Consider the following 72089-nt stretch of genomic DNA (forward strand, 5'->3'; position numbering starts at 1 on the left):
CTTTGTCCTGTACATAAATGCTAGAAGAAGGAACCATTCTAGAAATCTTAGTAATCTCTAGTTATAGTTTCATTAATTAATTGTACATGGATAACAATAACATGCCGAATGTAGCAATTCTTGTTAGGCATGAATTTGTCCCTTATTGATTATAAGAATTTGTTAGGGATATATTAGATATATGCCCTAGGTCCAATCTCATATTTGATGTTTTGAACATATTTTTGTGAATGTTATTTGATATAAAAATATATGGCATTTGATATTCATTTATCATAGTTATTATTAATTGCTTGATTAATTTAATAAGGTCCTTGATTAAATTTTAAGACTTGTCATCATGATGGAGATCATGATAATGAGAGTAAAGTCTCTACAACTTAATCTAAATTTTGTTCTTGATCGTAGGATTATTAATTTGGACATTAGTAATCTGGTTAGATCAATACTTATGTGATCGTCTTTATGGGATAAAGTTTAGTTGATATCATTAACTAAATCACATAAATAGATGATGTATATAGAGATATGATCATTGAACCGATTTATTGGATAATTCCTAATGGTTAGAATTACCATAAACTGTCAATAGGATATTTTCTCGAAGAATATGATGTAAGAGTTTCATTTGACTTGATATCATTATAGTAATTGACAAGTTATTTATTATGCTTTGATACTAGACACCTATGGCCCTAGGGCGATAGTTGAAAGGATATTGGATACGATTAAATACTTGTAGAATTAGTGATTGATCAAGATAGAATCTGTCAACTCTTGGTAATGAGTTTAAGCTCCATGTTGTCATAAATTATAGCCGACCAAATTAAGACCTTGGCCAGGGTGATTGAATGAAAGAAGAAAAGAGTTTCTTAGGTCATTCAATGGTCGATTATATTTGACATGAACACATAGTTAGTCGCCTATTAGGATTTGACAGTTGAACCATATCCCAGGGTGACCCAGAGCTATAAGGACAGAAGGAGTTAATGCATTATTCTTCTACGGGTTCTTGAGAGTAAATTGTATACTTCATGATATCCGGTCGTTAAGGAGCGTTGCTAGACGCCACCCTTGATTAGTATATTAATGTGATCAATTTACTACCGGCTCAGTATTGAACCTATGGGGTTGCACACTAACGAGTGTTCTGATCTTTGCTAAAGGATTAATTACTTTATTATTTGATAATTAAATTAAAGAATTTAATTAGTCAAATAAATTAATTTATTAGTCCAAATGAAATATTATTATATTCTTTGCTAGCACAGAGGATATAATTAGTATTGTGAACAAATTGAAGCTTTCTATTTAGAATAGAAAATTGAATTATATCTCTTGATTAAAATATATATGTGATATATATTAATATTGATTTATATAAAGATTGTATATATAATATCAATTTAGTCTTGTAATCCAATTTTGAATTGGATCAAGTAATTGACGTGAAAGTCCAAATTTGACTAACGTGAATTGGACGTATTGGCTGCCGTATACCCATTTGGAATGGGATTCAAATTTTTCCAAATAAAGGGTTCCATAATTCCAATGTTCGAATGGACTTTTGAGAAGGAAAAAAATAAGCTTCTGTTATAAGAAAAATCAAATTATGGTGAATGTCTACTCTTCTTTCATGATCTTCTCAAATGCTTAATGACATATTCAATGACATATTTCTATGCTTAATGACATATTTTTCTTCACTTTTCATGCCAATATAAAGGCCTTGTAATAAGTAGAAAAATACACACAATTGAAGAAGAAAATCTCTTCCTTCTCTCTATCTCCATTTCTTGTTCATATTTTACTAAATTGCTTTTATTTCATAACACGTTATCAGCACGAATTGCTCATTTCATGATCTTCTACGTCAAGACTATGTAAATTATAAGCAGACAATGAGATCAAGTACAATGAAAAATGTCTTGGATGAAAATATAAAGATAAGTTTTACATCCATCTAAACTCATTCATACTTTCATATCTTTGCATTAACTTTATGTGCAGTGTTTAGTAAAAATATTTTTTTCAATTGTATCCAGTGAAATAAAGAACTGGAAAGGTATGCCTTTATTTGTTACATCTCTTATAGGGCAAAGATAATATTCCAACGTATATATATGTTCTGACCTTTTACATACTATGATAGATAATTATTAAGGTAATTTAGTAATAATATTTTTACCATAACATGATATATTTCATTGAAAGCAAAATTGGCATATATCCTAACTAGCATTTTTGTTGCAGAGGAACTGTTTCAAGATTGAAATAGTTATATATGTCTTCTTGAAAGTTAATTTACTTATGCCTATAATTATGAAGTAATAATATTCTAAAGGCTCGAGTGCGAGTCCAAGTGAATTTTGGCCTATTATACCAAAGATTGAGGGTAAGACGATGGGTTCAAGTCCCAACGCACTATGTTGATGAAAAGACGTTGGATTCAAGTTCCAACGCATTATGGCCTAGCATGCCTTTATATGGGTAAGTCATTGGATTTGAGTCCTAATGTACCATATTGATAATAATAATAATAATAATAACTAAAGAAAAAATAATATAATTTTCATGAAAAAGCATGAAGCTTGTCCCACTTGATTTGCTCCATTCTTGAAGTGAATGTGATAGCAATGCATGATAAGTCTAAATAAAGACAAGTGGTTGACCAATGAATGTGGGCGTGCGAAAGGCCAAAATAATACTAGTTATCACTATGGTAATTATAAAAAGGGAGAAATTCTTTGAAGAGAATGTGACTTGTGATAAACATTAAGATTGCATACTCATTCCTGAAAGTGAATGTGAAAATATATATATGATAAAGATTATGCATAATAATGTATTTGTGCATAGTTGGATAAATACTTCAACTCACCTCTAAGGGACGTTTGAGACAAAGAAAGATAAAGAATATTATTGTGTAGTTACATGAATATATCATTGGTCGCATGCATATGATACGCCAAAAATATTTTGTCATGCCTTATGAAAGTTATTAAAAGCAAAATTAAAGTAAGAAATTATTTTGCTTGTGATGATTTTGAACATGACAATTATTATGATATGATTCTCTTTGTGAAGGAGACATTCATTATATGGATGGTGTGACAAAAAATCTTGTAGTACAAAAGCAGTTAAGAGCTCTGAAAGAACTAATTTGTTACTACCCGGATGAATGAAATTGTTCATGACATTATATTACTGAAAAGAAGATTGAATATCTTTATATTACTATAATCATACCGGGTAAATATGAAAGGTTACCTGGCTTTTCTTCTATTTATACTACACAAGTATAAGTATTATGATGCAATCATAAGCCACAAGTAAACTAGAGGTTTACTGAAATAAATATTAGTTGGCATGACCGGTTGACCATCTCGGTTCAATTATGATGCGAAAACATTAATTGAGAATTACATTGGCATATATTGAAGAAATATAAGATTCTTCAAGAATTCTCTTGTACTGCTTATTCTCATGATATACCAGTTAAGGTTGGGATTGAATCTATTGATTTCTGGAACGAATAAAAGGTGATAAATATATGGGCCCAGTCACCTTCCATATGGACCGTTTACTATTATATGATTTTAATAGATGCATCTATTCTATGGTCACATGTACATTTATTATCATTTTGTAGTTTGGCTTTTGCAAGATTGATTGCTCAAATTATTAGAGCACAGTTCCAGAATATAAATTATGATAATTTATCTTGATAATACTGGTTTAAATCCAAGTTGGTTTAACAGAAATTGTATGCCTCAAATTATATCTAAACCATTGGTTATGAGAACAAAATTGCCAAAATAAAATTTGGTATGTGATATATTATTTAATATACAACAGCACTTGTACGCATCTAGCCAAGTTATGATAAGTTCTCCCTATCACAATCGGTTCAGGGTCAGGAACCAAATAATTTCCATCTAGAAATATGGATGTGCTATATGTTTAATTATTCCACCACAATGCATAAAGATGGATCCCCAAATAAGGCTAGGGATATGTGTTGGTGATCCCAACAATAGGGGGAGAAAATGGGCAGCTGAAAATAATAATGTATGTAATGAATTATTATGAGTACATCGAGATCCTCGTACGAGAAAATATGAACTTGAAGTTCAAGTGATAATTTATTTGCAAAATATTGCCAGACGTATTTGCTGACCCAAAGCTAAATGTCATATTCAGCTGCTAATGCTCCAAATAAAATAAAGTTCATAATGAATAAAGTCCATGGCATGCATAAAGCATAATAGACTAATCGGTTCTAAAGATAAAACTCCTTGAAGAAGGAGAGGAGCAAATGTTCAAGATGGTCATAATAAGGAGGCAAGTGCTCTAGAAGAGCACCATGACATAACACTTCATAAGACCTCATGGGAGAGGCTCAGGTACCTGAAAATAATAAGATAAAGAGATCTCAATAAGTTATGTCTTTATTGGGTAATAGTAGAACCGATATAAAATGATCGTCAACGATATTGTTAATATAATGCAGCGCTCAATATTATTAATATTAACAAGGATCTTGAGCTCAAATCTGTCATGAAATTTGGACAGATAAATGATTGGCCAAATGAAAAATACGCAATGAAAATTGATTTCAAATGAAAAATATGAAGTTGGACGGATAGTCCCAACACCTGAAAGTATAAAGCCATTAGAGGTATAAATGTGTTCTTGTACGAAAAAAAAGGTCAAGTCGATAGACATAAAGACGACTTGTATCACAAGAAGATTTGTAAATATCCTGGCATTGATTATATAGAGATATGTTCTCCTGTGGTGGATGTCGCCATTTCAGGTTTTAATCTGGCAATACAAGAAAAACGTGATATGCGTATAATGAAAATCATTAAAGGATTTAAATTGTTCTGAAGCATATTAAGGTTTCCAAGAAATTTATTAAATAAAGCTTCAAAAATTCTTATACGGATTGAAACAATCAGGGCGCATGTGGTATAATCGCCTGAGTGAGTACCTGTTGAAAGAAGGGTACAAGAATAATTCAATTTGTCCTTGTGTCTTTATAAAAAGATCTAGATCTAAATTTGTTATAATCACCGTGTATGTTGATGATTTAAATATCATTGGAACTCATAGGGAGTTTCCTAAAGCAGTAGAGCTTCCTAAAGTAGTAGACTATTTAAAGAAAGAATTTGAAATGAAAGATCTTGGAAAGATAAAATTTTATCTTGGTCTACAAATTGAGTATATGAAAGATGAAATTTTTGTCCATTAATCAACATACACTAAAATAATTTTAAAGCAATTTTATATGGATAAAGCACATCCATTCCGACCTCATGAAAATAATGAAGAGCTTCTTGGTCCCCACGTACGATATCTTAGTGCAATTGGTGCACTAATGTATCTTTCTAATATACAAGGTCTAACATAACTTTTTCAGTTAATGTCTTAACAAAATATAGCTCTGCTCCTACAAGGAGACATTGGAATGGAATCAAACACATATTACGGTATCTAAAAGGGACTACCGGTATGGAATTATTTTATGGCAATGATTGCAGTCCTGATCTTGTTGGTTATGCCGATACTGGGTATTTATATGACCCACAAAATGTTCGATCTCAAACATACTATGTGTTTACATATGGAGGCACTGCCATATCTTGGTGATTGACTAAGCAATCAATCATGGTTACTTCATCTAATCATGCTGAGATAATTACTATTCATGAAGCAAGTCGAGAATATATATGGTTGAGATCTATAATACACTTTATTCGAGACAAATGTGGTTTGAAGTGTGACAAACTACTCACAATTTTGTATGAAGACAATGCAGCATGCATAGCCCAGTTGAAGGGAGGATTCATAAAAGGGGATAGGACAAAGCACATTTCACCAAAATTATTTTTCACACATGATCTTCAAAAGAATGGTGATATCAATATGCAACAGATCCGTTCAAGTGATAATATGGCTGATTTGTTCACCAAATCTCTACCGACGTCAACCTTCAAGAAACTAGTGTACAAGATTGAGATGCGAAGGCTCAAGGATGTGAATTGATGCTCTCATCAGGGGGAGTTAATACGCATTGTACTCTTTTTTCCTTACAAGGTTTTGTCCTATTGGGTTTTCCTTGCAAGGTTTTTAACGAGACAACCAAAAGGCGTATTTCTAAACATGTGTACTCTTTTTCCTTCACTAGGATTTTTTTTCCATAGGGTTTTTTCCTAATAAGGTTTTAACGAGGCACATTATCTATGGACATCCAAGGGGAGTGTTATAAGAAAAATCAAATTATGGTGGATGTCTACTCTTCCTCCATGATCTTCTCAAATGCTTAATGACATATTTCTATGCTTAATGACATATTCAATGGCATATTTTTCTTCACTTTTCATGCCTATATAAAGGTCTTGTAATAAGTAGAAAAATACACACAATTGAAGAAGAAAATCTCTTCCTTCTCTCTATCTCCATTTCTTGTTCATGTTTTACTAAATTGCTTTTATTTCATAACAGCTTCTTACTTTTCCTTAACCTATTGGAAAAGTATTATTCACGTGATACACATACATACATACATACATACATACATATATATATATATATATATATATATATATATATATATATATATATATATATATCACGATGAAAAACGAAAAAAAAAGAACACACACAAAAGGTTTGGCAGAGCTACACAAATAAAAGAGAGCATACTTTGAGAAGGAAAATTAGTTTCCTTGTAGTGTTACGTTAAAGCTGAAATTTTGATAAAATTCCACCCGGTATTTTTCATTCAATTTGTTCGCGGGTTTAATTGATCAAAGAGTTGATAGCAAAGATCGGTCTCGATTTGGATATGCATAAAGTCTTTGCACTATCGGAATTTTTTTGAAACGAGACTCTCTTTACCATGTACATTTTAGATCCGATCTTTGACATGCAAAATAAATTTTAAACACGAAAAAATCTATCTAGGATTGTTATTGTCTTCCGCTGTATGTTATGAACACCTCCCTCAATCCAACAGAATTTTCAAAGGTGTTTATAATGTTTTGCTCTACTCCACACATTGTCTAAGGTGTTGGGTTGGAGGTCAAATTCTTTCACATAGTATTAAACCTGAACTTTGATGAGTTCGTTTGAACCCTCGCGTTCTCTCTTCACATTATATCGCTATGAGCTTCTCTCTGAACTCAACTTAAATAAAAAAGAAAAAACCAAACAAGGGCCCACGTATAAACTGTTGAATCAGATTACACGTGGGGGTATGTTAGAGAATACTTGTTCCTCATTGGTTGTGTAAGAGATTTCAAAGGGGTTTGTTACATTGTCAAGGCGTTACTATAATTGTTTCTCTTAGTTATGTAAGAGATTTTCAAAGGGGCTTATTTATTGTCTTGCGCTGCTCCACTCATTGTCTTATGGTTTTGAATTGAATACTCATATTATTTCACAATTATCACAAAAAATTGAAGAGCACTATATGTTTGATGGTGATGTCTATGTAGATTAATGCAATTTGTATGCCTAAACTGATGTTGCAGGCTAAAGGATCCTTTCAAGATAAACGTTCTCTTGTATCGCTTTTGATATTGAATATTAGTATAATTAGTTAGTGTGTTATTAAAATAGCTGATCAATTTAACAAACATTTTTTCTTACTGAATTATCACAAATCAGAACCAACCAACATGACATATTGCCGCTGCACCACTAAGGGTTGTGGTGGAATGGATAAGATCTCTCAATCCTTAACTAAAGGTCTTGAGTTCGAGTCCAGGAAATGAATTTTTTTTAGTAGGAAGGCTTCAACATTTTAATGAGCTTTACGCGGCGTGAATCTAGATTAGTCAGGGCTTCAGAGCGGGAATCGAAAACCGGTTTACCCTCCTCCCCACTCCCGAAAAGGAAGACATATTGCCGCTGCACCATGAGCAAGCTACTACAACTTACGACATGGCAATTGGCAAACTGCAAAATCTGCGTTATCTTATTCTTTGGCATTTTCGTTACCGAACATTAAACACGACATATATTAATGTTTTTATTAATCCATGAGTGATTATGAAAGATTTGGTGCTCTGATATATACAACACAAGCAAAGTTTCGGGAGATTTTTATGTTTCTTAATGAAATTATATTTGGTATTTGATTTAATTGGTTTTCATTTTATATGTGTCAAAAATGATTTTTATCATTTAAGGATGCAAGTGATCGTTTGTCTTGACAATTATATTAGCCTAAGTTTTATATTTCATACCAACATGTAAACATGAAAAGTTGCATTTTGCGAACCTTAACACCTATGTGTGAACCTTTTTTTTTGTTGTTGTTGTTGAGAAACCCTATGTGTGAACCTTAATTTTATAGTATTTCTTACAACTTGATTTAATTAACTGACATGGATGTTGAAATTACTGTCTAACTGTGTGAATCATCTCATTTAATTTAAATGTTTATAATCCAAACTGATACTTTTTTTTTTGGTAGCAAATTCAAACTGATCTTTTGGTGCTTAGAAACTAAACTAATTACTCTTACTAGAACAGTTCACAGGTTAATGATGTGTATATTTTGTGGGATAATTTGTTACTTTAAAATTTATTTGGAACCATTCAAACGAATTCTACTACCATCCGAAACACCTGTCTAATTTCTAGAGTAGTATTATCTTCGTTATTATTATATTTCACAAATGATGGATAAATCTTACTCGACGTCTTTCACAAAACAAAAGAATTAAATATTAAAAAACAAAGTTAGAAATGGAAGTAAAAATATGGTTAGAAATGGACGAGTCCTACTATTTTGTTACACATGTTAACTTTATACTATCATCGGATTAATAAATGGACGTAAAAAAGTTTAGGCCACTTCAACCATTTTCGAATGGCATCTCTCTGTTGACATTCTCTTTATTCAGCTAAAAAGTCCATTGAAGGCCATCTCACCTTTCTCATTCTCTTCAACCAATTTTGTTGAATGTTTAATTTAATATATTAGAAATCACATGCATACAATATATGATTTAATTAAATAAATGTTTACTTTAAACAAAGTAAAAGTTTGTTTACTATTATGAGGGTTAGTTTTATCATTTTAGTGTTTTTAATTCACATTTTATCCCCCATAATTTTCGCATAACTACATTATTTATGAGGAAAACAGGTAAGCGACCAAACATTAGTATTATAAATTAATGCATATTTTTATGTGAAGATTAAAACTTCTTAAATCCCAACCAAACGGCCGTTTAGTGTTAAATAGCTAGGACAACAATCTCAAGTGATATGTGGAACTTGGTGTTGAGGTTTTATTTTAAGATGTAATATTCTTAAAATGAGGGTGAATGGGAAATGGAGGGAAAATGAAATTTTGAGTAAAATTTTAAGTTTTCCCCTCTTAACAATAAGACATTGTCCCATATTGGAAGTGGAAGACATTTTTGGTGGGTATATATATGATTGCTCTTCTTGTAGCTCTTAAAGAGTTAAGAAGAAAGCAAGCCTCGCGCCGTCGTCGTCGCTCGCCCGGCTCGGCTACGGCTACGGCTACGGCTACGGCTACGGCTACGGCTACGGCTACGGCTACGGCTACGGCTACGGCTACGGATTTGGATTTGGATTTGGATTTGATGCTTGAAGATAAAAGAACTCAACATACAATTAGCTATACATTGCATTCCTTCCTCTCAGCATTTCCATTCGATTTTCTGAGTATCTCCTCCTTTGTTCTGCATTGTTTTTAAACTTCAAACAAAGCAACTGTAAGTGTGATTTGCTACCGAACTTTGTGTTCGCCGAAACACTGGGGTTTGAAGTACCGCTACACCAGTGTGTAATTCGTTCTATCCTGGGAGGAAATAATCCATTACCTTGGGTACTAGGAGGGGATTAAATTCCTTAAGGAAACACTGTGAATTCAGTGGGCTCGAATTCATTATTATTGTTTCATTACGTTAACTTATATTTTGCAGAATTAATATTTACAAATACAGGAATATTGACCGGGAATAACAATCTTAAGGAATTTAATATTTATTTCTGTACTTGTGTTATTCTTATTATTCTGCAAACTAAAACCTTTGTGGTTTTGTGTACTAACTCATTTTAAAGAGAATCCATAAATGCGAGTTAACCTCGTATCTTACAAATTCTCCTTTTTTTTTTTTTTTTTTCCCACAAGAAAACGCCAAATACAACAGATTTATATTCTCATATATAGGTGAAGGACACTGTAGGAAAATTAGGGCACATAACTAACAGTTGCATTTAATAAAAACACAAATTGAATATGAATTTTTCTGAAAGACCAATTCTTAAATATGTTCTCTTTTTTCAAGGGGAAAAAAAAAAAGAAAAACCAAAATTAGGGCACATACACAGCTACATATGAAAAGCCGATTAAATACGGGGTTTTCCGTCTAATTACACCACGGCTTTATCATTCGTAACTACAAACAAACATGTTGTACCAAACAATTCAAAGCAAGGCTACGAATTTGATGAATAATATGGAACTGTATGACGATTTTGTTGTGAAAATTGTTGAGGTTTTGTTTTTAAGATGAAATAGTCTTAAAATGAGGGTGAATGGGAAATGGAGGGAAAATAAAATTTTTGAGTAAAATTTTAAGTTTCCCCCTCTTGACAATGAGACATTGTCCCATATTGGAAGAGGAAAAGATTTTTGGTGGGTATATATATAATTGCTCTTCTTGTAGCTCTTAAAGAATTAAGAAGAAAGCAAGTCTCGCGCCGTCGTCGTCGTCGTTCGCTCGGCTTCGGATTTGGATTTGGTCAAACGATTGATTGATTAATTTTTTGGACCAAATTTATTTGTTAGTAGCTGCTATATATATGTGCAGCAGCTGTTGAAGAAAGACACACAACACACCTGAAATCGCTCCTTCCTCTCAGCATTTCCATACGATTTTCTGAGTTTCTACTCCTTCGTTCTGCATTGTTTTAATTTCAAATAAAGCAACTGTAAGTGTGATTTGCTACCGAACTTTGTGTTCGCTGAAACACTGGGGTTTGAAGTACCGCTACACCAGTGTGTGATTCGTTCTATCCTGGGAGGAAATAATCCATTACCTTAGGTACTAGGAGGGGATTAAATTCCTTAAGGAAACACTGTGAATTCAGTGGGCTCGAATTTATTACTGTTTCATTACGATAACTTATATTTTGCAGAATTATTATTTACATATACAGCAATATTGGCGGGACTAACAATCTTAAGGAATTTAATATTTATTTCTGTATTTGTGTTATTCTTATTATTCTGCAAACTAAAACCTTTGTGGTTTTGTGTACTCCCGGTTTGGAGAGTAAAGCCTTCGTGGCGTTTTGTTGGAGATTAAAATCTACGTGATTTTTACTCCAGTTTGAAAACGTGTATTAAACGTTTGTTTGTGTCATTTCTTTTTTCAAAAAAAAAAATGGACGACTGAAAGCGAAAATCAAGCTGTTCCGATAGTGACTGAAAACGCATCGACAAGTCGAACACCGGCAGAAAAACCCGAAAAAATTTTCGGGATTGATTTCAAGCGCTGGCAGCAGAAGATGTTCTTCTACTTAACTACGTTATGTCTACAGAAGTTCATCAAGGAAGATGTTCCTGATCTGCCAGATAAAACTCCAGAGAATGAATGCTTTCTCGTAATTGAAGCGTGGAAGCATTCTGATTTTTTATGCAAGAATTATATTCTTAGCGGACTGGATGATAATCTGTATAATGTATACAGTAGCGTGGAGACGTCAAAAGAATTGTGGAATGCACTTGAAAAGAAATATAAAATTGAAGATGCCGGGATGAAGAAATTCGTTGCCGCAAAATTTTTGGACTACAAAATGGTAGATAGCAAGTCTGTTATTACCCAAGTCCAGGAATTGCAAGTGATTATTCATGATCTACTTGCTGAAGGTCTTGTCATCAATGAAGCATTCCAAGTAGCAGCAATGATTGAGAAGTTGCCTCCGTTGTGGAAGGACTTCAAAAATTATTTGAAACACAAACGAAAGGAAATGTCCTTTGAAAATTTCATTGTTCGGTTGAGAATCGAAGAGGACAATAAAGCTGCTGAAAGGAGAGGCCGTGGAAATTCAACAATAATGGGAGCAAATATTGTTGAAGATAACAAAAAGAGGAAGAAGGCTTCTGGTCCGAAATACAATCCAAGCAAGAAGCGGTTCAGTGAAAACTGCTACAACTGTGGGAAAACCGGACACAAATCTACGGAGTGTCGTGCTCCGAAGAAAGATAAGAAAAGGGATCAAGCAAACATGGTAGTAAACCATGATGATGCTGATAACTTGTATGCCATGCTTTCTGAATGTAACTTGGTGAGAAATCCTAAACTGTGGTGGTTTGATTCAGGAGCCACTCGCCATGTTTGTGCAGTTAGAGAAGCTTTTGCTACTTATGCTCCTGCTGGACCCGGAGAGACAGTTTATATAGGAAATGCTTCAACAGCAAAAGTTGAAGGATATGGGAAGATATTTCTGAAAATGACTTCTGGCAAGGTCATGACTTTGAACAATGTCCTTCATGTTCCCGAAATGAGAAAGAATTTAGTCTCTACTGGACTTCTTGTTAAGCACGGTTTTAAGTGCGTTTTTGTGTCCAACAAGGTTGTCATAAGTAAGAATGAAATATTTGTAGGAAAAGGTTACCTCACCGAGGGCCTTTTCAATCTGAATATAATGGTTGTGGAAAACAATAATAATATTTCAGCTTCTTCTTACTTACTTGAGTCAAATGATTAATAGCATGTACGTTTGGGTCATGTCAATTATAAAACCTTGCGGAAAATGATTAACTTGGAAGTACTGCCTAAGTTTGAATGCGAAAAATTAAAATGTCAAACATGTGTGGAATCTAAGTATGTTAAACATCCTTATAAGTCAGTTGAAAGGAATTCAAATCCTTTAGACTTAATTCACACAGATATTTGTGACATGAAGTCAATACCATCTCGCGGTGGAAAAAATTATTTCATAACTTTTATTGACGATGGTACTCGATATTGCTATGTTTACTTACTGAATAGTAAAGATGAAGCAATAGACGCATTCAGGCAATACAAAAATGAAGTTGAAACGCAACTTAACAAGAAAGTAAAAATGATAAGAAGTGATAGGGGTGGTGAATATGAATCTCCTTTTGAAGAAATATGTTTAGAATATGGAATTATTCATCAAACAACAGCCCCTTACACGCCCCAATCTAATGGGATTGCGGAAAGAAAGAATCGCACATTAAAGGAGATGATGAATGCGTTGTTGATAAGTTCTGGTTTGCCACAGAACTTGTGGGGGGAAGCCATTCTTACGGCTAATCGAATATTAAATCGAGTGCCCCATAGCAAAACACAATCCATTCCATATGAAAAATGGAAAGGAAGGAAGCCCAACTTGAATTATTTTAAAGTGTGGGGGTGTTTGGCAAAAGTGCAAGTTCCTAAACCCAAAAGGGTAAAGATAGGACCGAAAACCGTTGATTGTGTTTTCATAGGATATGCGATAAATAGTAAAGCATATCGATTTCTGGTTCATAAATCAAAAAATCCGACATTCATAATAATACGGTTATAGAATCAGATAATGTTGAGTTCTTTAAAAATATATATCCGTATAAAAAGGAATGTGAGTCGTTTGGTGAAGGATCTAAACGACCTCGGGAAGAAACAAAAGAAAGTACATGTAATCAGGAGGATCCAAGACGTAGTAAACGTCAAAGAACGTCTACTTCATTTGGACCAGATTTTGTGACTTTCTTATTGGAGAATGAACCTCAAACATTTAAAGAAGCTATGATTTCTTCGGAATCATTGTTTTGGAAAGAGGCAGTCAATAGTGAAATAGAATCCATATTAAACAACCATACATGGGAATTGGTTGATCTTCCTCCTGGAAATAAACCTTTGGGTTCTAAATGGATTTTTAAGAGAAAAATCAAAGATGATGGCACTATTGATAAATTCAAGGTAAGGCTCATAGTCAAAGGGTATAGACAACGAGAAGGTCTAGACTACTTTGATACATACTCTCCAGTTACAAGAATTACGTCCATACGGATATTAGTAGCATTAGCTGCAGTGTATGGTCTTGAAATTCATCAAATGGATGTTAAGACGGCCTTCTTAAATGGAGAGTTGGAGGAAGAAATTTACATGGAACAACCTGAAGGGTTTGTGGTTCCAGGTAAAGAAAAGAAGGTATGTAGACTTGTTAAGTCTCTTTACGGACTAAAACAAGCACCCAAACAATGGCATGCGAAATTTGACCAAACAATGTTGTCAAATGGTTTTAAGATAAATGAATGTGATAAATGTGTGTACATTAAAAATGTTCCAAATCACATAGTCATTGTTTGCCTATATGTGAATGATATGCTGATAATGAGTAATGACATTGCCAACATAAATGCTACTAAGCGTATGCTCAATAGCAAGTTTGATATGAAAGACTTGGGAGTTGCTGATTTAATTCTGGGAATTAAGATCTATAAGACTCCTCAAGGTCTGGCATTGTGACAATCTCATTATATTAAGACAGTACTTGAAAAATTCAAGCACTTGGGCTTTAAAATTGCAAAGACTCCAATTGACGTGAATCTTGCATTAGCAAAGAATAAAAGCCAAAGCATATCACAATTGGATTATGCTCGTGTGTTGGGATGCTTAATGTATATCATGAATTGTACACGACCAGATATAGCTTGTCCTATAAGTAAACTGAGTCGATATACGAGCAATCCAGGCCAATCTCATTGGATGGCAATGAAACGAGTTTTGGGATATTTAGAACATACCCAGAACTTTGACTTGCACTACAGTAAATTCCATGCGGTGATTGAGGGATACTGTGATGCAAATTGGATCACTGGTTCAACTGATTCTAAGTCCACGAGTGGATATGTATTCACTATTGGTGGAGGGGCGGTATCTTGGAAGTCGTCCAAACAAACATGTATTGCCCGCTCTACAATGGAGGCTGAATTCATAGCCTTAGATAAAGCTGGTGAAGAAGTTGAATGGCTCCGGAATTTCTTGGAAGACATTCCATTTTGGCCCAAACTGTTGGCACCAATATGCATACATTGTGATAGTCAAGCGGCAATTGGAAGGGCTGGGAGCGTTATGTATAACGGTAAATCTTGTCATATACGACGAAGACATAAAACCGTTAGGCAATTACTCTCTAGAGGAATTATCACGATTGACTATGTAAAATCAAGTGATAATGTGTCGGATCCACTTACAAAAGGCCTAACTAGAGAGGTAGTTGAGAAATCAACAAGGGGAATGGGGCTATGGCCGAGAACAAGTCATTGTGGCGGTAACTCTACCTAGAAGACTGGAGATCCCAAGATCTAGGTTCAAGGAGATCAAACAAAGTCATTAATGACGGTTCAACATTGTCAAATAAAATTTTAGTTCGTTCTCGTGATGAGACAATGTTCAGTACCAAGGATAAAGCATTAAGGCTTTTTAATGATTTCTAAATTTGATACGGGGTATATCAAAAAGTGTATCTACAGGATGACACGTTTAGGAATCACCTATGTAAGTGTGAAGTGTTAGCCGCTTCAAGGAGAACTTTGTAAGGCCAGTTCTCTACGCACTTATGAAACCAGGCGGTGTTCATGGCTGAAACGAACACAACAATGAGAACCAAAGACGGTTAAGGGTTGATTGTGTGACTTATGGTTGTCTAGGTATACACCAAAGATCGATGGTTCAAAGATATCAAATCTACCGATTGACCGAGTATATCCGACATAAGTTTACTACGAAAAGTTCAAAGGGAAACCTACTTATCCAGATGCGATTAATCCTTGCTTGTAAATCACACAGTTTTTCCATGCATACTTCCGTGATATAGCCATTCTCCATTCATGTGGGGGATTGTTGAGGTTTTTATTTTTAAGATGAAATAGTCTTAAAATGAGGGTGAATGGGAAATGGAGGGAAAATAAAAATTTTGAGTAAAATTTTAAGTTTCCCCCTCTTGACAATGAGACATTATCCCATATTGGAAGATGAAAAAAATTTTGGTGGGTATATATATAATTGCTCTTCTTGTAGCTCTTAAAGAGTTAAGAAGAAAGCAAGCCTCGCGCCGTCGTCGTCGTCGCTCGCTCGGCTCGGCTTCGGCTTCGGCTTCGGCTACGGCTACGGCTACGGCTACGGATTCGGATTCGGATTCGGATTTGGATTCAGATTTGGTCAAATGATCGATTGATTGATTAATTTTTTGGACCAAATTTATTTGTTAATAGTAAATATTAACGTAAGATTATCCGCATTTGTAACGGATATTTTTTAATCCGTGTATTGACCACAAGGCAGCCGCCTAATGCTCTTCCCACCATGAATGTGCTTGCTCCACAAACAAGCTAATGCTTGCTCCACCATGGAGGGTGGGCGATTGTTTTTCTTCAACACTGGCTGCTATATATATGTGCAGCAGCTGTTGAAGAAAGACACACAACACACAACATACAAGACACAAACTGAAATCGCTCCTTCCTCTCCGCATTTTCATACGATTTTTTGAGTTTCTACTCCTTCGTTCTGCATTGTTTTAACTTCAAACAAAGCAATTGTAAGTGTGATTTACTACCGAACTTTGTGTTCGCTGAAACACTAAGGTTTGAAGTACCGCTATACCAGTGTGTGATTCGTTCTATCCTGGGAGGAAATAATCCATTACCTTGGGTACTAGGAGGGGATTAAATTCCTTAAGGAAACACTGTGAATTCAGTAGGCTCGAATTTATTACTGTTTCATTACGATAACTTATATTTTGCAGAATTATTATTTATATATACAGCAATATTGGCGGGACTAACAAAAATTATCTCTTATTTGCCTTTGAAGAAATTAGTTCAATGCAAAATTCTAAACAAGAAATTCAACCACTTACTTTCTGACCCAAAATTCGTTGAAACCCATGCCTTGCCACCAGTTTTAACATTTCTATATTCAGAGTCCGTATCTCCTAAGATTTTCAACAAAATTTCTCCCTACCCAATTTCTACTTCTAGTAATAGTCATACTGAAACAAGTCAGTCCAATTCTAAAATCATTTGAAATTTTATATATATATATATATATATATATATATATATATATAATTTCAAATGATTTTAGAATTATTAAGTGCATCCATATTATTTGATGTTATACATATACACTTTTAGGTTATCTAATTTATTTATTTATATTAAGATTAGGACGCCTGAATCTGAAGACATCTTTGAATATTAAGATGTGTTATTAAGATCTAAATACTAAATAATGATGGTAGTTGCAAGTGATGGTTAACAATGATGCTTGATGGTGCTACTGTGACAACTTAGACGAAACTCACATCGACAAAACACGGGAGAGATGCTGAGTATATAAGTAGTAAGACCTTATACCCTAGTGACACGTTTTAAAGCCGTGCGGGCCTAGGCCCAAAGTAGATAATGTCACTAGTGGGCTGGGCAATTACATTTAGTATCAGAGTCACTCCGTGTGCAACCTTGAACGGTGATGGGTCAAACCTCTGGGTAGTTACATATGGTATTAGAGTCACTCTGCGTGCAGATAAATAGACATGTCTTAGACCCTAGTGACGCATTTTAAAGTCGTGCGGACCTAGGCTCAAAGCAGACAATATCTCTAGTGTGCTGGGCTGTTACGGTGGTGACGGTTGATGATTGTGGCGGAGAATAGTGATAGCTAATGGAATTCTTGTGTTTATCTCCTCTTTTCATTATCTTTATGCCTTATAATATTTTACGAAGATACTAACTCAATTACTTATATTCCAAACAGATGCTTGGTATAGGCTTGGGCTCTGACTACACTAATATAATTCTGATCAATACAAGGTGTGGTGATGGTTCAAGTGATAGGTAAACAAAAAGGGTATGAGTTCAACATGTTTTCATCAGAGGACTCTGCAGGGGTACTATGGCAAGATTTCCAATTGACAACAGGCTCGGCAAGTTTTGAATATTTCTTCAGTAAACCTGCTTACTTGTATCATACTTTGAATTGACTAATGGCTGATGGTTGTGTTCTCGCTTTTGATACAAAGAAGAAAAATGCTATAACTCTTAACAACTCTCTTCACGTCATTAAGCACCTTCGAAATGGTAATCTTTTTTTCTTTTTCTTTTTTATGTTATCAAAACTAATGCATCATATTACAACAACAAGGTAGCCCGGTGCACAAGGCAACGCGCGTTCACGTAGGGTTCGGGGAAGAGCTGAACCCAAGGGGTGTGATGTAGACAACCTAAACTAATGCATCTTATTACATATAGAGATAATCAATGGCGAAGTCAGGTTGACTTTACACAAAATAATTGTAACAACCCAACTCACTAGTATATTGTTTACTTATATACCCAACATTTCTCATGTATTTTGTTTATGTGGATTCGCCTAGGGTGTCACATACACCCCTTAGGGACTTAGCGTCATCGCTGAGGTTTGCCCTACCATCGTTCAAGGTTGCACGCGGGGTAACTCTGATACCATACTTTCGGGCTACACCACCTCGAGCCTCAAAAGCGGACAACACGTGCTGTTGCCCGTGGGCTTGGGTCATGACTCGTGACAATGATTTCACGACGAAGGGTGTTCAACAATCTTTGTTGATTAGATAGATAACTTCTTGTAAATTTCATTGTTATTTTCTAATATCATGATTAATATAATTAATTAACTTGTTGTAAAATTTTGATTTTGTTAAATTTTCAGGAGAAATGATAGAATCTGTATAGGATTTAATACATGGTTTGGGGTGGCTCAAGGAAAACTTCACCTCGTTTGTACCTTAAAGAAATACATTGTGGTTGTTGCATATGATGATAAAATCCAAAATTGGGAAATTGTATACACTGGCCAATTTTTGCACTGGTTTAAACATGGATGGTAGTATATCGAAGGGTGCTTTATATGAATATGATTTTGAGACAAAAACGTATAGAATCCTCGTATTGTACCTACTTAAATTTCTGGAACGTCAATCTTTTGTTTCTTTTGTTCCAACGTTAGCCAACGTCAGAAACAAGCAGCACAATGTTTCAGCTTTAGATATGCTGAAACAACTTTTTAGTTTAGATAATTAGCTCGGTTAAAGATTTATTTGACTAGTAGTTCTACATGACACTGGATAGGAAGACGTGGAAGTCGAGTATTAGGGTTGTAGGTTAGGAGGTAGTTGAGTTGTGCCTTACTTCGTACCATTGTGGGACTAGCCATGTAGGATTTTTGTCTAAGATAGCTAGTGGCAATGTTGTGGCTTACTATTTCGCTTTTCAGTGCATGTCCTATTTACTAACTATCGCTTTTTCTTTGCATCTTTCTTCTAGATTTCATGGTGTTCCTATTGTTCTTATGATTGTTGTGGTGATACTAATATTGTCTCCCTTTGCTTTGCATTCTTCTTCTGGATTTCATGGTGTTTCTATTTATCCTATGATTGTTATTGCGATACTAATATTGTCTCCTTTTTGTCCTTTTGTCTTTTTTTTTTGAGCCGAGGGTCTTTCGGAAACAGTCTCTCTACTCCTTCGGGATAGGGGTAAGGCCTGCGTACACACTACCCTCCCCAGACCCCATTAGTGGGATTTTACTGGGTTGTTGTTGTTGTTGTTGTTCTTGCTAGGCATGAAAGTGAATACTTGTACTCTAGAATGTTGACTCTTTTAATTGATTTCTTGTATTGCTTCCTAAATTTCCTTTTTAGGTATTTTGGTTAATGTCTAAATTTATAGTTTTAGACAACGTGTTGATTAAAATTAAGATGATTGAAAAAGAGAGAAATTCAAAAATAGCCTAATGTATAATTGCTAATTGAAAATTAGTTACTGTTTTAAAACTACTCGAAATTTAGTCATTTTTTTATGCGATAATAAAATCTAGACAAAAATGCCCTAAGTTAAAATTCGAAAAAATTTCAGCATAATATGTTAGAGTTCGAACTTTTTGCATATGAAATATCCAACATAATGTGTTGGAGTTCAAAATATCCTGTATGTAAATTATAGTATAATATGCTAGAGTTTGAACTTTTACAAGTTAAAGTCCTGTAAACTATATTGAAATTCGCATACAATGTGTCTTTGAAGTTTGAACTCTGATACAATGTGCTAGAAATTTATACGTAAGAGTTTTATATTTTTTGTGTTTACTAACAATATTTTTGTTAAGCTTTATTCCGCATAACATAATAAATATTTTTTAATAACTTTGCGAATACTAACTATTTTTTAATTAATAATGGGAAAACTGGCTACCCCTACTATCTTGAAAGGAAAAAGTCAAACGCTCAAATGTGGTCCCGTGGGCTTAGATGTATTGTGCAATGAATGGGTTTTTGTGTGGTCTGCTTTTACTTTGAGACAAAAAAGAAAAGAAAAAACAGATTGCTCCTCCGAAGAGAAAAGACCCAAAATAGTCCAGTATTTTTGGACTTTAACTCAAATTAATCTTATTTCTTTCACATAAAGTATTTATAGTGCACATTCTTTAATAAAGTGGTAGTCTCCATGTTTGATATATCCTAAAAAATGAGTGGTTATCATTTATTTTTCCTTGTATGTTTGGTGAGTGAAAAACTTTTTTCGAAATTTTTTTTCTAGCGTTTGTTTAGAGAGAAAAAAATATTTTTTAAAATTTTTTTTATGCTAATTTTCTTACCCCTCCACCCCCCCCCCCCCACACACAAATCCCCATGTTTCCCATGCTCCCCTCCCTCCATGCCTCCTCTCCCTCCCCTCCCCCCTTCACCAACCCCAATTACCCAATATTTTTAATACTTTATTTTATTCAAGAATTTAATTATTTTTTAAAAAAATTACACAAAGAGACTGATGTGTTGCTTTACCTTTTCTCGCAAAATCAACGTTGAAACTTGAAATTTGTGTTACACAACTAAAAAGAAAATACTATTTTTTTGGTTGAAAAAGAAAGTATTATTTCTACAACATGAAAAAAGTACTCATTTTGTTGAAATGAAAGAAAATACTTTTTGCTACATCATTTTGTTGAAATGAAAGAAAATACTTTTTCTACATCATAAAAAGAAAAAGAATTAACCCAAATAGTCGCCTACCTAACTGCTTAAACTAAAAATAACCCGTAGAGGTATAATATATGTATAATTTATGTATTATATGTGTATAATTATGTATAATAAATGTATAATCTATGTATATGGCTAGAAAATGTAAATAGTGAAGAAAAGTTTGAAGAAAAGGGTGTGGAGGTTGAAGAAAAGTTTTGGAAAATATTTTTCCTTCTCTCGATAGGGAAAATATTTTCCTCCAATTGGAGGAAAATGAGTTCATGAGGAAAATGTTTTCCAAAACATTTAAGCCAACCAAACATGAGAAAATTAAAAAATATTTTCCGGAAAATATTTTTTTCATATCAAACATGAAGACTAAAAGTGTACAACTTTATTAAAGAATGTGGACTATTAGTGCTCCATGTGAAAGAAATCAGACTAGTTTGAGTTAAAGTCTAAAGATACTAGATTATTTTGGGTCTTTTCTCCTCCCTTGAATGACTATGATTTAAAGCAACTTAGAAAAATTAACTCAAATGGTCGCTTACTTAATCTCATAAATTAAAAATAACCGGTAGATATATAATATATATAAAATTTATGTATAATATATGTATAACTGTTTAGAATTAATGTATACCAACTAAAAAAATATTGAATTTGGCCGACTCTTTGTGTAACAATCACTTTAACTTGTATATCTTTACAGAATTTTAGTCGAATCTCTCCCCAAAATTATGAAACTTTTGAAGAAATAGATGGAAGGTTTTTCTTCAAAGGAAAACAAATTTATTCGCAGCCGGTTCACGTATCAAACTAATAATGAATCTACAGCATGTGATTTTTTTTTTAATGCATACACGGGATGTTATAAAATTATTTTAACTTTATTTGTTTGATTTTAACTTTATAAAATTATGCTTGTTCTTTGAACAAATGAGAGTGAAATTCACTATAAGGAGACCTTTAAATTTTAAACATCAAGATTATTAAACCTCATCATTTGCACTAGAGCAGAACTTCATTGGTAATTTTGGAGTTTTAGACATGATGATAAAAATGGCTATCAACAAAATTTTCTTTAGAAAAAACGAAGAAAAAGAATCTACAATTGCTTTGTGTACGGGCACAAATAGACAAAACGTGGCGATAGCACCAATCTTCTAACGGATGTTAATGCAATATTAAAATTTTAATATACTTAATTTAAGTTAATACTTGATACCAATCAAAGCACATCAATTTATAGCATGTTTGGCCAAGCTGGAAAAATCAGTTTATTTTGAGAAGTGCTTTTTTTAAAAGTACTTTTGAAAAAAGTACTTTTGGAGAGAAACAATTTGTGTTTGAAATCACTATGAAAAATACTTTTGGACAATAATTTGTGTTTGACCAAGTTTTTCAAAAAGTGCTTTTAAGTATCAAATTACGAACAAAGACATGAATAGATTTACTTAATAGTTAATATTATAAGTAAATAAATAATCTTAAAAATTTGTTATTACATGCAATAATTAAAAAATTTCATTTTATTTAAGTAAAATATGAAAAAATAAAATAAAAAGTACTTTAATTATTTTAATATTATTCAAATACATTAAAAATCATTCAACAAATATAAAAGTATTCATCCCTAAAGTCACCATATATTATAAAACTATCCTAAAAATAAGAAGAAAAACTTATACATTAATATCCTAAGTATTGGAGTTAACGGTTATTTTGTTATATATTATATTTTGTTAAGGGTATTTTTGGTAAGAAGAAAAGCCAAAACTGTTTCTACTTTTGGGAAGAAGCTACTTTTTCTGCTTCTCAGAAACTACTTCTGCTTCTTCCCAAAATCACTTTTTTCCCCAAAAAGCTTGGCCAAATTGTCACGACCCAAACAAATGGGCTGTGACGAGTGCCCGAGTTCTACCTATATATATATGGAATATGGTAGGGCTAGCCGATAAGGCCACATACTATCTAATTATACATGACTGTCTATAGACCTCTATTAGAGTATACAACTGTATAAAGGACGGGACTGGGCCCCATTGTACCCATATATATATATATATATGTAAACACATCGTACCAAAACTCAAAGCAGCTCCGGATCAAATGGAGTACATCAACTCTCGCTGATCAAGGATCCTAAGAAGGGGGACCGTCAGCCTGTCTACCTGCACCTGCGGGCATGAAACGCATCGTCCCCGGGCAAAAAGGGACGCCAGTACGAATAATGTACTGAGTATGTAAAGCATGAAAATCAGTACATAAAAGACATAGATGAAACATGGGGTAAAGAATTCCACCTGTGAGTCTAAATAACTTTGTGAATCCTGAAACATTTATAATGGCATGCACGTGCATGTAAATGTCTTATCATGCATAGGTATAGGTGTACATAACATCATCAAGCCTCTGAGGGCATCCCATCATATCATCTCGATCACTGTGGGCAAAATCATCAACATATACCAGCTGATCAGGTGGTGGTGCGTATATAACGCCTTAACATTTTTCCATATCCCATATACATATAATATATGCGTATATAACGCCTTCTGGTCATGGGTCAATGTACATGTATAAATGCATGAAATGCATAAGAAATACGTTAATAAGATTTCTCGAATATCATAAAATTAATATTCCTTTCGGACAAACTTTATCAAATACGTATTTTTCTAGGACCCATGAACAGAGGATATAATAATAATTCACATGGGGAATCAAGAATATAGACACCCCTATTATTTCTATGAATAGAGTCATTTATGAAACATTGCGTATTTTGCTCGTTTCGTTTGTATCATTTGGATCATGCCAAAAAGAAAAAAGGGATAGCTTTAACATACCTCAAGTCGTCAATGCAACTCAACAACAAGCTTATGACAACTAGCGCGTCAACCCTATAGCAAAGAAATACGTGTACAATTTAGATGGTGGTAGTATATTACGTATCTCAAATGATAACTCGATTCTAAAATAAAACGGGCAGCATTTTCCCTGATTTTACTGCTCCCTCAAGCCTACTATAAGCGAGATACAAACATAATACAATCAGCAACTCAAAACCAACCTAATTACAATCTGGGACCTTCAATACAACAAAACCCCCAAATATACCATAATACACCCAATCAACAAATTATCAATTAGCATGCAACTACATCGACGAGCGACCAACCTACTACCCTACCACATGTGGCGTTTCTCAACGCCATTTTTATCCTTCCAAACTCCATAAATCAGCAGCACAATAGACAACCCAAAAGCAACACAAAACAGCTCATAAAGTAGTCCACTACAAGTCAAATAACTCGAACTCAGGGCTTCCGATCACCGTCCCGTGAGGTCTAACTATTAGGAAATGAATTTATCTACTTTTCTAGATATTTAAAGCTTATATTCCAAAACTCAAACTACAAAGAAAAAGAGAGGCGATATAGCGATACTTACGTCGTAGGGATCGTTTTAATGTTATCGCTTCTTGATTTCGTGTCCGAGATGATAGTCTTATTTGAAGCAATATTAGAGAGCTTAATGACCGTTTATGGTGTCCTCTGGTCAGATGCTATGTAAAAATAAAGAGAGAGAGAGAGAGAGAGAGAGAGAGACGAGTTAAAAAAAATATATTAACTTTTGAAAAGTCAAAAGGTGCTAGCTTGGCACCCTCTGATTTGCCCATCTTCCGACGCTTATATTATTTTATCCGGATATCGTATGAACAAACGGTTAAGAGCGTTGAAAACTACATTCTAAGACCTTCAATTTGGTATATAATATGTCCCAAAAAACCTCATATAGCACACGAAATTTATTTCTCAAAAAGCTCTGTTATATGGCAAATTCTTAGTTGGTTTTTCTCAACTTTAATCCGATTTTCCCCAAACTTTATGTGTTTTATCCAAACATCATATATAGTCGTATTATGACTTTAAACTCATTTAAATCATGATTAACAAGTCTCATATTCATTATACGTCACGTTGGGACGCACAGAGTGTAACCCAAATACCTTAAGTTAAGAAAAAAAGTGTTTTTGAAAAAAGAAAAAAAAATATTTTTGATCTTTGGAGAAGTTTGGTCAAATATGCTATAAAGCTTTGGCATTATCGACGTCCTACTTGTTATGAATTTCAATATTTATTTTTTCTAAGATGTGTCACATGTCAACAAGTCCATCTTGAGACAATCTATACAGTAAATTCAGCATTTGAATTATCTCGAAAAAAGATTTAATTTCTACTCAATAGATTAATAACATACAAAAAATTATATTTATAAGGTTACTTAGACAAAAATGAGCGTGAGTAACATGGTTCGTGCGAATTTATATAGTTGACTTCACAGTAAAAATTATAGCTCCTTTACATTGTCTCTTGAAGAAAGACTTTACATTTTGAGGTTGAAATTTTATAAACTGAAAAAAAGAGTTAATTATCATATTACAAAGAATTTAATTTCTATATTATTCTCCATATAGAACTTTTGTCTTTATAGTACTAGCAATAATATTCCATCAATCCTTTCTTTTATTTCAGACAATTTGAAACCGTCTGATCTTTGAATTTGACCGTTGGGGCGCTCCTCCCCACTTTACGGCGAAATTCAAATTATATAAAAGGCTCTCAAATAGGACAAAATTAACAACAATAAACTAATATCGCCAAAAGAAGAACGCTCAAAGCACTAAGGTAAGCACTAAATATTTTCTTCTCTTTCACATTTTCCGCCGCTTCTCTCCTTTTCTTAAAGTTTCAATTCACCTATTTTTCTGTGTTTTTCAATTCCCTTTTCCAGATTTTCAAGCTTTGATTTGTGTTCATTTCCAAGATGATGATGAGGAGATCAGACCGTAAACCTCCACTTGCTAGATCCCCTGTTGGCGTTCGTACTCGCCGTGTTCTTCAATCCACTCCAAATGCTATTCGAACCCCACCAGGTATTTGTAGTTAGAGCTTGAAAGAAGAAATTTAAGACCCCTTTTGCTTTTTCATTTTTGTATTTGAACGAAGAGAAAATGGATGTTATTATGTTGTTTTTCATTTCTAGTTTTGATAGTTGTTTGAATATAAATAAGAACCAATTTTCATGCTTAATACAGTAGCTTTAGAGGTGAAAGAAAAAAATTTGAGACCCTTTTTGCTTGTTGTGTTGACTATTGATATAGAGGATTGGAGCGTAGTTGTTGTTTTTGTGTTGTTTTTCTTTTGTTTTTTGTGGAATTTGTTTTGGCTAAACTCTTTGATTATAAAAATGGAATTAATTTCCATGCTTAGTACAACAGTTGGAACTGAAATACAAAATGAAAGACCCCTTTTCGTTCTCCAACTTGATGGTCTTAACAGAATTTTCTTATTCTTTGAATGTAAACAAGGACAGATTTTAATAGCTTATATAGTAGTTGGAAAATGACAAAATTTGAGGACCCCTTTTCTTTCTTACTTTTTGATGGTTTTTTAGAGATCTTTTCTTGGGCTAATATTTTTTCATTGTACGCAGGTTCTTTGACAAAAACTCAGGTGCCTAAAAGGGCTAGCAGCAATGTTGAAGAATGGGAACTTCGTCCAGAGTATCGTACCATTTCTTGTGAACTAAGGGCTTTAGCAAAAATGGTGAAGAATGAATTTGGTAATGGGGATGTGAATGCTATTGGAAACTCTGATTCAATGAATGCAAAGAGAAGTCCTTTATTTGAAAGGGGAAGGTTTTACGAAGAGTACTCTGCTAGAAGGAATGAGAGATTGAAGAGGAAGAAAGGCGACACTGGAGATGAGAAGAAACCAGCTTATGATTTGGGAGTTAGAGTTGAATCTTCGAAGAAAAGAGGAGAGCCTAAGGTGTACCAAAGCGCGAGGAAATCAGTTGCTTCTACTCCAATAGCTGAGAGGAGAGAAACTCCAAGGTACTTCTTGAGAAGCGCGGCTAGTAAGGAGAACAAGAAGCCTCCATTGCCCGTGAGCATGGACAAATTTGTTGGATTTTCAGAGAGGAAAACTACAGTCAGAAGAGTTAGGAAAATTTGAGTTGGGATGAACCTGTTTTTACCTCCTACAGATGTTTGATTTTTCCATAGACCTTTTATTTATTGAACAAAAAGTAATAGTAGTAGTTTCTTGAACTTTTGGATGGAAAATGTGGTTAGTGCTGTGCAAATTGAAAAGCACTTGCAGCTTTAATGTTTGAAGTACATTGAAGGAGCTATGTAGCTGATAGCTTCAGTTTAATTTTATGGGTGGCTGTGATTTGAGTTTTTCTTTGTGTGTTGGCTTATCTTAATGTTTATTTATGTGTCATTCTTTCCATTGCAGAACCAATAGCAGTCTATTTAACTACTGGCATTGGAAGTTATGCCTGTTTATTTCCAATCAATGTATCTCATAGTAATTTAGTCAGTTGATCCAAATTATTGGAAATAGTGGAACAAGGAGAAATGAGAAACCCAACCAATCATAATAAAAACTGACCACTATATTCATCTCATACATCATCACCCTTGGACAGGTCTGTGGGCACCAAAACAGTTTGTTGCAGGTTATATAAGTTGTGAGTTGTGATGGAGCTACACATATGTCCAATTTCACGACACACAGAATAAGCATTGGAAAATACAAGTTAAATTCACAGAATGTTGGAATCAATTTGCTTAGACCCCACATCAAAATGACCTAAAACTAATCCAACGATCCGAAAAAGGAAGCACTTTTATGACATTATCTGATAACAGATAACTGGTACAAGTGTACTAGCCAATACTGAAAAGCAGCATCCATAAAATAAGCCAAAGTAGCATTGACAATTACTTCAGTAACAATCTTTCAAATATATAATAGCTCATTCATCAAAATTTGTCACCTAAGCTGAAGTAAAAAGAAAAAGAATATGTTAAATGGTTCTAGTTCAAGTCTTCAGATTGTCGCAGCTTGCTATCCATATCAAGTTGTAACCAGAAGATACAGAAGGCCCTTCAGGTACTCCACTATTTCAGATCCTCCCAGCTTGGAACTTCCAAATACTCTATCGACAAAAGTAATTGGAACCTACAAATAGTAAAATTCGAACTTGAATTTACGCTAAACCTTTAGAAAGATGTAAGGTACAACATACAAATAAAACAAACCAATGAAGTACTTGCAGGGACTAATTGTGAAGAACTAATACAGAAAACAAAACAAAAACAAAAAGAGTGACTCTTTATTTTTCTTGGAATGATGGTTATAAATATCAAACAGGTCACAGCCGCATAATACAAGGTAAGGATCCAAAAGATAATTGGAGGATAGCCAACAAAGAAGCTCCCAGTCTCCACTAGCAGTCTAAAATTAGCTGAACTAAGTTGAATAGGTTCATAATATTTACTCTCTATGCATATATTGCAGATAAAAATCCAACCTTCAACTTTCCCTGTCATAAAATCTCAATGTGTGTGTGTGACTGTGATCTGATCTTAATCTCTCGGTAGCGGATAAATTCCACTACCACATGTGCCTCGTCAACTCGCTGCACCGAGAAGTACAACTGCACAGGGCTAAGCAGCTGATCTTTATTTATGTGCTGGTTGAAGTTTCGCTAGTACCTCCATAATGAACCAGTTCAGTTTTGCCAAGTTCTCCTCGGCTGCAAAATAGTTAGGTTCAACTTCGCTGCCACGGCTCATTATCTTTGCTGGTCCAGATAACGCCATGGTGTCGTAAATGAACTGTAGGTTGTTCACTTTTCTGTATGCAACACCAGTGGCAAAGTGATGGTTTTCACTTTCACCAGGAGCTGCACCACTGCTCGAGTCACCAAAGTCATAATCATCACCCCCCCCCTCCCCGGGAGGTTCTAGCACATTCAATGCATTTCTTTGTAGCTTGACTTCAACCCATATTTTCAAACCAGCCCATGCCAACCACCAAGCTCAACAGCCTTCTTGACAGCTCCCTGAAGCCCCAGCAAAACAGTCTATAGTTCTGTTGTTTCCCATCACAATAACTTTGTGTGAGTTGGAAGAACAGACAGTTCCTCAGTAGCACTCTATGTGGAAAGGTTATAACACCCGAGAAGGACATAGTAGAGTCTCCAATATTTTCCACGTCTCAACTAACTCGTCTAAACAAATCATAGTGACCCTAACGAATATACCAACAGAGATCAGAGTTAATTAGCTACTAGCATTCTGCAACCAAACTATGGAGTACATGGCCGGTAATCCTTTCTCCCTTGCTCCTCAGTCCATCACACGATGAAATAAAAAGGCACCAATATCAGCCAACTTGGTAGCAGATCAAACTTCAACTTCTATGTCACTTAGATCAACAACAGATACAGATCTAAATCCCAACAATCTCAGTTCAGACACCTGCATAAAGAATCACCATCCCTAATTACGCAATTCGCCTCAAAATGGAAAATGGTTTTGCTGACAAACGCTGAGATCTTTAACTTTCAAGAACTGGAACCAATCAAGTAAAAAGCAGAACCCCACAATCTCAAATGAAATTCCTCAGTTGAAAGACTAACGCAATGCAAGGATCACTCACTCAAAGCATAACAGTGGATTCAGAGGCCAAAAAAACAGATTTTGGAGTCAGATTTGAGTGAAATGCAAACTAATAGAACACAAAATGCATGAATTTTCCGAAGCATGAGAGAGAGAGAGAGAGAGAGAGAGAGAGAGAGAGAGGGAGGGAGGAGAGAGAGAGAGAGAGAGAGAGAGAGAGAGAGAGAGAGAGAATACACTATTAGGTTGCATCATTATTTCTATTAGAATAGCATTTCGGAGCTCATAAATTGTGCAATGAATAGCAAGATGTGAAATGAGAACACATTTTCTGGTCCAACCAAATGATAATACGGTGGATGAATTAGTATTCAACAGTAAATTCATGACTGTAGCTACCTCTTCAATGCGGTAACCTTTTCTTGAAGCCCGAACAATCATCTCCATCTGAAAAACATATCCTTTACTAACACAACAGCTTATGATGTCTTCTAGTGCAGATTTCTGGTACAGCCTTCAAAACAAGCAATTCAATTTCAGACACCGATTTTACAAATTACAAAAGCTGTGAGCATTACCAGTGTATAAAAGGCACATGGAAGATCCAGTATAAGAGTAAATTTCGTGATGATAATTCAATTGCTTAATAACAAAATCATACAAAAAACAATGATTCCTGAGACCAAATCAATTCTCCATATAAAAGTACGGTGTCTTTCTTGCTTTTCTATGTAAACTTCCCTCCTATTTAGTTGTACGTTTGAAGGATTATAGGAAGTCTTAGATCTATTATTATTATTATCTCCCAATCCATCACACTATTAGATTTATAATCTCCAAGCCGGAGTCCCAGACACTAAGAGGTAATCTTAATCTAAGCAACCTCTTATGCAATTACATTTCCTAAACACATTCATTACAATTCATAGAATCACTGATTTTCCTTTACTTCCAAGTTAAAGCATACCGGAAGGATCCAGTTAAGTCTGATACACCCGGCCAAAGTAGTGTCTGTGCAAGGACATTTGCTCCCCTACTTGTCAATTTGCGCATAAGGTTCCATCCGTGGACACCACCACCAGTAACATATCGAGTTCCAGTAACTATATTGGCACCAGTCTCCATTTGTTTCCTGGACATAAAATTTGAATTATAGTTCTAGACCCACCATTACAAGAAAAATGAAAATTAAGAAAATATATACTCACTTGATAAATCTTGGCAGGTATTTCGGCTGTAAAAAAGAGTATAAAAGAATCAACTATAAAATTTAAAATTCAAACAGAAGAATAAGCTCAGTATAGAGATGCATACATTCACCTAATAAGCTATCACTGCCCAGAAAATGCATCACCTTATGCCTCTTCAACAGGAACGCATGCTTACCAAAGGCCCCTTCCCGAATTTCCCCATCCATCCCCCTCCTCCCCCCTCCCCCCCAAAACCCCACCCCAGTAAAAAAAAAAAAGAAAGGAGAAATGAGGAGAAAAAAGAGAATCTCGGTCTAGTTGTGAGTCAGACTTATCAATGGGATCACATAATAAATTCAGAAAGCTCACTGATATTTTTGTCCTACACTATAACGTCTCAGTTGTCCAAGGAACAAATTGTCCCTTTCCTTTATTTTTGAGGGGTGGTGGATGTGGGGGAAAGTACACCAAAAGTAATGGAAGAGCAGGCACAGACAAGGTATGTGAGAAATGAGAGACATGAAAAATAACTCTTAATCCACAAAAATACAATTTAAATTATTCGACGTAGACAGTCAAAACAGCGGATGATCTGTGAACTACCAGAGCTATTGAATTGTTTCTTTCCATGACATCAGGCAAAAACAGACTAACTATACTCCACATATCCCCCTTCTGTCCCTTTTCCAACAAAAATAATTGATGTTCAAACAAACAGATAAAGGACCTTTTCCAACAACAGCGAAAAGAGAAAAGATAGAAGGAAACCAAAACGAAGTCCTTATCTTCAATCATACTTACATGGTGAGAAAGATCCGCATCCATAATGACAACAAAATTGCCTGAGGCATGCTTCAAACCATGAATATATGCAGTACCTAAGATAAGAGGAACGTCAAAGACTAATTCATGGTTAACATCTTCTTATCAAAATAATTCATGGTTATCATCTTAAAGCAGAAGTACCTAAACCAAGTTTCCTAGGTCGAGGTCTCAATAACTGTAGTAAACAAGAGAAATGAGCAAAATGAGATGATTAATAGGTATAAGCCAGGAAGCATAACGTGCAACAACTGGGTGAAGTAAGGAACTACTAACAATATGATCTTCTCCATATACTTTCTGCAATTGTTTGACAATATCCTGTGTGCCATCTGGACTTCCATCATCCACTACTATTATTTCGAAATCAACATCCCTGAGTCGGGAAAAAAAAACTTACTATAAGAGTCTGCTTATAACTTTTACATGATTTTATCACCTCCAAGTACTGCTACAAAGAAATCAGCAGTGAAATATCATTCAAATACATTGAAAAGGCGACTTTTGGTCCTCAAAATGGGATCATCCCCCTCAAAGCCACTAAATAACATCGTGAACATGGTCAACATTTTTTTGCGTTATTATAAACAACCAATGTGATGCAGTAAACAGGATTGCGACATCCAGATAAGTAAATCTCTCTAGTAAAGTCTTTTTGGTTGAAGTCCACTGTCTCGTGGTTGAGTATCAATATTCTTAACAATGAGCGAACAAACATGGAAAAATGGTAAGGATGTGAAGGACAGAAGCTAACTGAAAATAACTGAAATAGCGTACAATGTGTCTGAGAACTGTTAAATACTTTGACGGAGCGCCTTCAAAATTAACTCCTGATAAGTGATAAGTGCCAACAACCCTCAGTACAAATCAGATTGTAAATAAATAAAAAATCCTACTTACCAATCAATTAACATGCTCAAAGTTACAATATTTTGCCAAAACCCTCAATCACCCATGTTACATTCCGCTAAAACGAGCTAAAAAGTTACAATCTTTACAAATACTCCTCATCATATAACTAATATTTCGATCAAACCATTATGAACCCAAATATAGTTGGATCATATCTTAATCAAATATGTCACTGCTGGGATATTACAGAAACCACCTTAAAAGTAACAAATTTACACAATTCCAATTAGTTCCCTTTACACAACCGCAATTCATTGTCAAATCTAAGTTGCTTCTAGAAGATCGTATATATATATAAAACAATTCAATTCTGGAATACATGAACTGTATCGCAAAACCCATTTTCTGGGGATACATAATAAGCAAAAATAAAAAATAAAAAATTAGAGTGCTTACGAGAGATGTTTAAAGACGAGGTAAATGACGAGAGCAATGTTTAGGCGTTCGTTGTAGGTGGGTATAATTATACTGTACTTGTTCTTCTTCTGCTCCTCCATTTTTTTGATCTCAAAATTGTAATTCTTTCAGATCAATCAATGCTAATAATACCATTTACTACATCAACCCAACATTAGTAAAAACCCGACCCGAGAGTTCTAAGTCGGGCCCCCAAATTATCAAAATCATCTAACAATTATATTAGTAAAATATTGTAAAAGTGATTAGTAGCTGGGAATAAAATTAAAAAAAATACCCAATTGCAATATTTTTAAAATTGTTGTTCGGCATAATGTGTTGTCAAGTTTTCTTATACTGCATTTTTGTGTTAATTCTTTGTATTTCGGTTTCTTTTCTTTTCCCCCCTTATTATGGTTGATGCACTTATAAGCTTTTGTTATCCAAATTGATGATTAATTTTATATTCATATCTTCTAAGCAAGTTTTATTAAGAGTATATAATATGTCGTACTCTTTTTTCTTTTTTTATACGATAGATATGAAGCTGGAGATTTGACATCTTATAAATTTAGTAAAAAGATTATATATATTTCTATATAGATTGGATCAAAGAAATGAAGATAGCTTGTATTAAATAAGCAACTATAACAGCACAAAGTGAGAAAAGAAAATATCGTGATGTGCGATGAAATTTGGGTTGGAAATATTCTATAAAGAACCATTTAGGTCCCAAGTATTGTGTTTGTATTCGGTGGCAGAGTTTACTCCAAATTTGCTTGGTGTATTCACACTGCATAAATAAGTGATCTCTCGTTTCCTCTTGCCTGCTGCATAACACACATTGAGTATCAACATTAATCCCCCACTTGCTCAGTCTATCACAAGTCATCAATCTTCCATGCATCATAAGCCACATTGTAAACCTTGCTTTTGGTCGTGCTGCATTATTGAACATTAAGCTCTTCCATTCCACCCTGCTGTAATCTCCAAGCAAATATAAGTAGATTTGTCTAATCAAACTTCTTTTGTGAGTTTGCTCAAATTGTCTGTTTGCCAGTATCTCATTTGCCTCGTTCACTTTTCTCACCATCCAGCAAGCTTGTTGTGGTATTGGCATTGTATCAATCTGCTGACTTTTGATATAATATGTATGAATCCATCGAATCCACAATTTGTCTTGTTTGTGTGCTAAGTCCCAACAGATTTTTACAATGGCTGCTTTGTTCCATAACTTCAGATTGGTGATATTGAGACCACCCCCAGCTTTAGGTAAATATACTTTGTCCCATGCAACCAATGCCTTCTTTGTGATTTCATTAACCCCCGACCATATATAAGACTTGCATAATTCCTCTACAACCTTGATCACTTTTGTTGGTAATATAAATAGTTGTGCCCAGAAAGCTTGTATACCAAACAACACACTTTGAACTAACTGTACCCTCCCAGCATAAGACAAGGTCTTCGCAGTCCAAGAAGTAATTCTGCCAGTCATTTTGTCAATAAGAGGTTGCCACCGAAGAACACTTAACTTCTTGGTAGACAAAGGTACACCTAGGTATTTGAAAGGTAATTCTCCAGCAAAAAGGCCCAAATATTATAGAATTTGCTGTCTATTGTCTGTAGTAACCCCCCCCCCCCCCCCCCAAAGTAGGTTCACTCTTATTGAGATTTCCTTGTAGCCCAGAAACTTGAGTGAACTGATAGAATTTCTGTTGCATTGCTTGTATTGATTTCAAATCTCCTCTGGCAAATAACAGTAAATCATCAACAAAACTTAGGTGTGTGATCTCTAGTTTGGCACATCTAGGGTAATGCTTAAACTCTTTCACCATCTTGAGGTTAGCTAGGTTCCTGCTCAAGTATTTCATTGATATAGCAAACAAGAAGGGTGACATTGGATCACCCTGCCTCAAACCCTTAGTGGCATTGAATGGTTCCGTTGGCTCACCATTAACAATAATAGAATAGTTGACTGTTTGGATGCACTCTATGACCCAAAAGATGAACAACTGAGAAAATCCCAATTCTTCCATAACTTGCTTTACATATGGCCATTCAACAGAATCATAGGCTTTCTGCAAATCAATCTTTATCATGCAACGAGGAGAGATGTTCTTTCTAGAATAGGCCTTCACCAACTCATATGCCAGAATTATGTTATCTGCAATCCTCCTCCCAGGTATAAATCCTGCCTGGGCTTCACTGATAATTGTACTAATTATTCCTTGCATTCTTGATGCCAGAATCTTAGAGATCAATTTGTATATCATAGTGCAACAAGCAATTGGCCTGAATTCCTTCACAGTTTTTGGCTTATTAATCTTAGGAACCAAGGTAATGATTGTACAGTTTATAGCTCTGTATAGTTTCTCAGTAGCAAAGAACTCCAGGACAGCTTCAGTAACTTCATCTTTGATAATTGGCCAAGCTTTTTTAAAGAAACATGCATTGTATCCATCAACACCAGGTGCCTTGTCTTCTCCAATAGAGCGCAATCCTTCATAAATCTCTTCTGCAGTCACATCTTTACATAGGTTAATTCTTTGTTATTGATTAAGCTTTGGTCCCCTTTGCATCACCATTTTATCTATAGCAGGAAGTGAATGAGCACCAGTTCCCATCAATGATTTGTAAAATTCTACAATCTCCCTTTTGATGCTCTCTAAGTCAATTAGCCTGCTTCTAGTAATAGAATTAAGCTCCAATATTTACTTTCTTTGACTCCTTTCTTTCATAACAACTGTGAAGTATTTTGTATTGGAATCTCCTAACTTTATCCATTTTGCTCTGGCTTTCTGCTTCAAAGCTCCCTCTTCAATTATATCCCATTTTTCTAAATTATGTACCAATTCCTTTCTCATCTAACAATAGTTCATCAGAGCAATTAGTAGTAATGCTTCTTTGAACCCTTTAAAGATCAATTCTGGCTTTCTCAATCTTCTGTCTTATGAACTTTAACTCCTAAACATTAAGCTTTTTCAGTACTGGCCTTAGTGCTTTGAGCTTTAACCAAATATTCTGCATACTCTTCCTGTGGACTCTCTGCTGCCATACTTGTTGAACATTGCTTAGAAATCTCTCATGTTCTGCCCATACATTGAAAAATCTGAATGGAGTCTTCCTGCTTCCTTGATTATCAGTTAGGGTTAGGCTCATAAGAGCATGATCAGATATAAAAGGCATCTCATATACAATAGTTATATGCCCCCATTGCATCATCCATTCATAATTGCCAAATATCCTATCAATTCTGCTACATATCCTGTCACTCTCATCTTGCTTATTAGACCATGTATAATAATTACCTTCCCAAGCCAGTTCACTAAGCCTTAACTCTTGAATACATTTGCTGAAGTCTTGAATTTCATCCATGGTAATTGGATTACCATGTATCCTATCTTGTAATTGTAGGACAATATTAAAATCTCCTCCAATCAACCATGATGTGGAGGTCATTTGTCTTATCTCTATTAAGCTCTCCCACAGTTGCTTCCTTCTTTCTACTGTGTTAAAGCCATAGACTACTGATACTACACATTCTTGATCCTTCATAATATCTCTAACAGAATAATGAATAACTTGCGCTTCTGCTTTGATTAAATTGACTGAGTAGTAGTTTGGATCCCATATCACCCATATTCTTCCATTTACTACATCATTATAATTATTGAGTATCTCCCAGCCAGGGGTAATGTGGTAGCTAACTCTTTTAGCTTTGTGTTCTTTGACTCTAGTTTCAATGATACCTGCAAGCTTGATGTTTTTGATGTTCAAGTAGTTTTTAAGCTCCATCACCTTGTACCACTTATTTATACCCCTGACATTCCATAGTAACCAAGTTATTGATTGAGTTTAATTCCCCCACCCCCTATCACGAGGTAAGGTAGAAGTCCCACTGGTACCTGCTGCTACAATTTTGGATCTATTTCTACTAGTCATAGGTGTTAACATAGGAAAATTTTCAAGGCTCAAATCTAGTACTTGCTTTTTGCCTTTGTCCACTGCACTTGTCACAATGTTCCCTGCACCTACTTCAGGTTGATTGTAGCTGAGCTGCTGAGTCTCCACTGGTAAGCAAGGTTGGTTTTTCTCTTGGGCTGGACCAGGTTGATTCACAGTTGTTCCATTGTCACCTTCTTTCTGCATATTTTCTGTATTCCCAGCTGTAGGAAGTACAGGACCTTTAGTTCTCCATTCGTATGTTACTTTTTTTGTTTCTCTTCTTCTCTTTGGCTGCTCTTCCTTCTTCTCTCTTGGCCCTTGTTGATTAGGACACACATGACCAATGGTCTGGCATTTGTCACAGTAATTTTGCTTCCACTCATACACCAATTCTTGCTGAAATATCCTGCCTTTAGGATCCAACACAGTAATCTCAGTAGGCATATCTCTTGTAACATTCACTTCAATCAGCATCCTTGCATAAGAGATTCGTGTTTGCTTAGTGGTGCATTCATCACCAAATAGAGGTTTACCAATTGCACTAGCAATTTTGCTTAAAGCTTCACTACCCCAATAACTCATTGGTAACTTAGGAAAAATCACCCACATAGGTATATCAGTTAGGAACTCTTTACTTAAATCAAAATCTGGAGACCATGGCTTGAGGATTATTGGTCTATTTCTGATAGTGTGAGGACCAACATAGAACACTCGATGCATATCTTTTAGTGTCTGAAATTTTATCACATAATATTCTTCATCATGGAGAAATAAATCTGGCTCAGCAACATCTAGCAAATGTTGAGCAATATAGCGCCTCATAGCATTATACCCAGGATTATCTCCAACAATGTAGGCTATCAATGCAGCATTCCATTTCTCCTCTGCTTCTTCTACATCTTGCAAATCTAGCTTTACCACAGTTTGACCATCTACAATCTGAGGTGGGACATATCTGAGTGTCATTCCATGAGTGGCTACACGGTTTTGATGGAACAATTTAGCCCATGCCCTTGGCTCAGTCTTTCGTTCTGCATGACTTATCTCCTTAGGGTTCTTATCCACAATCTCCTTCTCATTAGGGACTATAGTGGTTTCAATTTGATCTGCAGTATTCCCCTTGCTCAGATCCCCTGTTTTTTGCATGTTCTCACGGTTTACCTCAGTTACTGCTCCATTGGATTTTCTGCCAACCCTAGGATTGGTACTCCTCTCAATTTGATTAATTGGCACTGGTATACTAAGAGTCAATTTCCTGCTTACCTCAGAGCTAATCGAAGAAGTTGTCTCATCAATTTCAGTCATCACTAGCCCTTGCTGCTCTGGTGTCTTCAATTCATGTGTTTGCAATTGAATTGCTTTCCCAACTTTTGAATTGTTGCTTACTGAGCTTCCAGATGTTGTAGTCGGTGTTTTGGGTACTTTTTTGGGCCTTCCTCTTCCTCTGCCTCGCCCCCTTCCCATGGCAGACGCACCATCGTACGTTTAGCTAACGTGCGCTGAGAGCATGAGAGAGACGGTATTCACATTGGGGAGTTATTATTATAGTAACATTAATACTTTACAAACTCTGATTTTCTTAATTTTGCCAAAAGAGAAAAAAGTTTCTTTTTTGATCCTCACAAAAAAAAAAAAAACTCAAAAGTAATTCTACCAAAATAATTACATTCTCATTTTGTTTTTTCAAACAAAAACAATCGAAACAAAATACCAACTCGGGCCCCAACTTAGAACTCTTGGGTCGGGTTTTCTAGTTGTGGATCGATCTCATAAATGGTATATTAGCATTGAGCTCGACATAATTTCAACTTTGAGAGAGAAGAACAAGTACAATATAATTCAGGAAGCAACTTAATTAATAGTAATACCAAAATGATTTATATCAGGATTTTTATTACAATATACTCAACTAGTAACATAAAAAGTGCTCGCAGTAGGAACAAATAGAGCCTTGGCTCCAAAGGCAAAGCACCAAAAACTGGGGAAACACACACATGCAAATGCATTTCTTCCATTTACAACCAGTACAACGATCGGATGCAAATATGCATAAGAGAAAATACTATAAACAAGAAAAACCTATGATAACATTAGTCAACTCTACCACCCTGAAAACATCATATGCAGACCAAGATCACCAATGTAGAACATCGGTCAATCATCTGACTGGTCATCATCCCAGACGTTTGCATACGGATCATCTCTGTCAGTTTGAACAACATCACTAATGTTTACAGATGTTGAATCCTTAAGTTCCTCATTGCTCTCCTCAATAGAAACTAAGTCGATTTGACCAGCATCTGTGATATTTCCAGATGGTGAATCTTTAAGTATATCGTCATTCTCCTCGATATTGGCTGTTGGCAGCTCACTAGAAATGACTGTCTGGTCATCTTCTGTTTCTGCTATGTTTTCTTCAACTCTGTAATAAGCCTTCTCAAACAAAGTGAAAAAGAAAAATGAAGTTAAGTTGCTTCACCATTTAAATAACAAATGAATTTTCTATTAGATAAAGAAATTTTATATTGACCTGTTCTAAACACAAAGCACCACAGAGAACAATATATTTTTTTACTTTGCGAGACATGACACTGTCATAATAAACAAGGTTCCTCATTTTCAGTTCCCATCCACTTCAATTGATCCTTATACCTAATTTTCATATAATAGCAAGCTACATGCAAGGGTCATGGGGAAAAATGAAAACAGAAAAGATTTCGCATATATTCGTCATATGCAAGAGGGGACATGAGTGGCTATTCCTACCTTTACTAAAGGGCAGTTTTCAGTTAATCATTTACCTAATTTTTATGTAAGCCGAAGCTACATGCATGTGTTATGGGGAAAAAGGAAACAAAGAAGATTTTGGAATTATATTATAGCGCAGATGCCAAAGGCAGATTTGATTATTGCTATTCATACCTTTCAAATTAGTATTCAGAGGCTTAACTGCTGATGTTAAGGAAATCAATAGCTAACATATACACGCTAAGATCTTTCAGGAAATACCAGTATGCGTTCAAATAATTAATGAACAAAACCACGTTAAAATGGAGGTCCCAGCAAGAACCATACCACACATGTGCGTGCAGGAGACAGCACTTTGAAAGAATTTGGACGACCATTGAAATTTGTTTCTGGAACGCCAGGTATTCCTTCTGGTGATGTGAAATGGTCAACATCATGACCAACCTGTCATAAGAACATATTGCGGATCATCATTAAGACAAAGACCATCAGTAAACAGTTTTCTCCTTTTTGAATTAACTAAACAACGTGTGTGTGTGGGGGGGGGGGGGGGCAGGAGGCTCAACGACTTCCAAGCTTAGAGAGTTGGATGAAATAATTATAGTTCTCCTTGTGAGATAAGTGTCCCCCACATCTGTTATATTATTATCAAAAGTTATTCAAGCAAACTCCTTACTCTTCCATGGCCACCAAAATCCCAAGCATCGCTATCCAGTGCAACTCTGTACTTCCCTGGCAAGTCGCATCCAACTTTATACCTGTTTTCGTCATGTGGCGATCAGAAAAAGAGTGAAATTAGACAATGTGAAAATAGATTCGTTTCAGTTACTTTGCCATAAAACTTGTTGAGAACATTGAAAAACAAGCAGAGCAATAAATTCATGATAAGTAAAACTTATATACCCTTCATATGTGTTCTCTGGCTGGAAGTTGAAAACAAATACCAGATCGCCACGTTCAAACACAACAACCTGCAAAGTGAAGTAACTACTCTGAATAGCTATTACCGAATTGACTAGCTATTAGATTAAATAAATATGGAATCCATCATCAAAAAAATGGAAGGCGAACCAGTTTCTACCTGTCCTTGGATAGAATTACAGCATTCATAGAAGTGATTGTTTGGAAACTTAATGACTAAAGTAATTCAAGTATGTTGCGCACACAAAAACCCTATTTGAACATAAGGAAGCAACTGCATCCCATAAACCCAACGTTTCAACTTTAGATGATTGTACCTTATTATCTTCATCCGTGCTGCTTACTATCTGTTTTCCTGATGCAAGGAAAGAGAACTTCTCATCGAGTGAATTCATGGCTCTGTCAAATGCATTCATGAACTGCATTTCAACATGAGGGGACGGAAAGATGGAAGAAATATAGATATCAGATTAGGCCATTCAATTATTATCACTTCATGTAAAGAAAAAGAACAAAAATATCCGACAATTATAGCAGGACATGGATTGCTAGCCTGAAATTATAGCTTCATAGAATCAACTTAAACTGCTCACCAAGGGCTTACTGGCAATAAACAAGGGGGTACGCCGGTAATTAAATCTGTAAATGAATTTAATACACGGATCTCTAAAAGACAAGGAGAAATTTGTCTTTGGATAAATAAGTAGACAGATAAAATGAGCAATCCTCCCTTGAACCAAGTAGGCATACAAGAAAGCAATCTAAGATTCTTAGATATCTAACAAGCTGCAAGGCAAAATACTGAACCTTGTATCTCAAGTGTTCGCTATCCGCGAGGTTCCACTGGCGTCTACATTTGTCATAACTCCAATTATTTCCCTCTCTAGGGAAGTCAATCCACTCAGGATGGCCAAACTACAACAAAGTTCATCAGATATTTCACAATTACTCCAAAAAAGATACACTTGCAAATTCTATACCTAAATATATAGAGGTAAACAATGTACTTTTCTAAGATAACGTTTGTTTTCCGCAACATAATAGATCCCTAGACAAAGGGAACATTCATCATGCTGCTTTTCTCTGTGTTTCAACCCCTAAGCATGCTCAACAGCTCAGACCATCTTTTAGGAACGCATCTTGTTCCAGTAAGCCAAACTAATAGTAATTATCACAAAAAATCTAAAGGTGTAAGCCATACCTCATTACCCATGAAATTGAGGTACCCCTCTCCTCCCAAGGCCATCGTGAAAAAATGGATCATCTGTGAGCAGAAACTAAAAGTGAATAGATGGAAAAAAATACCTCCAAATAAGAAGGATATTAAAAAAAACAAAAAAACAAAAACAAAGCATAAACAGAAAAGAAAAATGATACACAGAAAATTGAATAATCCATCAGAATCCTGAAAACTATGTCTAATGGTTACCTCAAAAAGAGTGCCAAAGTTTCCATGACAAACTCATAGAAACCTTAAAATGCAATCAGAACAGACAAACCTTGTGAAGCGCAATTCCTCGATCAACAACAGGAGAAGTATCTGTCAAGCAAGACATGCCAGAATACATCTCTTTGTCCATTAGGAGAAATGCAATGGTCTTGTCACCCACAATAGACTGTTTCCAGCAGACAAAATAAGAGAGAACATAAATCTAGAAGTCACTGAATAAAAAACTTATCATGAGATTCAATGGCTACCGATATATTGAAGCCCATGCAAAAGAATCTTTTACACTTTGGGACGTATATATTTGAATTCTATCTAACAATTGTTCAAAGAATTGTTCAGTGCGGAAGTAAATTTGTAATACCTGGTCATGGCTCTCTGCGTAAGCTATACACTTCTCTGTATATCTCCTATTTGTTAAACTCCGTGTTACTTCCTTCATGGACCAGTCTTCACCATTCTTATTCTTCAAGTAATCTATCCACTTATCTGGGATTGCCATTGCCAGGCGGTAATCAAAACCAATTCCTCCCTCAGAAACAGGTCGGCTAAGGCCGGGCATACCCGAAACATCTTCGGCAATAACAGTTGCATCTGGGAAGATCTTGTGAATCAGATTATTGGCCAACATCAAATAGACCACAGCATCAACATCTGTAGCCTCGCTGAAATACTCATGATAGTTCCCTGTAAATCCCATATTGATTCCATGGTGAACATACAGCATCGAAGTTATTCCATCAAATCGAAATCCGTCAAAGTTATACTCTTCGAGCCACCACCTCAAGTTGGAAAGAAGGAAACGAAGAACCTCCCAATTGGCATAGTTAAACAGCCTGCTATCCCACAACTTATGGTACCCTCTCTCTCCAGCGTGAAAGTAGGATTCTTGAGAACTTTGGCCAACATCAAAGCCATTGAGGCCATCAGTGACATTATTGCTTGCATGACTGTGAACTACATCCACCAGAACCTGTAAACCCAAGCTATGTGCTTTATCTATGAGATACTTAAGGTCCTCTGGATTTCCAGATCTACTGCTCACAGCAAAAAAGTTTGTAACATGATATCCAAATGATCCATAGTAAGAATGTTCCATTATGGCCATTAACTGGACAGTATTATAGTTATTTGCCTTAATTCGAGGCAAAACATCATCGGCAAACTCGCGATACGAATTTACACGTGGCTCAGAGCTGCTCATGCCGACATGTGCTTCATAGATTCGTGGAGCCTTGGGTTTGGGCGGGCGAGGGTATTTAAAGTGGTACCTGATTAATTACTAAAGTAGTAAGTTCTCAAGCACTGATAGATTGACCCATTTTATTAAGAAGGGAAAAGTTTGAATCAAGTCCAAATTAGTAGAAACACATTTTTTTAGCTTTAGAATTTCAATGTCTTACATAATAAGACAAGTAACAACATGACTTTTAATGCTCTGAAGAAATGAGTTAAATATTCAGCTTCAAAATATGAATAACAAAACCTTTCTGAAGGTGGTGGGTCCCAGTAGACACCATCATATGGTGCTGCAAATCTTGTAGTGTCGACAGTGGCATACTTTATCCAAGCAGGGATACGATCTACCCAAACTCCATTACCATGCTTGAAACGGAACTTAACTCTAGAATTGTGTGGAATGGCTGAGTTACCGTCAACATCAGGAATTCTAATACTCCAAACACCAAATTGGTCCTTCTCCATCATGTGGTTGGAACCATTCCATCCATTGAAATCGCCAATAACTTCTGCTTCCCTGTATCGTGGATGAGTTAATTAGAAGCAGAACCTTGTAGTAATTATAACATGTATAAAGTCAATGAAGCTGCAATAATAGGTACATGTGTTATGATGATGGAAACTAGTGTTTCATAGTACAAAAGGACCTACTCAGCAGCAGGAGCCCATTCACGATAGACTATGCAACCGTCTTCCCTGTTGAATCCAAATTTTAAATAACCTGGGAAAAAGGAGAGCAATTTACACAAGAAAGCCCTGCTAATTCTCAACAACGATATCTTTAGTTTAATATTAAGGAAGCTATTTTGAACAGAAAGAGTAAGTCATGATTGTAGAAGGAAATTGCGAAGCAACAGGGAGGAAAATTTTAGACTGTAAAATTGCTTTAAGATGGTTCCAAACCCCAACTGGACAACATTTTAGAGATATTTTGTGGATAAAGTTACCCTGGCGAAAAACGTGTTTGGATGGTCATTTTTGTATCTTATTTTCAGAGAAGTACCTCAAGAGTGTTTCACTTGTTTGAAAAAAGCTCTACTTTTTTGAAGACCCAGAATGAACAGCTTTTTAAAAGATTGAAAAGTTTGCCAAATGCCTCCTAAATGGAACCAGTACTTATTCCTGGGTAGGCAAAATTCTCTTGCAAATTCAAAGTAGGTATAAACAAGCCAGCTTCGAAATAAGGTCAAACTGCCTAAAGCACAAGTTTTGGCTGTTACCTAGAGCAAATTCCTCAAGGGCTCCCTCATGTTTTTCGATGAGCTTTTTCTGTTCTGCATATCTCTTCATTGTGTATCTGAAGTGATCTAGATAGGGTTCCAAGCTTGGATCCAAATTTAGGAGGCCAATATTTTCAGTCTCAACGCCTTCCTCTAGGGATGCTGTTGTGGAGTTGTCATCGGTCAAAACAGCGGAAATAGCTGAACTGTGCTTCATCTAGGCAGGCAATGCATCACAGTAAGTTTATATCAAAAGGAGGATTGGTATTACGGAGCTAAAAAGCCATTTTATACCGTATCACTTTTCCTGGAAAGGATATAAAGCACTTTATGGAACATCATGCTCATAAAGATTGTAGTGAAATAACGAACACATACATGAGTAAAGAGCTCCCTCTTTCCCAAGGTACCATAAATTGGCGGGCATGTTTTACACCTCCACACAGTGCACAGATCAAATAAGGCATGAACACCAGTTCAAAAAAATTCCAATTATTTCAATATTCTCCATGTAACCATATCAAATTATCAAACATACCCTTTGAGATTCTCTAACTCTTGATTTTGGTGTGGAACAAATATCCCAAGACCGTTTCTGATATCCAAACTTCAGTCCAGTACTATGTTGAGAAGGAAAACATATCTTATTTCTAGAAGCCTGACAAGTAAATTCTTGAGGTTAAACTGGATATTTTTGAAAATGTAAGAAAATATTGCACTAAAATTGAACAAGAAAGTAGCATCTCAAAAAAAGAACAGCATATCCTAATCTGTGCAATGAGTGTTTGACAAAAAATATAAATCTTGGTTCAACTAATTAAATTTATACGAAAGAGGGTTAATCTTAGTTAATAATAATATCCAAAAGACGGAATTCTCGGCAGCACGCAGATCTATTCCAAAAGTTATGACAGTGTACAATAGTTAATATTTAAGAACCCAAGCAGAAGCAAATATATCATTAAACAGTGATGAATAGCAATAAATGGCATTTATGTAAATAGAACGAGCGAGTCACCCAAGAAAGGATAAAATCAATGGATGTTCTTTCTGACAGTGATGAATGATGGACAAGCCTTTGAATATCCGAGTTATTGTCGGATCCCGTGGAAAAGTGTGGACAAGAATCTTAGTGAAAAAGTTATTTTTGTAAGCTTGTAATAAGATCAGATTCTCTCTTTAAGGTCAAAGTATATTTTACAAATGAATATTTTATCCCCCTATCATTGTGTCTCTTTCTATTTATAGGGAACATGTTCCTAAAAACCCTAATAGTACAAGTGAAGAGAATATCCACTGGAATATTCTCTTTCATGTCCTATCTTGAAACTAGCCGTTATTACTCTGTCAAAGATATTCGACTTCGGCCTCGATCTTTGACGACTCCTCGACTTCAGCCTTCGCTGACTCTTCGACCACGGCCTTAGTTGTTAATTAGATCATTTCGACACATGGAGGCTTGGGAATGTTTTACTAATGCCATTTTGACTTAAAGTATTCTAGAGATAGATTTTGACCCATACACTCAGTAATCTGAGAGGAATTCACAATTAATCGCAATTACTGTAGTAGCATTTGCGCTTCGCAAGGTCCATACAAAGAACACATTCTCAATTATCTGTGCCATTTGATAGTACAATTTTCTATTGCAATCTAACAACAACGATTATAAAAAAATATTAAAAAAAAGCTTCAAGACCAGATAATCATAAACACTTGTCTGATAAGAGCGCTTACTTAAGATAGAGAGAATTCAATCTATTATTGGAGACATTTACAAAGTTAGAAAAATAAACTTCAGTAACTTTCTCAGTATTATCCTGTTTCCTACAAAACCCATAACAATCTTATTTAACTTTCAAAAAGAAACAATTTTATCATTTCCCTGGACATATGATGGGCTCTCTAATCTAATACTACATATTTTACTTTTCCTCCTCTTCTATTAGGAAATATGTGTAATCAAGCAATTACCTCAAAAACTAATCCACTAAACCTAAGAACACTCATTTCTAGATACAGCCTCCCTTCCTCTCTCTCAATTTTATACACTCAATTCACAAACATTTACATCTTGCAAATGGTAAACTAAGCCAGGAAAATTAAGGAAGATGAAATTAAAAAGGGAAAAAGTAGTAGAATTTAGATGGAATTACCAATGTAAAAACTTGAGGTGAAGAAGATGGAAAAGAGCCTTGAATTTGGGTCGATAAAACATTGAAATTAGTTTCCATGATCACTCTTCCAAACTATGGTGCTTTGCTTCTTCGCTCTGCTTACGTGCTGTTTCGGCAAATGTGTTTCGTTTTAATGGCTTTTAAATAAATAAAAACATATCACTTTCTGGATATCTCTCTTAGACCCCACTGATTTGGGAAATGTAAGAAGAGACCCTTAACATTTTCCTATTATATCTATGCCCATATTCTTTAGTAATTTTTAAATATATATTTATGTTGTGTAGACAATAGAATTATTCTTTGCTTACATTTTGTACGAAAGGGAGTTATTTACCTAAATCATATACATCGATCAGTCTGGTTAAATAAATAATATTATCAAAAAAATAATTGTATGATTGGGATTCCATCATTATTAAATTGAGATTTCGAGTTCAAATTTAGGAATGAAGAACTTTTTAGTATAAAGCACTGATAAATACAACTTGTATAAAATAACTGAATTGAGATAAACTTTGTGAATGGACAAGCATTTTCAGAACATCATGGGCTAATGTGGCAACTAAATTGAACTGAAGGGATGAAAATAGATTTTGTTTAAACATGAGGACACCAAGCACATGACAAAAGAAGAAGAAAGACTCACAAGTGGGGCAAATGAAAGAAATCAATTTGTCAGTTTTCTCTTATACTTCTTTGGACTTCCACGTGATCAAAGGTTGTCCGTCAAATGAAATTCATGCACATACACGGTTGATATGAAGGTAAAGCGTCCTTAGGACCCAATTAATTTAAATTATCGTTGAAACATTTCATGTTCGGATAAAGCGTTTTCTAATAAAGACTATTTTATATTCCAACTTTAAATGCGAGACTTTGATTCATGATGAATGAATAACCTTTTTCATTTGGGAAACGCTTACATCCATCGTTTGGCTACCAATTGGATATTTTCCGGATTTAAGTTATATACATTGGTACCGTCAAAAAAGTTTAACATGTCATAATATGTCAATTGTTCTAGAATATAATTCCAGTCACAGTCTACACTACAATAATTAACAATCTTAGCTTGAAATAAAAAACCTTCAATTATGAACCATCAAATCATGACTATAGTGGCAAAGTTTACAGCTCAATAATTACTAATCTTAACTTGAAATGAAAAATTCTCAATATCGACCGTCAATCACCATAGCACCAAAACTGCTACAATTTGTAGTTACATCGCACTAATTTTGCTGGTGCGAAGTCGAATATGGCAAAATGTAATGTCCACCGTTCATGGGGTTTATCTTAAGAGTTGATTGAACATAAACCGTCCAGGTTTTGTGTACTTGTTTTTCCCATGTGATGCTGCAGATTAAGAGTGGCAAGTGGGCCGGGTCGAAACCGAGATCGGATCGGAACCACGGATTAAACGGGTTAAATGGGTTGGGACCGGTTGGCCCGTTAGAGGTGGGCCGATTCTTAGCTAGGAACCGTTAGGACCGGACCCGTTTGGCCCGCCAAGAGACCGGGACCGGACTGGTCCCTTAGCGGGCCCAATGGATATAATGGTTTAGCACTTGAAGATGATGAATTGCATAAACTTCCGGAAGCAATAGCCTCAATTAGAACAAATGATGAAACTATTTATAATGCTTATCAAGTTGCATTAAATCATGCTAGACCAAATGTTCCAACTCCTTCTTCTTCTGATTCTCAATCTTCTAAAAGAACTGCGGGAGTAAGAGGACTTAGTGTTTGGGCGGGGTTTAGGGGTTCTTTTGGTTCTAGTAGTAATGATTTTTCACAACTAAATGAGCTTGAAGTTTATTTGTCGCAACAACTTGAGGAAGTGAATCCCTGCGGTACCTTTAATATTTTGCAATGGTGGAAGGACGAAGAAAAATACTTTCCGGTTCTTTCAAGGAGGGCTCGAGATATTTTAACTATTCAAACTTCAACAGTGGCATCAGAGAGCGCTTTCAGTCAAGCAAGACTTCAAATCGGTGATCATAGAGCGTCTATGAGAGATAGCTTGAAAAAATCAGTACTTTTCAGAGATTGGATCCGTTCGGAAAGAAGAAATTTTGGACTTGCTGAATTACAACCAGAGGTAGATGAAACTTACGAAGAAATGTTAGCTGAACTTGCTGAGGATGCGACTTCACCCGACAATAGAAGCGGCAATGACCAAGCTACTTTTTCGCCGCCACCAATGGAACTTCCTCCGAACCTTGAAGGATTTATGAAGTTTGTAAGAGATAGCATATAATTTGTATGAACAAAAATTAGTATGTATTATGTAACTTGTATTTTGGCACTTCTTGATTAGTTCCTTTTTCTTCTCAATGGTAGTATTAGCACCTTGTTGTGCTCATTCCATAGGGGGGAGGAAGACTAAGAAAGATATTACCATATTTTTTATTGCTATAATAAAATTACAAGGCATTGCTTTGAATATCTTTTTACAATATTTTTGTCTTAAATTTGAATTAAAAAATTAGGTCACAATTCTATAATAAAATTACAAGGAATGACCTTAGATGTTTTTTTAACATCTTTTTGTCATTAATTTCTATTTAATTTTAAAAAATATTACTGCTTAGCCGTTGGGCCCATTGACGAGCGCAAAATCGGTGTATAAAACTTAGGTTTGCTAGTCAAAGATAGTATAGTATTAACTATTAAGTCATCTCTATAGGGATTGGTTTAAATAATATTCTAATAAACCTTTAGCTTAACACTATCCGGGAAGATAAAGCTTTGATTTATGTTACTATCAACTAATAATAAAAACTAAGATTATCGATTGTAATAAAATAATGGAAATTTAATGACTAAGTAGCAACGATTGAATATCAAGATGGGAAGTAAGGGCTGTGACAAGATATGTGATCAACTATTATTTCGGGTAACTTCGTACTAAGTTCACTCTTAACTTCTATTGACTCTTTCGATTTCAACAGATGATTAGGCTATCTCAAGGATTCAAATTCTTCTTCCTAATGAATGAGAGTTCCATTAACCAACCTAATGACAGGTTCTATGAACATATGCAAAAATACAGCAAATAAATGATCTTACGAAGAACGTCTTTCGACTATTCTTCTAAACTGGGTCAGTTGGCAACTCTTTAAGCTCTTTCGATTACCTATGAGAGGCGTAAAATCAACCCAAACAATATGACACAATGCGAATTGCAGCAACACTCCTCTTTCAATTAAAGTAAAATCACAACTGGCCTTGCAATTCAATTAATAACTCATTCAATGAATTTGGGCAATTAACAGATAGTAAAAACCCAAAACAATACTTAAATCACAATATCCATCAGTAACCCTAAGAAAGATTACTCCATAGTGGAGAAGTTATTCATCACAAGAGTATTAGAAGAACAAGAAGACATTACAATTCATAAAATCAAACAAACTTCCGTATTGAATGAATTGGATGAAGTAATTAGAGTCTCCGCTGTTTTCTTGCCTTCTTCTCTCCACAAGTTGCTCCAAAATCGCAGATATCTTGTTTTGAGACGAGCTAGGCTTCATATAGGTCAAAAAGAGTGGCCTCCGAATTTACCAAAATAGGCCTGGGTAAAGTTCCCGGAATGGACGTACGCGGCCGCGCATCTGGAGCTGTGATCGCGCTCATGGACGCACATGTATGACAGAGTACTGTTTCACTTGCACGCCCTCATGCGCGGTCGCGCATATGAATTTTGCTCCTGCTCAAAACTCTTTTCTCCCATTAAGTGCACTACTCGCCCGTTGACCCCCGAGCATGATTACGACTTAGTTCCTTGGGCTTTTACTCAGACTTCAACGCTCCAAATAGCTAGAATTAGCTTCACAACATCTGCATAACTCGGAATCGCTCCTACAAGGCATAAAACACGCAATACGTGCAAAATACTACCAATTATAACTCAGCACAAGTAAAGTGCAGTGAATTATAGTGCAAATAGGCGACTAAAACACGAGATTATAGCTTACCATTAACACCCTACACTTGAACCATTGCTCGTCCTTGAACAATCAAACTACATTTCACAAAGAACACGACCATTTGTTTTTTCAACAACTCTCATAATTCATCACACCAAGACTCTTTAAAACAGATTAAGTACAATATCGTAACATCTTAACCTCAAGATTTGACTCAAAAGCACCACGCATTATTTATAACCCACTCACTTACTCTAGCCTAGAAGTCAATGACATTACCTTTCCTTCATGAATTAAGTGCCCTCACACAACAATAAAGAGTAGTTCCACACACGATAGAAATTAAGAACAATTAGGAACTCAAGATAGAAAGAATTCACTCACTCTCAGAAACAACATTCATATGCCACAAAAGACGTACCATAGGCTTGCCCGTAGTGTACTACTGTACTAATTGAGCTTATTCAGTCAAAGATCAAGTAGGACTTTATTTGGTTGTAATGTAGGCTGCATGATGGGTAGGATACCTTTAGATATAAGAGTGACTATACCTCCCTAAGCACTTTAGTACATACAATTAACCGTTAAAACCCCCACACTTATGTCAAACCATAACTCCACCTTCACATCGATTTACATTAACTCCCTACTTCTTTAAGTACAATTATATTAAGAGTCACCACTATCAATGAATATTTTTACAACAATAAAACATTTTTTTTTTCGATTCAAGTGGATCTTACTTTTTCAATACAGTGCACTTTTCTCCTCATTTCATTAGTTCCACTCAAAAGCCACACCAACTACCCCCACACTTCGACTTTTATAAAGTTCATAATCAATTCAAGTGTTCATGAGAGGTAAGAGGTTCAAATAGATGGTCAATTCAAATAAATGGGTAAGGCTTGTAATGTGGTTGCCAAAGAAACAGGATTACAGGCTCAACGGGGTTAACTAAGATACATGACCATTAGGCGGGTACAAGCATATAACTGGCTCAATAAAGAAATGCATATATCACTTCCAAGACTGAATAAAACTACTATTTCGCTTTGCAAACACACAGGGCAAGTTCTAGACCTTAGATGCAATGCACAGAATAACACAAATCTCCCATATACATGGCATATAACTCACTCAAGATCGGAATCACGACACTCTAGCAAAAACATTTAAGCAACGTTAAGATCATACACCTTAAGGTACTTATGCAAGAGTCAAAAATTGCGTCTAAGTATCACAATTAAAGCACTCACTATTCTCAAGGCATAATAGAGTCAAGATATATTGCCTTCCATTCAAATCATAGCACAAGGTTTCCTACTCCTACCAAAATAAAAACTAACTACACCTAGTTCAATCAAAGCCCTTGAAAAAGAACCGCAGCACAAAGAAAAATCAAGGGGGAATTAATACACTACCTACAAAAGAAAATCTTTTTGTCTTTTTCATTCGACCTTAATCCCTCAAGAAACCTGTCGACTAATATCCATCGTCGGGAAAAATCGCAAAGTTAAAAAAATTCAATTTTTATGGTTTTTTTTCCTTCAATTATTTTCTATCTTTAACTACTACAACTAACAAAAAGAAAACTCATATACATACACACAAATATGAGATTTTGACTCAACCGGGCATCCTCAACTGTTCAAGAAGATAAATTTGAAAATGCAGTTCCTAGGCCTAGGAGCGCGCTAGGAGATTATGCCAGATAGGTGTACAACCAACAATAGTCTAGTGTGAGGCCCCCGCCCATTGGTGCCAATAATTTTGAACTCAAACAGGAAGTTAATCAGACCATTCAGAACAATTGCATATTCAGAGGAAAACCCAATGAAGATCCCAACAACAGATATGATGGACTTCGATGAAATTATGAACATATTCTGCTACAATGGAGCATTACATGATGCCATCTAACTCAGAGCATTCCCTTTCTCACTTAAGGATGATGCAAAGCAGTGGTTGAGAAGTCTGCCCACAGGGTCTATTCGTACGTGGGAGGAGATGACTACAAAGTTCTTAGAAAAATATTTCTCTGCTGCTAAGAGCATGGGAAAGATTTAAGAGGTTATTGCGGAGGTGCCCTCATAACGGAATGGAGCAATGGATGCAACTCCATGACTTCTGGGACGGATTAAACCTGTCATCGAGGAGATTGCTGAATAGTGCGGTTGTAGGTCCTCTGATGAAGAAAACTCCCGAAGAGAATGTCACACTTATGAATGAACTATTTGAAGACGCAGAACAATGGTCCACTGACCAAGGGGAACGAAGAAGATCAGCGGAGGTGCACCAAGTAGAATCATTGGTAGCAATGCAGGCTCAAATTGCAGCTATGGCTAAGGACATCAAGCAACTGACGATAGCTCAGGTGCAAAATCAACCACATGTGGGATGTGCCATATGTGGATTAGGACACCCTACACATGAGTGTCAAGTTACAGCTGAGGAAGTCAATGTTGTGGGGAACTTTAATAGAGGAAACTACCAAGGTGGGAACAACTATAATGCTATGGGTCAAAGACATCCAGGTTTTTCGTGGAGTTCACCTAATGGGAGCTTGAACTCATAACAGTAAAATAATCTCAGACCCCAAGGTCAAGGATCACCAGGTTTTCAGATCCAGCAGAGGCAGCAATACTAGCCACTACAGCCAATTCAGTCAAGTATGGAAGATCTCATGAATGCATTCATCAACAAAACAAAGGAAAAATTCGATACTCAGGGCACGACTCTCCGAAATTTAGAAATACAAATAGGACAGATTGCGAATTTGTTATCTGAAAGGGCTCATAGGACTCTTCCGTCTGACACCGAGAAGAACCCAAAGGAAACAATCAAAGTTGTATCTCTGAGAAGTGGCAAAACATTGACTCACCCAGTGGTGAAAACTAGACCTGAGGTGGTTAACAAGGAGACTGAGACACCAACAGAGATAAAGTGTGAAGAGAAAAAGAGCTAGAGTAGCGGGGTACAAAAGGAGATTGAAGAAAGTAGACATATGCCAGCTCTACCATTTCCTCAAACGATGAAGAGGGAGAAACTAGACAAATGTTTTGGGCGATTCTTGGAGATGCTCAAGCAACTTTATGTGAACATTCCCTTCACATAGGTACTCTCTCAGATGCTTGATTATGCAAAATATTTGAAGGAAATCCTCTCTAGCAAGGAAAAATTAGAGGAAACAACAATGGTCAAGCTAAATTCCCACTGCAGTGCCATATTGCAAAGTAAAATTTCCCAGAAGTGTGGCGACCCAGTAAGCTTCACCATACCATGCTCGTTAGGGAGTAAAAAATTCGACAAGGTCCTCTATGATTCTGGTGCGTCTATAAATCTAATGCCTCTGTCTGTATTTAGAAAACTGGAAGGTGAGCTTGGAATGATCAAATCAATACCGGTGTCCCTACAACTGGATGACCAAACCACCATTCTACCTGAGGGAATCATTGAGGATAATCTAGTGCGGGTGGACAAGTTTGTGTTCCTCGTAGGCTTTATTGTGGTGGATATGAAGGCGAATAAAGAGGTGCCTCTAATTCTAAGGAGTCCATTCTTATGTACAGGTAGAGCTATCCTTGATATATATATGAAGGAAGCTTATGCTCAGAGTGGGCAACAAAAAAGTGGTGTTCCAGATGAAGAGGATGATGAAATACCTTAGTGATGAGGCGTCCGCCTACTCGTGTTTCAAGCTGGACGTTGTTGGAGAATTGGCTGAAAAATACAAGTTTGACAAGCTTGTGGGGGATACTCTAGAGAAGTGTATTACTCAATCTAGCACAGTGGAGGATGAAGATCCTGAAATAAAGAAAGAGGCAGAAGCTCTTGAAAATGAGGATCAAGTGGTTGATTAGGAGGAACTAAAAGAGGAGGCTTCTAAGCCTAATGTGGAATTGAAAGTCCTCCCCACTTACTGTAATATGCTTTTTCTTGAAACTAATAATTTTCCTATGATTATTTCTGCTGACTTGACAAGTACACATGAGCAAAAGCTGGTAGTGCTGCTGAAAAAGCACGGGAAGGCCATGGGCTGGAGTATAGATAATATTCAAGGAATCAGTCCAGTCATTTGAGGACATGCCAGTAGTGATGAATTTGAGGACTACTTGAAGAGTTTGGAGCTCGTGCTTGAATGTTGTGAAGCCAGGCACTTGGTCCTTAACTGGGAGAAGTGTCACTTCATGGTGAAAGAGGGAATTGTCTTGGGCCATAAAGTGACTGCACGTGGAATTGAAGTTGATAGAGCTAAGGTTGATGTAATCACTAGGCTCCCTCCACCGACTTCTGTGAAAAACATAAGGAGTTTCTTGGGACATGCTGGGTTCTACAAGAGGTTCATCAAAAACCTTTCAAGCATTACCAAACTGTTGACTGCATTGGTAGCAAAAGATGTCAAGTTTGTTTTCAATATGGAGTGCTTAAGAGCATTCGAATTGATAAAGAAAAGGCTTGTAAGTGCTCCAATTATGGTGACACTTGATTGGAGCCAGCCAATTGAGATAATGTGTGATGCTAATGATGTAGCCGTGGGGGCAGTTCTGGGGCAAAGAAAAGATAAAATATTTAGGCCCATCTACTGTGCAAGCAGGACATTGAATGATGCTAAAGTCAACTATGCCACTACTGAAAAAGAGTTCTTTGTTGTGGTTTTTGATTTTGACAAGTTTATATCATACCTGGTGGGGAGCAAAATGATTGTACACACGGATCACTCTGCCTTGAAATATCTATTGAGTAAGAAGGAGTCCAAGCCACGTCTGATGCGGTAGGTGTTGTTGCTCCAAGAGATTATCTTGGAGATCAAAGATAGGAAGGGCACAAAAAATCAAGTCGCCGATCATCTATCTCAACTTGAGAGACCCCGGTTGAAACAATTGAAATAAGGGAAGAGTTCCCTGATGAGCAGATTTTCTCCATTGTTGTGGTCTCCAAAAGGCTGCCTTGGTATGCTGATGTAGCCAACTTTTTGGCTAGCGGATGGTTACCTCGTGACCTCTCTCGTGATCAAAGAAGGAATCTTCAAGGTGAGGTAGAAAGTTATTTTTGGAATGACCCTTTCTTGTTTAAACTGTGTGCAGATGGTGTGATTCGAATATGTGTGCCTGAATGAGAGATGACAAGCATTCTGTCTCATTGCCATGATGGAGCAGCTGGAGGACACTATGGTAGAAATCGCACTGCAGCAAAGGTCATGGAAGTCGGTTTCTATAGGCCTACTTTGTAAAAGATGAACGAGCGTATGTAGCTGCATGTGACAAGTGGCCAAAGGGCAGGTAATATTAGCAAGAGGGACGAAATACCTCTCAACTCCATTCTAGTATGTGAAATATTTGACGTTTGGGGTATTGGCTTCATGAGTCCGTTCCCATCGTCGCATTCTTATGAGTATATCCTAATAGCCATTGACTATGTCTATAAGTTGGTCGAAGCAATCCCTATTAGGACCAATGATGCTCGGGTGGTGTGTAAGTTCTTACGGAAGAACATCTTTACCCACTTTGGGACACCTCGAGTGATTATCAATGACAATGGGTCACACTTTATCAACAAGCAGTTTGATGCACTACTGTCCAAGTATGGGATCACACACAAAACAGGAACCCCGTACCATGCCCAAACTAATGGGCAACTTGAAGTGGCTAACTGTGAACTTAAACGAACTCTTGAAAAGATGGTCAATGCTTCTCGTAAGGATTAGTCTGTAAAGTTGGAAGAAGCTCTATGGGCGTACAGAACTGTGTTCAAAACAACCATGGGGACTTTAGCAACATCAAAGTCGTGGCCGGTGACAAAACACCAAATCAGAGCATCCCGGGGACCATTCACCTCAATAGTGTTACCTGAAGGCATGAGGTGGTTATTAATTATGTAGAGTCAGAATTTCCCCTCAAAAGTGAGTGAAGTAGAGTGAAATTTGTGGTCGTGGATCAGCCACACCACCTCCTTCCCGGGCATACAAATTTTCTCAAAGAATGTGCGCCATGGATATGGTTCCCTGTTGTACACCAAATACAAATCATCTGCATCAGGGTCTTCCACGTATTTCGGCAAGTGATAGTCCTTTTGGATGGCCTCTTTGGAGAAATCCACTCTCTTCTTCTGAACTGTACAAACATGGTCCTCATGTTTCGGGCAGTTCGCGTATAACTCCCTAACAACCATCAAATTTGCTTCGCCGGGTTCTTCGAAAAATACCCCCATTCCCTGCCGGACCAATTCCGTATAAACTCTGAGACTGTCATTTTGGAGAGACCCAATATTGATTCCTCTTTCCGGTATGGGATTTTTGCTTGCTTTGCTATTAAATCATTGTTGGGCTTCCTATGAGGCAAATTTTTCGTATCATAAGGACGAGCGGATGCAGAAGCTCGCGACCGGGACGTGCCCGCTTGACCACTTGTGGAGGCACTCACAGTTTTTCTTTTCTTGGAGGGCGCCATAGTAGATGTAATAAACTGCCAACTATTAGCTAATGAATCACTTTGCGAATCAAGAAAGGCTACTCAGACTTCACCCTCACACTTGGTCACAAAATTATACCCTCAACCTCATTGTGGCATTTACACAAACACTTAACATGCACAGTTGTTCCTAACCACCCACAAAGCAAATTTTAGCCCTAGCTGGACTAAGGATACACCAATTTCACTCCTAGAAACTATATGGTCAGTCTCCATGGTGAAACTTAACCTCCACCCCACAAGAAAAAGAGAAAAAAAAAGAAACAAAAACAACAAAATTGCTACAAATAAACAAGAAAAAAATAAAAATAAGGGAAATAGCATCTCATATACCTGAGGGGTCTCACGGAAAGAGTGCTCTTGAGGAAGGGGGAAGAGTAGGGGAGTGGGTTTGTGTTCTTCGTAGAGAGGATATGAGAAAGGGGAGGGGGAGGGGGTTAGGGTTTTGCGTAGGAAGAAAGGGAAAAGGGGAAAATTTAGAAGGGGGGTTGAGGGGGGTCCGAAATTAAAAGAAAGAATTACTTATCTGTGCGCGGTCGGGTTATCCCGTATGCGGCCGCGCACATATGGCAATGTAATGGTGCAGGTGCGCGGTCATGTATGCGGTTAACCCTTCAGGTGCGCGTCCGTGCATATTATCACATCGTCTAGCATCGTCTTTTGGGCGACCATATGCGCGAGGTACCCCACCAGGTGTGCAGTCGCACACTGGTACACTCACAAGGAGCCTTTTCGACACCCTAGTTCTCACCGTCCGCAATATGTACCTTCTTGCACCTACCAAGTCATAATATACACTAATTTCTATCTACTCTGTGCTATAAACAAAAGTGAAAAATTTAGCTAGTAGAAGACTCGTGAGGTTGGGTGAAGGGAGAAGAGGAGGGGGGGTGGTGTGGTGATGTGTGTCTTATAGATAGGGGATGAGAGAAGGGGAGGTCAAATTAGGGTTGTTTAGTGTAGGGGAGAAAAAGAGGGAAATTTTAGAATTGGGGGTATTGAGAGGGGAAAGTCCGAAATTAAAAAGAAAAAGGAAAAACTTACCTGATACGTGGTCAGTGTGTGGTCGATGCGCGGTTCCGCATGTGAGGCAGTACACTGGTGAAAGTGCGCGACCAGGTGCGCGGTCACCCCATCAGATGCACGGCCATGCACGTCCCGCATCGTATAACATTGCCTGTTGCGTGACCAAATGCACGAGGTATCCCCCCAGGTGCGCGGTTGTGCACGGATACACTCAAAAGGGGTCTTTAAGACACCTTAATTCCTACCTTCCGCGACATGTACTTTCCTGCACCTACCACATCATACTATACACTAATTTCTATCTATTCTACACTATAAATAAGAGTGAAAAATCTAACTAATAGAAGACCTAGAAGTAGTTCTGAGTTATAGTCATCAGCTTGACTCAACCGGGCATCCTCAACCCATTTTGATGCTCGAGGATTGCTGAGCAAATCCTCCAGCAAGATACAGTTTTAGCCTGTGCCCATTCACTTTGAAACTCTCAGTTCCGTCCATGTTTTAGATCTCAATTGCCCCATATGGTGATACATGTTTCACCACATACGGTCCCGTCCATCTAGACTTAAAGTTTTCGGGGAACAATTTGAGTCTACTATTATACAGTAAGACTATATCCCCTTCATGAAACTCCTTTGGCTTAATCAGACGATCATGCCACCTTTTTGTCTTTTCCTTGAAAATCCGCGCATTTTCATACGTGTCCAGTCTAAACTCCTCCAAGGCATTCATCTGACCCAGCCTGTGTTCACCTGCAAGACTAAGATCAAGATTAAGCATCTTAATTGCCCAATAAGCTTTATGTTCTATCTCAACAGGTAGGTGACATGATTTTTCATACACTCGTTTGAACGGTGAAGTCCCTATGGTTGTTTTTAACGCAGTTTTGTACGCCCATAGAGCTTCCTCCAACTTTACAGACCAATCCTTATGATAAGCACTAACCGTCTTTTCAAGAATTCGTTTAAGTTCAATGTTAGCCACTTCAACTTGACCACTAGTTTGGGCATGATACATGGTTCCTATTTTGTGTGTGACCCCATACTTGGACAGCAGTGCATCTAACTGTGTGTTCATAAAGTGTGATCCATTGTCATTGATAATCATTTGAGGTGTCCTAAAGCGGGTAAAGATGTTCTTTCGTAAGAACTCACACACCACCCAAGCATCATTGGTCCTAGTAGGGATTGCTTTGACCCACTTATAGACATAGTCAATGGCTACTAGGATATACTCATAAGAATGCGACGATGGGAACGGATCCATGAAGTCAATGCCCCAAACATAAAAAATTCACATACCAGAATGGAGTTGAGAGTCATTTCATCCCACTTGCTAATATTACCTGCCCTTTGACACTTGTCACATGCAACTACATATGCTCATGCATATTTGTAAAAAGTAGGCCAATAGAAACCGGCTTCCATGACCTTTGCTGCAGTGCGATTTCCACCATAGTATCCTCCAGCTGCTCTATCATGGCAATGAGACAGAATGCTTGTCATCTCTCTTTCAGGCATACATCTTTGAATCACACCATATGCACATTGTTTAAACAAGAAAGGGTCATTCCAAAAATAACTTTTTACCTCACCTTGAAGCTTCCTTCTTTGAACACGAGAGAGGTCATGCGGTAACCATCCGCCAACCAAAGTGTTGGCTACATCAGCATACCAAGGCGGTCTTTCAGAGATCGCAACAACGGAGAAAATCTGCTCATCGGGGAACTTTTCCCTTATTTCAATTGTTTCAACCGGGGGTCTCTCAAGTCGAGATAGATGATCGGAGACTTGATTTTTTGTGCCCTTCATATCTTTGATCTCCAAGTCAAACTCTTGGAGCAACAACACCCACCACATCAGACGCAGCTTGGACTCCTTCTTACTCAACAGATATTTCAAGGCTGAGTGATCCGTGTGTACAATCACTTTGCTCCCCACCAGGTATGATCTAAACTTGTCAAAAGCAAAAACCACAACAAAGAACTCGTTTTCAGTAGTGGCATAGTTGACTTGAGTATCATTCAACGTCCTGCTTACTTAGTAGATGGGCCTAAGCATTTTATCTTTTCTTTACCCTAGACCTGCCCCCACAACTCCATCACTAGGATCATACATTATCTCAAATGGCTGGATCTAATCAGGTGTCACCATAATAGGAGCACTTACAAGCTTTTCCTTTATCAATTCAAATGATCTTAAGCACTCCACATTGAAAACAAACTTGACATCTTTTGTAATGCTTGAAAGGTTTTTGATGAACCTCCTATAAAACCCAGCATGTCCCAAGAAACTCCTTATGCTTTTCACAGAAGTCGGTGGAGGGAGCCTAACAATTACATTAACCTTAGCTCTATCAACTTCAATTCCATGTGCAATCACTTTGTGGCCCAAGACAATTCCCTCTTTCACCATGAAGTGACACTTCTCCCAATTAAGGACAAATTGCGTGGCTTCACAACGTTCAAGTACGAGCTCCAAATTCTTCAAGTAGTCCTCAAAGTCATCACCAAAGATGGTGAAATCATCCATGAATACTTCTAGATACTTTTCGTTTAAATTAGAGAATATAGACATCATGCACCTCTGAAAAGTGGCAGGTGCATTACACAACCCAAATGAAATCCTCCTATAAGAAAAAATACTTGACGAGCAAGTGAATGTGGTCTTCTCAACATCTTCTGGGGTAATGGGTATCTGATTGTTGACTGAGTACCCATCCAAGAAATAGTCGCATCCATGTCCAGCCACTTTCTCAAGCATTTGATCAATAAAGGGGAGTGGGAAGTGGTCCTTCCTTGTTGCATTATTCAGCCTTCTATAATCAATGCACATTCTCCACCCAGTGACTGTTCTTGCGGGGATTAATTCATTATCTTTATTTTTCACTATTGCATTCCCCCCTTATTAGGTACAACTTGTAATGGACTAATCCCCCCTTAGCAATTTGATTATCTCATTGTGCACTACCTCCTCCAAATTTTGTTCAGCTTGCGCTGGGGCTGCACCACTGGCTTGCTATTTTCGTCTGACATAATTTTGTGCATGTAAATAGCTGGACTGATTCCTTGAAAATCAGCTATACTCCAGCCCATGGCCTTCCCGTGCTTTTTCATCAGCTCCACCAGCTTTCGCTCTTGTGTACCTGTCAAGTCAGTAGAAATAATCACAGAAAAATTGTTAGTTTCAAGAAAAATCATATTTTAAGTGAGTGGGGAGGACTTTCAATTCCACATTAGGCTTAGAAGCCTCCTCTTTTAGTTCCTCCTCATCAACCACTTGATCCTCATTTTTAAGAGCTTCTGCCTCTTTCTTTATTTTTGGATCTTCATCCTCCACTATGCTAGACTGAGTAATACACCTCTCTAGAGTATCCCCCACAAGCTTGTCAAACTTGTATTTTTTAGCCAATTCTCCAACAACGTCTAGCTTGAAACACGAGTAGGCGGACGCCTCATCACTGGGGTATTTAATCATTCTCTTCATCTGGAACACCAATATTTCGTTGCCCACTCTGAGCATAAGTTGCCCTTCACAGATATCAAGGATGACTTTGTCTGTACATAAGAATGGCCTCCCTAGAATTAGAGGCACCTCCTTGTTCACCTCCATATCTACCACAATAAAGTCTACGAGGAATACAAACTTGTCAGCCCGCACTAGAATATCCTCAATGATTCCCTCAGGTAGAATGGTGGTTTGGTCAGAAAGTTGTAGGGACACTGGTATTAATTTGATCACTCCAAGCTCACCTTCCAGTTTCCTGAATACATACAGAGGCATTAGGTTTATAGACGCATCAGAATCACAGAGGGCCTTGTCGAATTTTTCACTCCCCAACGAGCATGGTATGGTGAAGCTTCCTAGGTCCCCACACTTCTAGGGAATTTTATTTTGCAATATGGCACTGTAGTTGGCATTTAGCTTGACCACTGTTGTTTTCTCTGATTTTCTCTTGCTAGACAGGATTTTCTTCAAGAACTTTGCATAAGCAGGCATCTGGGTGAGTACCTCTGTGAAGGGAATGTTCACATAAAGTTTCTTGTGCATCTCCAGGAATCACCCAAAATATTAGTCAAGTTTCTCTCTCTTCATCTTTTGAGGGAATGGTAGAGCTAGCATATGTCTACTTTCTTTAATCTCCTTTTGTACCCTGCTACTCTAGCTCTTTTGCTCTTCACTCTTTCTCTCTGCTGGTGTCTCAGTCTGCTTGTTAACCACCTCAGGTCTAGCTTTCACCACTAGGTCAGTCAGTATTTTTCCACTTCTCAAAGATACAACTTTGATTTTTTCCTTTGGGTTCTTCTCAGTGTCAGAGGGAAGAGTCCCATGAGCCCTTCCAGATAAAAATTTTGCAATCTTTCCCATTTGTCTTTCTAAATTCCGGATAGTCGTGTCCTGAGTCTAGATTTTTTAATCAGTTTTGTTGATGAATGCCTTTATAAGATCTTTCATACTCGACTGAATTGGCTGTGGTGGTTGGTATTGCTGGTTCTGAAAACCTGGTGGTCCTTGACCCTGGGTCTGAGATTATTTTGCTGCCATGAGTTCAAGCTCCCATTAGGTGAACTCCACAAAAAACCTGGATGTCTTTGACCCATAGCATTATAATTGTTCCTATCTTGGTAGTTTCCTCTATTAAAGTTCCCCATAGCTTTGACTTCCTCAGTTGTAGCTTGACACTCATGTGTAGGGTGTCCCAATCTACAGATGTCACATCCCACATGTGGTTGATTTTGCACCTGAGCTATCGTCATTTTCTTGATGTCCTTAGCCATAGCTGCAATTTAAGCCTATGTTGCTACCGACGATTCTACTTGGTGCACCCCCGCTGATCTTCTTCGATTCCCTTGGTCAGTGGACCATTGTTCTGCATCTTCAAATAGTTCATTCAGAAGTGTGACAATATCTTCAGGAGTTTTCTTCATCAGAGGACCTGCAACCGCACTATTCAGCAATCTCCTCGATGACAGGTTTAATCCGTCCCAGAAGTCATGGAGTTGTATCCATTGCTCCATTCCGTTACGAGGGCATCTCCGCAATAGCTCCTTAAATCTTTCCCATGCCTCGAACATTGTCTCTCCTTCACTTTGGCTAAAATTGTGAATTTCTTTCCTCATCCGTCCACTCTTAGCAGCAGAGAAATATTTTTCTAAGAACCTAGTAGTCATCTCCTCCCACGTACGAATTGACCATGTGGGCAAACTTCTCAACCACTACTTTGAATCATCCTTAAGTAAGAAAGGGAATACTCTGAGGTAGATGGCATCATGTGATGCTCCATTGTAGCGGAATGTGTTCATAATTTTATCGAAGTCCATCAGATGGTTCATTGGATTTGCCTCTGAATATGCAATTGTTCTGAATGGTATGGATGACTCCCTGTTTGAGTTCAAAATTATGTGCATCAATGGGAGGGGGCCTCACACTAGACTGTTGTTAGTTGTACACCGGTCTGGCATAATCTCCTAGCGACCTCCCAGGCGTAGGAGCTGCATTTTCAAATTCATCTTCGATCGTGGTTCGGTTGAGATTGCACTTTCTATCCCCATCGACCGTTTCGTCCGCAACTCTACGGGCTGCTAACCGTGCTTCCTGTCGCTGAGCTGCCTCTCTCGCACCTAGGTTTACCTCCTCTTCGTTGTTCACCATTATATTTTGAGTTGGAGGCTCACCCAACAACTAGGGCTGTGCATGGATCAGATCGGATCAGATTTAGCACATTTCGGATTCGGATTTCGGATTCTACCAAATGCAATCCGAATCCGATCTGAATTAATATCGGATCGGATCGGATTTTAAAGTTTGGATCGGATCAAATTTTTAAATTTCGGATCGGATTATTATGCCTCAAAGTTGCAAACTCATATGTATATTTTCTTTGTAAAAGAGGCAATACAGTAAGAAAAATTCATATTTATGCAATTATGAGAGTACTATGGTGCCAATATAGCTAAATCCAGCAATTGTAAAGGTAATAACTTAGAAAAAGATGTAAAGGAAGTACTAACTATCCGAAATTAAAGTTTAATATTTATACATGCCCTAATAATTTTGGATTTCGGATCGGATCGGGTTACAATTACACCAATCTGAATCCGATCCGAATATTCAAAATTTTAATAAACACAATCCGAAATCCGATCCAAATATCCGAAATTCAAAATTGAGCAGATCGGTTCGGATTTCGGATATCCGATCCAAATGAACAGTCCTACTAACAACAATTTGCTCGATCCTTTCTTCCTTCTCAACTGCCGCAGGTGCTTGTCTGATTCTGGATCGTATGGCACTAATTCCTAGTAAGAGGATCGAGTCATACACTGCTAAACCTAACCTGTTGCCTGCACACAGATAAGAGGAGCGTAAAAAGGAAAGTAAAAATATTGCTCCTGAATTAGCACCAAAAATTAATTCAAACACTATTAATCGCCAATCCCCGGCAACCACGCCAAAATTTGACGAGCGCAAAACCGGTATATAAAACTTAGGCTTGCTAGTCAAAGATAGTATAGTATTAAGTCGTCTCCACAGGGATTGGTTTAAATAATGTTCTAATCAATCTTCAGCTTAACACTATCGAGGAAGATAAACCTTTGATTTATGTTATTATCAACTAATAATAAAAACTAAGATTATCAATTGTGAGAAAATAATGAAAATTTAATGACTAAGTAGCAACGATTGAATATCAAGGTGGGAAGTAAGGGTTGTGACAAGATATGTGATCAAATATTATTCCGGGTAATTCCGTACTAAGTTCACTCTTAACTTCTATTTACTCTTTGGATTTCAACAGAAGATTAGGCTATCTCAATGATTCAAATTTTTCTTCTGAATGAATGAGAGTTCCATTAACCAACCTAATGACAGGTTCTATGAACATATGCAAAAACACAGCGAATGAATGATCTTTGAAAGAACATCTTTCGACTATTCTTCTAAACTTGGTCAGTTGATAACTCTTTAAACTCTTTAAATTACCTATGAGAGGCGTAAAATCAACCCAAACAATATGACACAATGCGAATTGCAGCAACACTCCTCTTTTGATTAAAGTAAAACGATAATTGGCCTTGCAATTCAATTAATAACTCATTCAATGAATTCAGGCAATTAGCAGATAGTAAAAACCCAAAACAATACTCAAATCATAATATCCGTCAATAACCCTAAGAAAGATTACTCCATAGTGGAGAAGTTATTAATCACAAGAGTATTAGAAGAACAAGAAGATATTACAATTCACAAAATCAAACAAACTTCCGTATTGAATGAATTAGATGAAGTAGTTAGAGTCTCTGTCGTTTTCTTGCCTTCTTCTCTCCACAAGTTGCTCCAAAATCTCAGATACCTTGTTTTGAGACGAGCTAGGCTTCATATAGGTCAAAAAGAGTCGTCTCCGAATTTAGCAAAATAGGCCAGGGTAAAGTTCCCGGAATGGCCGTGCGTGGCCGTGCATCTGGAGCTGTGATCGCGCTCATGGTCGTGCATGTCTGGCAGAGTACTGTGTCACTTGTGCGCCCTCATACGCGATCGCGTATCTGAATTTCGCTCCTGCTCAACTCGTTTTTCTCCCATTAAGTGCACTACTCGTCCGTTAACCCCTGAGCACGATCCCGACTTAGATCCTTGGGCTTTAACTTAGACTTCAAAGCTCAAAATAATTAGAATTAGCTCCACAACATCTGCATAACTTGGAATCGCTCATACAAGGCATAAAACACATAATAAATATAAAATACTACAAATTATAGCTCAACACAAGTAAAGTGCAGTGAATTAGAGTGCAAATAGGCGACTAAAACACGAGATTATAGCCTACCATCACCCATTTAGCCCGTTGGGACCGCGGGTCTGACCCGTTTAGCCCAGGACCATGAGTTTGTGGGCCCGGGCCCGGGCCGGTTCCTACAAAAAGCATTTTTAGCCAGGGACTGTTTAGCCCGTTTATGTAAGGCCCGGGACCGCGGCCCACGAAACCAGCCTGTTTAGGGCCCGTCCGACTTGCCACCCTTAATGCAGATCCCTATTAATATCTATCACGAATACATATAAAGGATAGCCTGGTGCACAAAGCATTCTGCATTCACACAGGATCCGGGAAAGGACCGCACCCAAAAGGGTGTAATGTAGACAGTCTACCCTAACCATTAGTGGCTGCTTCCACGACTCGAATCAGTAATTTATATAGGTCACACAGAGACAACTTTACTGTTGCTCTAAGGCTCTCGTTCGAATCACGACTACATATAGTACTCAATAATCGATAACTTGAAATGGAAAATTTTACAAACTGCTAACTGCTATTTCAATTATTTGGTTGGTCCAAGTTAGTGAATGTAAATTTCTAAAACAATGTAATAACCGGAAGACTCTTGTATGTACGGAAATAATCCCCTTAGTCATGACTAGTGGATTGTAAATGCCTCTGCCACCTTCAGTTTGAACTGCAAATACTAAGTTAAAATTTCATTATCAACAGCTAAATGATTATAGTCGCCGAACTGACTGTGGCATTGCATTGATTTGGTTGGTGCAGCACAGTGATGGATTTAACAAGAAGTTCAAAAGCATCTATTATCTTCAACTCTAACTATAAATAGTTGATTTTAAAAAAAAATTCAATAGCATGTTACAATGAGAAGTAAATGCAGTAATATGGCCAACTTTTCCCGTTCAAAGAGAGAAGAAATGCAATCTTGTTGTCAATTGTCAAACACATGGAATTAAAGTACTGTACTATTGAGGAGGGAGTTCAGAAACAAAGAGTGACGATTGAGCATATTAGAGTTGATCTTCTGATTACAGATCCATTAACAAATTAAAGGTTTATGTTATTTAAAGAACATTGATATAGAATTGGCCTTGATTGTACAAATGATTGATGCACTTATGATGTTTTGGTACTCTGAGCTCAAATATGTATTTCTGATATACATTAAAGAATTTTTTATTTCTCATAAGAGTATACACGTGATTATTTTGACATATTACAAAGATAAGTTTCAGTGAGACATTATTATGGACCATAACGGTAAAATGTTTATAGTTTATGAACCTGATATGATAAGCTGCTAATGTTATAGTATATGAAAAGGAGTATGTAGTACAAAATTATGTATAAGCGACACTACTTATATTTAGTGATTTGCCATATTATGATATGTCTATTGGACATTATAGAAGAGATTTTTATGCGTCAAAATAATATTTATATTATTAAATATTAGTATTATGTGGTCATTGGATCAAGCAGGGAGAATATTATATTCTATTTAGGCTTTTTTACACGCTTGATCCTTTTTTAACTATTATTTTTTTTTAAAAATAGCATCATTTATTGTTTATTTCATAAAGAGCACTATTTTTTTCATTATTAGCATCTTATAAAAATAAAGCTCAATATTTAATAAGTTAACTGACTCACCAATCACATGAAGTACTTTTTTTATCCATCTCCATTCTCCCTTTCCAACATTCATCTTATTCACTCCATTTTTGAAAATCTAACGCATATGTGAATGCCACCTAAATTCAAGATGTATTAATTTATATGTCTTTTATACTTTGTATATCAAGTATCACTTTAATTCAAAATGTATTTTTATGTATATAATTATTGTATATTTATTTGTGAAGTGCCATCTTATTTTTTTATTTTTTATTTTGGTAATTAACTTTCTTTTGTATTAATCACCAAAGATGGAACTGTACAAATCCATAGTCAAGCTAACTCAGCTGACTATCTCAAAGTGTAAAAACAAACATAGCATACCTATTTACATATAGGACTAATGTATCTACTCTGTTCCTATAGAAAATTATTGTATATGACTCTTAGCTGTCACGCCCCGAACCTAGGAGCGAGACAAGCACCCGGTGTCTCACCTAACCTGGCGTACCAAATTGCGACTAAGGGACTCTGAACATATAATGTCATACTTTGGCCATAGGGCCACCTTGCAAGACAATTTGCGAAGCAAAATATAAAACTGAATGGAAACTAGCGCTAACTAAACATCAATATAAAGCTAGGCCGACAAGGCCGTCATAGCTACTACAGCTGACAAATCATCAAATATACATACCAGGCCTACAAACCCAACATACTGCACTAACCAACAGGATATGTCTACAAGCCTCTACTGATAGATATATTGTGATCGGAACAGGGCCCCGACCTACCCATATTATATATATAAATACATACATAAGATGCACACAAAAACCTAGACCCGATAACTCCGAAGGATGTGGAGCTTACCGATCAGGCTAAACTCTGGAAACACCTACTGAGGAGATCTACTCGTCTGTCTATCTGAACCTGCATGCATGAAATGCAGCGTCCCCGAAAAAGGGACGTCAGTACGAAATAATGTACCGAGTATGTAAGGCAATAACATAACTGAAAATCGAAACTGAACTGATAATATAATAACTGGAAGTAACTGGGAGTCAAAGATGATCTGGAGATATACTTACCTGCTGATAGTGACTAAACTCCTTCAATATAGTAAGTAAAATAAATGTCCGGCCCTATAAGGCTCGGTACGTGTAAATGCTCGGCCGTAGTAGGCTCGCTCATAGGCGCTCGGCCATACTGGGCTCTGTATCTCGGCCATCCTGGGCTCGCTCATAGGCGCTCGGCCACAGTAGGCTCGGTATATATAACTTACCATCTGATCAGAGGTTGCCCAATAGGGGCCTGCCCACCGATTATAGCTCGATGGTGGTGAAAATAGTGTAATATTGTATATATATATATATATATAGACCCTCTGCTCTCTTGACTGAATAAAGACAAAACTAAACTGAATATGAAGTCCCGATAAGGAATAATATTGTAACTTATGAGACTAGAATAATGTGAATAAATTCATGAATACGAACTTCTCTTTATGTCTCATTATTAACACATGTAGCTACGAGATCATGCCAAAATGAAGGAAGGGCTTAGCCTTAACATACCTTATCACAATCTTTCCAATCACCAAGTTGAACTCACCTCTTTGCACCTTAATCTACAAGAATGATAATAATACTATCGTTAAGTTACGAAAGGTACAACTATCGCACAACGAACGACAAACTTATTTTGTATTAAAACGGGCAGCATCTCCTCTATAATCCTTACTTCCTCCAAATTCAAGATAACACCAACAATACAAGAACAGAACAATAACAACATATATACATCATTTTCCAGCCCTATATACACCATCAAATACTACAAAACAGCCCAACACACCCCAATCTCTTCGTACACAAAATGACCACCGTAGTAGTGTCAAACGACCCGAAAATGTTATGACGAACGACCAGCCAATCACCCTACATTTATATGGTGTGTATAAACCCCCTTCCTCCTCCAAAACTCCACAAAACAGTAGTAAAACAAGCAGCCTAACAGCAACACAAAACAGTCCACAAAACAGTCCGCTACAAGTGAATAACTCAAACTCACGGCTTCCGATCACCGTCCCGTGAGTTCTTACAAGTATAGAATGACTTACCATGAATTTACAGAAGAAAAATTGGATGAAAGAGAGCAGTAAACTCACCTTATTTGTTGGATAACTCAGCTCTTATCTTGGTTCTTCAGACTCTAGGTTTTACCTCCAATTAGAACTTGAAAGGGAGAGAAAATCAATTAGGGTTTGTGGGAAATTTTTGGGAGGATTCTTTGCAGAGTTTATGTCTGGTTATTATGCTCTATTTTAAGTCTAATATATGAAGAAAATAGGCCCTTAAAAGGCCTCTTTAGACGACCCGAAATGGCCCATTTTTGGGCTTTCATTTAAGCAAGTAGGTGACACACCTACTTGTCACCTAGCAGCTTGCGCAGTATCGCACAAATGCCCATATCTTTCTACTCCAATGTCGTATTGACAAATGTTTTAATGCGTTGGAAAATAGACTCATAGATCTTTAATTTGATGGGTGGAACACCCCATAACTCTAAGTATATTGAGAGAAAATTGCAGTTACATTTGACCCAAAGTTTCAGTAAAACTTACGAATGTAACTTGTGATGACTTTCATCGACTTTTGTTCTACAACTCGCTTGACTTCAAAACATAACACACGGATGTCATACGACTAATATAAATCATAACATAATCTCCTTATCATGTTAATCACCCTAGTCTCACCCCAAAGGTATATGTTATAACATTCCCAACTTGTCGACTTTCGACGAAACATTGTTTTATTTAATTGCTTTAGCTTCTGAACTGTCCAACCCTCTTTGTACTTGTTGTTCATGATCTTCAATATTTATAACCTCAGAGGTAACATGATTAACTTACTTTATATACTTTTAAATATTATCTCATTTTTGGTCCTACATTAGTTTGCTTACGACGCATTTTTACGTATAAAAATATAGGGTGTAACATTAGCTCGAGTAGCTACTCTAACATTGCAAATATATGCTATCTCCCTTGCAAGAACATCACTACCTCGATACTTTTGCTCAAATGTACGCGTGTTTCTTTCAATCCATATGGCATATGAGGTCTCAGCCTATATCATTCTGAATATGCTAGCCTTATTGGACTTCCCTTTCCCTTGCTTGATGATCCACTGGAGGTGTTGGTCCCAGCATGTCACGACCTAAAATCCAACTAGTCGTGATGGCACATAACCCAACCCTTTAGGTAAGCCAATTACCAACTAACCAATTTCAATAATAATTATTAAAGCAATTTAAGTGAATAAAGGTTTTAATCTTGTACAATCTCCAAGAACTGGTAGTACAAATCATGAGCCTTTAAGAATAGAGTATACAAAGCGGAAATAAAATAAATACATAGTCTGTTTGAATAATACTTAAACAGAGCTTTTATAAATCTAAGGCTACCCTGAACAAGAGGCAGCTACAACAGGAACGCAGGTACATCTTCAAATCCCGCAACCATCGAGCACAGCAACAACAACAGCCAACATCTGCACGAAATGTGCAGAAGTGTAGTATCAGTACAACCGACCCCATGTATTAAGTAAGTAACAAACCTAGACGTAGGTTGAAAGTAGTGACGGGCTTCTACCAAGGTCGGGTCCACAACCAACAGTCCACAACAATATAAAGCAAATAATACCAGAAGTAACTCAGAGATAAAATGCTCAGCCAAATTATGATTTCAAAAATAATAGTTCTTCCCTTCAAATACATCAGTGAAAACCCAAATCGTTTGCCGAAGTTGCCAAAAATATGAATAGTTTGAAAACAATAATTTCTCCCAAAAATCTTTTCAATAATAAATAAGATGTTTCATTTTCCTTCCGGATAACCCGTGTAAAAACAAATGCATCAGTATGCTCATATGTAAAAATATGTGAGAAATCATGAATGATGTGATGTTGTACAGCACAAGAAAAATACATCTCTGTGCCTGTATGTCATGTGTGCATGCCAATGCGATGCAACTCATTGATAAAATCATAAACAGCCTCTCGGGCTTACCTCACAATCACTCGTAAACAGACCCTCGGGCATACCTCGCAATCACTCATAAACAACCCATCGGGCTGTCACGACCCAAAATCCCACCACAGGCGTCGTGATGTCACCTAGTCTCCAAGACTAGGTAAGCCGATTTAAATTACCTTTTGAAGCCATTTTTTTTCTTGAAAACTAATAGAGGAAATAATTACAATACACAACCTCCCAAAACTGGTAGTACTGAGTCACGAACTCTAATTGAATACATGGAATGATCACGAGGACAGAATATACAATACTGTTTGATTACAAATTAACAGTACAATGAAATGAAAAGACTCCAAGGGACTGCGACGACCAAGCAACTCTACCTTGAATCCTTACGATCGCGCTTTAACTCTGCTCAAGTCCGATATCTTCAATACCTGGCTCTGCACAAAAATGTGCAGAAGTGTAGTATGAGTATACCACGATCGGTACCCAGTAAGTATCAAGACTAACCTCAGTGGAGTAGAGACGAGGTACAGTCAAGACACTCACTAGTCTAATAACCTGTGCAATATAATATACAAAATAATAGAAAACAAATAACAATAAGGGCATAATAAAACAACCAGTGATATGCACAACAGACA

General features: G+C 36.7%; 5 protein-coding genes across 10 annotated transcripts; 1 reads left to right on the forward strand and 4 right to left on the reverse strand.

Annotated features, from left to right (window-relative positions):
* The first annotated feature begins 25629 nt into the window (after positions 1 to 25629).
* LOC104121319 (uncharacterized) lies at positions 25630 to 27330 on the forward strand. Of its 2 annotated transcripts, XM_009633284.4 has the most exons (3): positions 25630 to 25769; positions 25876 to 26017; positions 26578 to 27330. In XM_009633284.4, exons 2-3 carry the CDS (start codon positions 25909 to 25911, stop codon positions 27099 to 27101), a joined length of 633 nt encoding a protein of 210 aa, XP_009631579.1. In that variant the 5' UTR covers positions 25630 to 25769; positions 25876 to 25908; the 3' UTR covers positions 27102 to 27330. The 2 variants fall into 2 exon arrangements, with proteins under 2 accessions (XP_009631579.1, XP_070056400.1); XM_070200299.1 differs by lacking the exon at positions 25630 to 25769 and having other exon boundaries at positions 25785 to 26017.
* Positions 27331 to 27761: 431 nt separating this feature from the next.
* On the reverse strand, positions 27762 to 33101 carry LOC104121318 (dolichol-phosphate mannosyltransferase subunit 1). 3 transcript variants are annotated; one of them, XM_009633283.4, is made up of 8 exons: positions 32881 to 33089; positions 31849 to 31948; positions 31717 to 31750; positions 31552 to 31628; positions 30769 to 30794; positions 30528 to 30692; positions 29960 to 30074; positions 27762 to 28115 (listed from the first exon to the last, which is right to left on the reverse strand). In XM_009633283.4, the coding sequence occupies exons 1-8, from the start codon at positions 32979 to 32981 to the stop codon at positions 28011 to 28013; spliced, it is 723 nt and encodes a 240-aa protein (XP_009631578.1). In that variant the 5' UTR covers positions 32982 to 33089; the 3' UTR covers positions 27762 to 28010. The 3 variants fall into 3 exon arrangements, with proteins under 3 accessions (XP_009631578.1, XP_070056401.1, XP_018622101.1); XM_018766585.3 differs by having other exon boundaries at positions 28069 to 29419; positions 32881 to 33101; XM_070200300.1 differs by lacking the exon at positions 31717 to 31750 and having other exon boundaries at positions 31815 to 31948; positions 32881 to 33096.
* A 5565-nt stretch (positions 33102 to 38666) lies between these two features.
* On the reverse strand, positions 38667 to 46712 carry LOC104121317 (1,4-alpha-glucan-branching enzyme-like). 3 transcript variants are annotated; one of them, XM_009633282.4, is made up of 14 exons: positions 46560 to 46712; positions 44942 to 45061; positions 44404 to 44620; positions 43835 to 43904; positions 43431 to 43700; positions 42309 to 43215; positions 41997 to 42113; positions 41699 to 41761; positions 41305 to 41412; positions 40815 to 40916; positions 40480 to 40547; positions 40253 to 40334; positions 39904 to 40020; positions 38667 to 39261 (listed from the first exon to the last, which is right to left on the reverse strand). In XM_009633282.4, the coding sequence occupies exons 1-14, from the start codon at positions 46635 to 46637 to the stop codon at positions 38983 to 38985; spliced, it is 2598 nt and encodes an 865-aa protein (XP_009631577.2). In that variant the 5' UTR covers positions 46638 to 46712; the 3' UTR covers positions 38667 to 38982. The 3 variants fall into 3 exon arrangements, with proteins under 3 accessions (XP_009631577.2, XP_018622099.1, XP_070056402.1); XM_018766583.3 differs by lacking the exon at positions 44942 to 45061 and having other exon boundaries at positions 46560 to 46704; XM_070200301.1 differs by lacking the exons at positions 44942 to 45061; positions 46560 to 46712 and adding an exon at positions 44782 to 44911.
* An 11797-nt stretch (positions 46713 to 58509) lies between these two features.
* On the reverse strand, positions 58510 to 59274 carry LOC104121320 (uncharacterized). The gene has a single exon (XM_070201813.1). The coding sequence runs from the start codon at positions 59272 to 59274 to the stop codon at positions 58510 to 58512; it is 765 nt and encodes a 254-aa protein (XP_070057914.1).
* Positions 59275 to 59390: 116 nt separating this feature from the next.
* LOC138910572 (uncharacterized) lies at positions 59391 to 60125 on the reverse strand. The gene is made up of 2 exons (XM_070201814.1): positions 60085 to 60125; positions 59391 to 59958 (listed from the first exon to the last, which is right to left on the reverse strand). The coding sequence occupies exons 1-2, from the start codon at positions 60123 to 60125 to the stop codon at positions 59391 to 59393; spliced, it is 609 nt and encodes a 202-aa protein (XP_070057915.1).
* Positions 60126 to 72089: the final 11964 nt, after the last annotated feature.

This window comes from Nicotiana tomentosiformis, chromosome 4 (genome assembly GCF_000390325.3).
Source record: "Nicotiana tomentosiformis chromosome 4, ASM39032v3, whole genome shotgun sequence".
Classification (NCBI taxonomy): Eukaryota; Viridiplantae; Streptophyta; class Magnoliopsida; order Solanales; family Solanaceae; genus Nicotiana; species Nicotiana tomentosiformis.

What these genes read in the sequence shown, in the direction of transcription:
- LOC104121318 (XM_070200300.1), bottom strand. Translation starts at nt 32,981, where the DNA reads ATGGAGGAGCAGAAGAAGAACAAGTACAGTATAATTATACCCACCTAC. An exon ending in TACCTGCCAAGATTTATCAA is followed by an intron (nt 30,693 to 30,768) that starts GTGAGTATATAT and finishes TTTTATGTCCAG; the next exon opens with GAAACAAATGGAGACTGGTG. An exon ending in GACTTAACTGGATCCTTCCG is followed by an intron (nt 30,075 to 30,527) that starts GTATGCTTTAAC and finishes CTTGTTTTGAAG; the next exon opens with GCTGTACCAGAAATCTGCAC.
- LOC104121320 (XM_070201813.1), bottom strand. Translation starts at nt 59,274, where the DNA reads ATGGATCCGTTCCCATCGTCGCATTCTTATGAGTATATCCTAGTAGCC.
- LOC104121317 (XM_009633282.4), bottom strand. Translation starts at nt 46,637, where the DNA reads ATGGAAACTAATTTCAATGTTTTATCGACCCAAATTCAAGGCTCTTTT. An exon ending in GAATGGGCTCCTGCTGCTGA is followed by an intron (nt 43,701 to 43,834) that starts GTAGGTCCTTTT and finishes TCCACGATACAG; the next exon opens with GGAAGCAGAAGTTATTGGCG. An exon ending in ATTTTGGTGGCCATGGAAGA is followed by an intron (nt 40,021 to 40,252) that starts GTAAGGAGTTTG and finishes TTCTTATGACAG; the next exon opens with GTTGGTCATGATGTTGACCA.
- LOC104121319 (XM_009633284.4), top strand. Translation starts at nt 25,909, where the DNA reads ATGATGATGAGGAGATCAGACCGTAAACCTCCACTTGCTAGATCCCCT. An exon ending in TGCTATTCGAACCCCACCAG is followed by an intron (nt 26,018 to 26,577) that starts GTATTTGTAGTT and finishes CATTGTACGCAG; the next exon opens with GTTCTTTGACAAAAACTCAG.
- LOC138910572 (XM_070201814.1), bottom strand. Translation starts at nt 60,125, where the DNA reads ATGTATGATCCTAGTGATGGAGTTGTGGGGGCAGGTCTAGG. An exon ending in GTTGTGGGGGCAGGTCTAGG is followed by an intron (nt 59,959 to 60,084) that starts GTAAAGAAAAGA and finishes TGACAAGTTTAG; the next exon opens with ATCATACCTGGTGGGGAGCA.